At 34.9% G+C, this 72,089-nt stretch overlaps 2 protein-coding genes and 1 long non-coding RNA gene across 5 annotated transcripts; 1 reads left to right on the plus strand and 2 right to left on the minus strand.

Moving 5' to 3' along the window:
- Positions 1-14,906: 14,906 nt before the first annotated feature.
- On the minus strand, positions 14,907-37,021 carry LOC135138685 (uncharacterized). 3 transcript variants are annotated; one of them, XM_064068664.1, is made up of 7 exons: positions 36,910-37,021; positions 36,045-36,232; positions 35,550-35,675; positions 16,045-30,598; positions 15,924-15,991; positions 15,607-15,862; positions 14,907-15,553 (listed from the first exon to the last, which is right to left on the minus strand). In XM_064068664.1, exons 2-4 carry the CDS (start codon positions 36,213-36,215, stop codon positions 18,239-18,241), a joined length of 12,657 nt encoding a protein of 4,218 aa, XP_063924734.1. In that variant the 5' UTR covers positions 36,216-36,232; positions 36,910-37,021; the 3' UTR covers positions 14,907-15,553; positions 15,607-15,862; positions 15,924-15,991; positions 16,045-18,238. The 3 variants fall into 3 exon arrangements, with proteins under 3 accessions (XP_063924734.1, XP_063924733.1, XP_063924735.1); XM_064068663.1 differs by having other exon boundaries at positions 35,550-35,678; XM_064068665.1 differs by lacking the exons at positions 35,550-35,675; positions 36,045-36,232; positions 36,910-37,021 and having other exon boundaries at positions 16,045-26,907; positions 30,518-30,571.
- A 26,291-nt stretch (positions 37,022-63,312) lies between these two features.
- On the minus strand, positions 63,313-63,916 carry LOC135139129 (uncharacterized). The gene is made up of 4 exons (XR_010282123.1): positions 63,827-63,916; positions 63,701-63,754; positions 63,558-63,635; positions 63,313-63,473 (listed from the first exon to the last, which is right to left on the minus strand). It is a non-coding gene; the product is annotated as an uncharacterized LOC135139129 (long non-coding RNA).
- A 2,641-nt stretch (positions 63,917-66,557) lies between these two features.
- On the plus strand, positions 66,558-67,505 carry LOC135137934 (uncharacterized). The gene has a single exon (XM_064067713.1). It carries the CDS (start codon positions 66,558-66,560, stop codon positions 67,503-67,505), a length of 948 nt encoding a protein of 315 aa, XP_063923783.1.
- Positions 67,506-72,089: the final 4,584 nt, after the last annotated feature.

A 72,089-nucleotide genomic window follows, 5' to 3' on the forward strand; every position in this document is an offset into this window, starting at 1 on the left:
AGACCCTACTTCTAAAAATATTACCTTAAAAGAGTTTGCTAAACAGAATAAAACTGGTGAAAATACAATTAGGAATCAAATAAAATTTCTCACTGGTGAAACATTAATTAAACATAACAAAAAATCAAACAATATAGAACAATATAACAAAAAACAGAAACAAATTAAATCTAAACACAAATCAAACACATCCCAATCAGATTACAAAGCGTCCCTGAAAGCTGGCAGTACAAAAGAGGCCGAAGAAAAATTTGATAAAAATTTTAATAAGACTATGAATTCCTTGACTCTGTCAACTCATGAGCGTCCCTAAAAGGGACTAGGGCCCCGCTGGCCGTATGCGAATTCCCTATCTAATAAATAATGGCACTAATTGATGTTGCAGACAAAAATCAGGTAAAAATTATTCAAAATAGAATAGAAAAAGACTGCATTGAGTTTAATAATTTATCTGTTGGCAATAAAGTTAAAGCATCTAATCAACTGTATTATATGGAAAACAGAATTTTAAAAGAATTAGGAAATGCTGCAGTTGAAACAATAGAAAAGATGGACGAAGAAATCGAGCATAAAGATAACAAAATTAATGTATTGGGACAAGAATTAAAAGATGTAAATAGTTATGATGAAGAAAAAATAAACGCATTACTGAATAAAAATCCTGTTATTAGGTATAACAATAAAGAACGAGCAAAAAGACGTTTAGCAAACACTCTTTCTCTAGTTAATAAATGAATACAGCGAATTTATTAATCAAAGCAAACTTAAAGATTGTTGAATTAAAAAAAGAAAAGCGTAAAATTATATTTATTTTTATTTGTATTATTTCAATAATTCTTATAATAATGTTAGTTGCATTTCTGCTTCGTATATACCCTCTTTAATTTTTTCACCATTAAGATCAGAAACAAAATAAATCCAAACATTATATACACGTTTTTCTACAACTGTAAATATTTCTTCTGTCCAATTTGTTTTTAATTTGTTACGATATACGTCAACCACATTAGATAATCTAACTCTATCGCCAACTTCAAATTTTGGTTTTTTATTTGTTAATGTAATCATATATACGGTTTCTAATAATTTTCTTTCATTTCCTTTATTTACATCCTTTGGTTTCATTTTAATAGTAGTATGATAAGAATTGTTATAAGATTTTATAATTTTTGGAAGTGGTGAAATCCAATCAGAGCTGTCATATAATATTGGCTTGAATTTATTTCCTAAAGTACGGTTGAATCTCTCAACAAAGAAAGCCTTAATTTTTGTTCCTGTGCTATAAAGATTGATATTGTATTTATTTAAAACGATCCTCATATCTTTATTATAAAACTCTTTTCCTTTATCAGCATCTACATTTTTCGGCGGCTTGTGTTTATCTTTAATCGCTTGTTGTGTTTTAAAAAATGCATTAGCTACTTCTAATCCTGATTTAGTTTTTAAAGGTTCTACCCATACAAATTTAGAAAAGGTGTCTTCAGCAACTAGAATATAGATAAATCCCTTGTTGATCTTTTTAAATTTATTAAAATCATTCGTCTTCAGCTTTGGCTCTTTTGTTCTTAAAGTATAGCTTGGATCTTCTGATTTTCCTTTTGGTCTGTAAAAAACATAAATATCCATTTGATAAGTATCATCAAGACCTTTGTGTTGGAATACTCGTGTTTCATAGTTTTTCCTAGCAGGTTTGAATAATTCAATAATTAAAATATCTTCAGGTGATTTTGAAAAATTATTTTTCACTGATTGACAATTTCTGCAAGTTGATATTCTTCTCCAGCGTTTATATTTTATAATAAATTCCCTTCGGTCATGAGGGCTTCGCACGAATTCTGGTTCTCCAGTGGATTTAGTTTTCGTTTTGCATATTTTACAATAATCCATTTATTTGATTCTAATTCATGAGCGTCCCTGAAAGGGACTACGGCTCCTCAGGCCGATTTTTTTATATGTACTTTTCTTTTTAGTGCATGCAAGACATACTGATGAGTATCTAATATTTTTTACCATTTTTATCTTCTTTAACAATTATATTTTTGTTACCTGTGTTTGTTTTACATTTAACACAATAAGTATTCATTTATAATTATGAAAATGACGTTAAAGAGTTTAATATTTTAAAACAATATAAAATCGCCGAAGGCTCAAGTGGACTATGTCCACGAATTAATCCTAACCATTGATATATTTGATTTTATAAAACAAAAGAACATAAATTCCCTTCGGTCATGAGCGCTTCGCGCTGGAAATGATTCAACTGAAGTAGGAATGAATGCGTAGAAATACTTGATAAATTGTTTAAAATGAAACTTATAAAAAAGTCAGATCACAAAAAGATATTCACAACACTCGGCATGCTTTTTTAAACTGAATAAATGAGCCTAATACACATCAGATCTAAAGAAAATGATTTTGAAATAAGTTATTCTGAAAATCCTATTAATTTATCCGGATTAAAAGGTGAAATTGCTTTAAAAACAGCAAGTCTCTGGTATAGTTGGGATAACATTACTGAAGAGTATAAAAATAATGAAATAAAATATCTAAAAAGAACTGGTGATGATCATAAACAGAATGAAATTAGAAAAGACGGGGTTGAACAGGATTGGAAAATATTAAAATTACCAAACGGTCTGTACGATGAAAATGAATTAAATAATTATATCCAAGAATATTTTGGAACGTTTGAAACAGCCCCGTTTTATTTTGATGTAAATTATGCAACTAATCGTTTTATCTTATACTATTAAACGAGCAAAGTTTGTATATATATATATATATATATATATTAGGGTGATTAAAAAAAAAAAAATAATTTTTGTTTTTCGTGCAAAGAGGTTCAAAAGTTTCTTTTCAACGTAAAAAAATACCAGTTAAAATTTGAGCTCTTAATATTAATATTAAGACCGTCCGCATCGCGTTTTTCTATTTCCCATAAGAATAACATGGGAAAATTTTTGTTTGCACCTTCTGATTTTTATTGCTAGCCCGTCGTGTGTCGTGAAACAAATTCAATCACATATTTTTATAGAGAATTGAACGCTCTACAAAAAGTGTCTCCTATGATTTTGCGAGAAACCTGATAGTTGAAGAGTTATTTTAGGCTAAAGTTAAATTTATCGCAAATTTTGACGTTTTTGATGCATTACAATAAATTTGATGGTCTTATTGGAATAAATCACCACAAAAATTTATTTCTGATGACGATAGTTATATCGAATGTACTGAATTTTTTAAAACGTTAAAAGTAACGAATGACGTAGCTGAAAGAGGAATTGCGTTAATTGGAGAATATAACAATTATCTCACTAAGGATGAAGACCAACTACAGTATTTATTACAAGTAGTTCGAGAACATCGGCAACGTTATCCAGATTGTTTAAAAAAAAATCTTCAATAATAACAAAAATTTAAATTACATTGGATTGCTAAGTAATTTTCAAACGATTTAAAAGCCTGATTTAAAAGTAAAGTAAATAAATTTTTTATTCATACAACACCAATCGTCATTTGATTTATTCCTTCGTAAGTATTTTAAATTACTGAAGAAAAATATTTGTCTCTAGGTTAAATAAACTATGATTTTTTAACCCACTGATGCTGAAAATGTTCGGAAAGAGTGTTACTGGCCTTATTATAGCATAAAATTATAAACAATTTAAATTTTTGTTATTATTGAAGATTTTTTTTTAAACAATCTGGATAACGTTGCCGATGTTCTCGAACTACTTGTAATAAATACTGTAGTTGGTCTTCATCCTTAGTGAGATAATTGTTATATTCTCCAATTAACGCAATTCCTCTTTCAGCTACGTCATTCGTTACTTTTAACGTTTTAAAAAATTCAGTACATTCGATATAACTATCGTCATCAGAAATAAATTTTTGTGGTGATTTATTCCAATAAGACCATCAAATTTATTGTAATGCATCAAAAACGTCAAAATTTGCGATAAATTTAACTTTAGCCTAAAATAACTCTTCAACTATCAGGTTTCTCGCAAAATCATAGGAGACACTTTTTGTAGAGCGTTCAATTCTCTATAAAAATATGTGATTGAATTTGTTTCACGACACACGACGGGCTAGCAATAAAAATCAGAAGGTGCAAACAAAAATTTTCCCATGTTATTCTTATGGGAAATAGAAAAACGCGATGCGGACGGTCTTAATATTAATATTAAGAGCTCAAATTTTAACTGGTATTTTTTTACGTTGAAAAGAAACTTTTGAACCTCTTTGCACGAAAAAAAATAATTATTTTTTTGTTTTGAATCACCCTAATATATATATATATATATCTATATATATAATGGGTTTCTCGAAAACGGCTCCAACGATTTCGATGAAATTTACAGGTTGGAGGTTTTTTGGGTCAAGAAATCGATTCATCATAGTTTTAACTTCTGAAAATTACAGCTTCATACATTTTCAGCAATTTTCAGGCAGTGAATTATATTTGTTGCTCGGCAACATCAGATGACACTACACGAACACGAGATTGTTTTAGAGAAGTTTGGGTGACAGTACGTTTGACGTACCTTTTTATCTTCAACTGTACGTACCGAAACATACTCCACTGTATATAGGACGTTAAAATTCACCTTCTGAAGTGAGAAAATTTACGGAAAACTAAACAGCGGATAAAAGGCGCACGAAAGTGCGTTGAAATGAGGTTATTTTGTCAAGCATTAATTTCGGAGGGTTCCACGGTCGGAGTCCATATATATGATCGTTTTCCGGGTTGGGACCGTGTTATTTGAGTTTTTGGGTTCAACTTTCGTAAGTGGCATCTTCATGAGCAGAGTTGAGAAATAAGGAATAACGCAAAAGAGCACGGTAACTCAGTATGTTAACCATACAAGAGGGAAACTCTTCTGGCAGTAAGAATCAGTAAGAATGTGGTGAAGAAAAAGAGAACGACACAAAGAAAACTTGGGTAAAAAATGACATTGTAATAAATATCAAACAATAATTCCAGTTTTCTATTCTTAAATCTCTACATGCCACTCAACAGTGTTTAAAACAAAGACTGCTTACGGAATTTCCTTTTTAATGTGTATTTTTAATTAGTGCGGGTACTTCAAAACGCATATTATAGGTACACCTATTTATCTGTCCTAATCTGATCAATACTACCAAACGAGCCGAGTGAAGCTCGGTCAACCAGATATTGCTAATTATACGCGACATAGATTATGAAATTGACTTTTCCCACGGAAAGATATATGAGCTTTTAGGATTTGATAAAAAAATATATAAACAAGGAATAAACTATGCAACAAAAATTGGTAATATCACCAAAGATATTGATCAAATTTTGATTCACTGTTCCTTAATTTCATGTAGTTATCGAAACAATCTTAAAAGTGATGTTATATACGCTTTTACTCCAAATATTTCACTTAGATCTTTAATTAATATTGAGCCAACGCATCCAAAATATTTACCAATTAATCGTACGGATTATATATTTCATATTCGCATTTCTGTTACAAATCAGCTAAATCAATTGATAAATTTTAATGGAGAGTGCTTAAATTTTGTTCTAGACATTCAGTAAGTTTTCGTCTTCGACTCCGGGATCTTTAAATCCTCTCGTGAACTCTGGGCTGGCCCGCGGAGCCGTAGTCCCCTTTGGGGACGCCTTGCTGGTCTTTCTTGTAGAATAAATGGTACTTGTCGTTCATAGAAAACAATTATTTCCGAAACAATATGGGTTTGGTCTTAAATATCACAGAAGTTTATTCTGTGTATATACTGCGTATTTATGTTTATTGCACTTCACAGAGAAGCATTCCAATATTTCCATTTCCAGTTGGTTCTCAACCACCGAAACTTTCTCGTGGATCCGTTACTCACTTCATATTTAACGCAGTTTTGTGCAAATTTATGCCATTCAGTGTGAGTTGTAAAAAAAGAAAACAAAAACAGAAATTATGCCGCCAAAACCACACCTAAACAAATTTTGACGAATTACAAGATTATGTTTGCATATTAGAACAAGCAGATTTCTTTGTAAGTTAAAGAAAAAAACAATGAATTAATATAGCCATACATATATAACATTAATATTGGATATTATATACCGGTAGATGCCTGTAATACTACGATACTTTTTGGTAACTTACTATTTACACATACACGTTTCGCTTCATTGTAAAAAGTATTGACAACGAGATTTTCCTGATAGGCTGTACGTTTTTGTCAATGCAACCATTTTACGATTATCCGTTAGATTCAAGTAAATTTAGAATTTTTAAAATACAGAATTGGTCTTCTGCTTTAAGCTGTACTTCCTTAAATTTAATAATAGTCAAATGCTTGCTATTGCCCATAGATGAAAAAATGATTGCATTAACGGGTTTTTCTTTTCAGTGCAATAAATTGAGGCAAACTTAAAAAACTTAGGTTATTGTTATGATTGTTAAAACAGAATTAATTACATATACTGTGGTTTTACAGTGCATTTTCAATCAAGTAACTTCAACAATGCGATTCAATTGTCTTTTCCCTTTATTTTAGTTTTGTTTAAATATTTTTTGTAAATAGATTTGTTTGTGTTTTTAAGACTGATCTATAGTTTATTATAGTTTTTTTTAATATTCTTTGTAACTAAATAGATTTCTTTGTGTTTTTAAAACTGATTTTTCTTTAATTTTATTGCAACGTTTATTTTTGATTATATATTGTACAATATCCTTTTTTTTGTTTATACTAATTATACTCGTAATTACCTGTATGTAGATTTGTTTGTGTTCTTAGGAGTGGTTTATCTTTAATTTGTTTAATTGACATATTTTTTATTTGTTTATTGAAGTTCATTGTTGGTTGTACAAAATTGTAGTAAATTTAATTTTTTTACACTAATTTGTTTTAACTTTAATTAATATATACTTTGTTTTGGGCTTTACTTAGTGATTATAACGAATTATAATATTTTATTTAAGCTAAAAAATATAAAAAAATAAAATTATTTCAGCGTTTTATTTATTGCATATTTTTTTCTAAAAATCAAAATATAGAAAACGTCTTAAAATGGACAATAAATGCCGTCTCTAGGACGTCAGTAAATCACGTCAATAATTCGTTACAAAATGACGACTCTAAGACGTCAGTACATCACGTCAATAGTTCGTGAGAAAATGACGTCATCTAGACGAGACATTTGACAGTCATTGGTACGTCAATATCACGTGAAATCTTTGGTCACTATGACGTAAATGATGACCATTTATTCACGTGAAAAAGACTACATCATGTTGCCTGGGCAGTTGTCCTATTTCCATTCTGATGCTCCTTTTTACCCTTGTAGCTAATCCGTTGATGTCCCCATTGGATTTGACCTTTCCTTGAGTTTCCTAAATTTCCCTATTCTTGTTTTGTTGCGGACGGTGTCTTTCTATTTACTTTCACCTCTTCCACCATTTTTTGTGGAGTTTCTGACATCTTCTTCATATGTTGTTCCGTTACTTCTGCTGCTCTACCAATTTCAATAGCTTTTCCAAGAGTCAGATTCTTCTCCCTTTCGCAGTCTGTCTTTTACTATTGCATCTGTGACTCCACACACTATCCTATCTCGCAGCATTTCCTGCTTAAATTCTCCAAATGCACATTCTGCAGCTATTCTTTTTAGATCTGTTACAAACGTATCAAATGGTTCTTCCTTTTCCTGTACTCTGTTATAAAATTTATTTCTCTCGACACTCGGGTTTACTTTTGGCACAAAATACTCCTCAACTTTGGCTATAACCTTCTTTATGTCCTTTCGCTCGTCGTCCTCTTCTAATTCGAACGTCTCAAAAATCTCTCTATGACAGATACTTTTTGATTTAACAAAATACGTAATTCCATGTGGATAATGAAGCAACTGTTTTATTTTTAAAATAGGTTTGCAAAATCAAATCTTATAATTTATTCTTTGATTCCGTATACAAAAACATTCATAGAATATATCAATAAGTAATTTAAAATGTCAGGAGTGGAATTTTTTATGAATTTGGCGGAATAATTGTTACAAGATTAACAAAATTTCTTGTAATTTTCTATCTCTCTCTCTATCATTCAGGTCATTGATCATAACCATTTAATAAGTTTTTGCGATAAATTAATGTTTGTTGTTATTTTTTTCCAATAGTTTATAATTTTTTAAACGTTTAGATTTGCGAGGAATAGTAAATTTCACAATTTTTGATTAAAAACGGTAACTCTAAATACGAAGAGCAGTAGAAAAGGCGCTAAATCCCATTCGTTTTTACTTCCCGAGCGTAAGCAAAGGAAGTATTGTAATCGAGTCCGTCGGCCGACTCTCTACTTTTACGTTTTCTCGATCTTTCATGACCCCTAGAAGACGAAGAAATAGGTCTCCCATTTCCGTCTGTCTGTCCGTCTGTCCGTCTGTCCGTCCGTCTGTCCGTCCGTCTGTCCGTCCGTCTGTCCGTCTGTTGTCCCGGATTTTTATTAGACAGATAATCTCCGAAAGTACTCGACCGATTGTTGTGAAATTTTGTACTTATATTAAGAATATCATGTAGATGGTAAAACGCTAACCAAAATTTGTCTAATCATCCCCACCACTAATGCGATGACGTCACTTCAAAATTGTACATAGTAAATGGGTTTTCAATTGTATAAAATAACATAGTCCTACACATGTAGTTTACAATTCTGAATCGACTTTTCACCGGAAACGTCCAGATTTTTGGAAAATAAATCAAAATTATAAAACAACATTTTGAAATTTATTTTTAATCTGCTAACCAGAATGCTTTGAAATGTTGCAGATGTTTTAAGGCTATAAAGAGCATCATAAATCTTTAGTCAAAAAATATTTGCTTATCCCCTCCAAAAACTTGATGACGTCAGCTCAAAAGTTTGTGGAATAAATCATATCTAAAATGTACAAAATATGATGAGTCTGTACTTGTGATCTATCACTCCATTCATATTTTTTGGATTTGCATATACAGGGTGACTCAAAAAAATTAATGACTGCGTAAATATATTTTATTGATTTAATCAGGAACTACAAAACCGAATGCTCTGCAATCTTGCAGATGTTTTAAGGTCATAAAGAGCATAATAAATGTTTAGTCAAAATATATTTGCTTATCCCCTCCAAAAACTTGATGACGTCAGCTCGAAAGTTTGCCGAATAAATCATATCTAAAATGTACAAAATATGATGAGTCTGTACTTGTCATTTATCACTCCATTCATATTTTTTGGTTTGCATATACAGAGTGACTCAAAAAAATTAATGAATGCGTAAATATATTTTATTGATTTAATCAGGAACTACAAAACGGAATGCTCTGACATCTTGCAGATGTTTTAAGGTTATAAAGAGCATAATAAATGTTTAGTCAAAATATATTTGCTTATCCCCTCCAAAAACTTGATGACGTCAGCTCGAAAATTTGCCGAATAAATCATATCTAAAATGTACAAAATATGATCAGTCTGTACTTGTGATCTATCACTCCATTCATATTTTTTGGATTTGCATATACAGGGTGATTCAAGAAAATAAATTAAAGCGTAAATTTAGTTTACTGATTTACTCAGGAACTACAAAACCGAATGCTTCGAAATCTTGAAGATATTTTAAAATTATCATAAGCATGGTAAATTTTTGATCAAAATGTATTTGGTCGTCCCCCCTAAAAAATTTATGACGTCACCACAAAATTTTGCTGAATAAATCCTATGTAAAATGTACAAAATATGGTGAGTCTCTTCTTGTGATTTATCATTCCATTCAAATTTTTTCGATTTGCATATACAGGGTGACTCAAAAAAATTAATGAATGCGTAAATTTATTTTATTGATTTAATCAGGAACTACAAAACCGAATGCTTTGAAATCTTGCAGATGTTTTAAGGTTATAAAGAGCATAATAAATTTTTAGTCAAAATATATTTGGTTATCTTCTACAAAAAACTGATGACGTCAGCTCAAAAGTTTGCCGAATAAATCGTATCTAAAATGTACAAAATATGATGAGTCTGTACTTGTGATTTATCATTCCATTCATATTTTTGGATTTGCATATGCAGGGTGACTCAAAAAAATTAATGAAGGCGTGAATTTATTTTATTTTATCGATTTAATCTGGAATTACAAAACCGAATGCTTTGAAATCTTGGGAATATTTTAAAGTTATTATAAGCATGGTAAACTTTTGTTCAAAATGTATTTCTTCATCCCTCCTAAAAAAATTGATGACGTCACCCTTAAATTTTGCTGAATAAATCCTATCTAAAATGCAAAAAATATGATGAGTTTGTACTTGTGATTTGTCATTCCATTCATATTTTTTAGATTTTCTTAAGAGGTGGTTCAAAAAAATTAATGAAGTCAATTTATTTTATTGATTAAATTAAAGGCAACACTTATTATTAGTATTACACCCCAACCAACCCAATTTGGTAGACACAAAATTTGTTAAAGGAAAAACTCGGTTGAAACATAAGGGTAGCACGCTTATTTACATCGACTTTAACATTACAGACCTGCATTTGTTTTATGCGTTCACTTGGTTCCGCGAATGTGAAATAGACATGTTTATAATCAACCAATTGTGAATTTCACCGTCAAGAATTAAAATAAAACCCAATGTTTTATATAATAAGCGGAAGTCGAAGCAATAAAACCGATGGTCGTTTTGTTTACAGTTTCTCTGTTTGACTCTCACGTATGCTGTTACGCTTGTCATCTTAAATTAAGAATGTTTATACATAAACGATTTTCAGTTGCCTCTGATACGTATACGTGAGTAAATTGTTTCGTTATTTTATTGATTATTACAAATCAATATTCAAAACGACCCAATTCATTTTCCCGAAAATTTGAGAATATAATAATTTTATTCTTAGTATTACACTACATCTATCCCAACTGATATACGTGTCCTTGCAAAAATGTTGATGACGTCATCGCAATTTTTTTTTAAATTCCCACTACAAAAATGTAATGAGAAAAAAAACACAATAGGCATGCAGTCGTCAAGTTTCCGACAGCGAGGGAAGTACTGTCTAAACTCTTTAGACCAATTTTTTTATTTGTGATCTAGTTTTCGCTGCCCATTAGGACACCAAATTGCGTAGATCTAACAACGTAAATTGTGCTTTGTTTTCATTTTTGTAAATTCGTTTCGCTTATATGTAGTTAGTTTTTCCAATTTTCGACAGTTTTTTTCAAGGTTACAACTTTATTAAAGAAAATAGTAATTCTATTGATAGAAAAATGTACTTTCTGTTAACATTTTTTTATTGAAATACATCTTTTCTGTATACTGAGTAGCACGGTTCACTTGAGAAAATTAAACGTAATGTCATAATTCAGTTAAGTATATTTAGACATAAATTAAATAAATTCAATAAATTAAAAGTCATTTTAATATAAACATTCATTTGGCTGAAGCAACCATAAAATACAGTATTTACACTTAAGTCTATTAAATCAATAATTAAAAACTTGTAAATCAAAACATGGGTAGGTACATATAAATCATTTACTAATCTATTACGAATTATAGTAATTTTTTAATATCAATAACAAATTTGTTATTTATTACAATATACTTATTTAAATATTTATGAAGCCATTAGCCATGATACACTAAATACTGTCAATAAATCAAAAATTGTAGCAACAACATAACAAGAAATGACAAGTTTAAAGCCGATGTTACTAGCACGAGTTAACTTGCACGTAACTTCAACAGTCAATTTTCTGAGACTGACACTTCATGTATAGCGAGATTGTCTCAAAGGTAGTTATTACGGTAGTACCTTCACTGTAAATAAATTACTTATAGTTACACCTGTAACATATTCAACATCACCCTTCTGTACATTTTCGCTCTCTTTCTCTGTATTGTGGTGACCGAATTTAAATCAAAGTTTTCGCGCTGAAATTAATTGACAGCGGCGCGAAATCACATTTGAATAATTTGAATTTGAAAAAAAAGGGTTCAATCACGAAAATAAAATCGTTAAACATAGGCAACCAAATAGACACATGGTTGGGATAATGCATGATCATTGGGTTAGATGGCAGCACGTAGCGCTAGGGTGATTTCAGTTAGAGGGTAGGTAGAGGGAAGCAGCATGGCGTAGAATGATTAATTCTGGTGTGTTTCGTGTGAGTGTAACAACGTGGTAAGAGCTAGGTTTAAATTAGTTGGTTTGGTAGTTAATAAAACGGGAGGAAGCCTTTGTTTAACGACGATCAAACGTATTTTTCATAATGATACAGTTGTCCCCAATCCGCGCGGGTAAATTCTTGCGCCCTTTTAACCGAAAATTGCAGACTTCCGGTCGGACGCGAGAAACCACGTGGTGTAAATGTGTTCCTTTGTTTGTAAATTCACCAATCAAGCTAGTTTTTCTTAATACTCAGCTAGAGCAAACACAATTTAACAATCAGGATTATTTAAATCAACCATTTGCTAGAAGATTTCATGAAATTCACTTAGTCAGAAAAAAACACGTTCTGTTTAATTACGAATAGGTCTCTGGATGCATATACGTAAGTGTTACATTATAACACTTCTAAATTCTTCACACAAGATTGCTAATAGTTCATTTACGGCAGTTAAACAAGTTCATTATACTGCGAACTGGCGGGGGGGTTATGATATTTTCTCCCCTTAGGTGGTTATCATCGTTATCACGATTAATTCATCGGGGCATGTTTCGCAACGCCAGATTGATTAATTAATCAAGGCATGCCCCCAACGCCACAGAAAATTTACATCATCGAGACGCTTTTTCCTCGCAACGATTTTGGAATTTACATCCCCAATACGCTTTTTCCTCGGAGCGATGATTGGATATTTTTGTGTTTGTTTATTATGTGTTTTGTTGGGGTAACCAGTTCGTAGTATTTTAAACTCTCAAAGTAAATTATTTTTGAAGTAACCAATCACTTAGATCATGATATAATTTGGCATAATGTAAACTCTTTGTTTGAACCGTTGATAAAGTGTGGCAAATATTAATCTCTTGTAAATTTTGTTAACTCTGCAATTTTCACATCATACTATATTTCTTTAATCTCACAATTTTAACCTCGGTAATTTTATTTGTTGTATAAATTTAATTGAACGTAAATTTCCATGCTCTACAGTTCTGACCTAACATGATATTTTATTTGCACAAGTTTATTTCACACCAGATCTTTGTTTTATAAATCTTTGCTAAGTTTTGATCTTGTAAATGTTTTGTTGATGAATATTTCTATCATGTAAATTCTCTGATGTCCAACTTTAATCTCACATAAGAATTATTTGTTGTTTAAAATTTCACAAGATTGTATGGCGAATTTAAATGTTGTGTATTGCTCTTTGTTGAAACTTTAACACTTGTTCGGTTGTCATTTAATATTAGAGTCATAGAGTTTGAACATTTAAATAGAATTGAAGGTAAATAACACAATATCACGTAGTGTCTGCGATGGGCGCGGTTCCTAGTTGAGGTAGCGGAATGTATCGCGCTCTCTGCACATATGTGCAGGCTTTGAATCAGATTTCAGTGGGAACGGTCTGGGCGACGAGGTAGTTGTTGACCAGACTTCACCTCTAGTTGTAGGCCGAAACGGCCTGCTAGGACGGCATGTTCGTCATGGAGGGGTGCTGTGCGGCAGGCTTTGGTGTAGATAGAATCACCGTCGCGGGGGAAACCAGCCCAGACCGGGAGCTCCAAACTTCGCTCACGCTACGACGCCCCCTCTGGGTATTTTGTTGTGCTCCTGTTAACTGCCGTAACTTAAAAAAAAAAGAAAAGGAAAAGGAGATCGGCCGCCACACGCCTGTAATAACTTGTGTATTCGCATCCAGTTACTTGGTTCAGCTTTTGCTTTGTTTTATTAAATTTGTGATATTCAAATATTTGCATTGATTCCAAACAGATGTACAGAATTTCCGTTTGTTCGTTTTTCGTGTGTGTATGTCTGTCAATTCGCGAGTGTTTTTCTTTCAATATCTTAAGGTGTTTGAAATGTAATATGTCGTCCGGGAATAAAAACCAAAAGGGGGTTTTTGCGCTGAGGAGTAAATCTTCGAAGCGTCTTTCCCCCTGTGAGGGGTGCCGTACTCCCCCTCCAAAACAATTTTTGTCTATTATTTCTTGCGCTCTCGACAGTGTATGCACTTGTATGAAAGAACTTCTTCCCGCCATTTTTCAAAACAAAAAAAAAACACACAACGTAGGTTCTCATTTGTTAGACGATCACAGCCAAACTTTGAATTTTTGAATTTTTCGCGGGCCTTTCAAACTGTTTCAAGGTCAAATTTTAGAGGCGGGAAGTTTGGGTTATCACAGTATCAAACATTACAAGTTTGTCAAAATAGTTCACGTTTCACGAAAACATATTACGTGAACAAACTCACTTAGAGTTACTGTATAACGTACGACGATTTATCACAATTTACGTCAGACAAATTTCAATTCGTCAAAGTGTATGGTGCAAATTAAAACGTACGATCACGAAAATAATCGTCACTTAAAAACAAAACGGGCATCGTTCCTTGTTGATGGTGCTTTAAATTTGAAATGTGTCGTAACAATTCATTTCAAAATCTATAAATACCTAGCCACAAAATACATTTTTTTCACTAGCAGCCAGGACGCATGCAAATGTCGACTCATTTAGAGGTGGCAAATTCAATTTTTGCGACGACCGGTTCAAAAAGAAAAATTGAGGTTATGTATGCAATGTTTGATGTGATTATTTCTTAAAAAATGAACAAATGTGTGCTACAAACATTACTTGAGTATACGCATGGTAGTTGGTAGACGGTAGAAGATAAAATGATTAACTCAGCGACAAGTATAAACGGTTTTCTTTGTGTTGAAGATTTAGATTAAGTTTGATTAGAAATCAAAACAAAATCATGTTGCGTCAAAAAATTGAACGTTTATTTTTTCAGTTTGTTGTCTTATGGTTTCTACTAATGAAAAAAATAGTATATTAACCACGGTTGTAAAGCCACTTCTAGACCTCGCGCTTCAGAGTCCTCGACGCTGCGCGTCTCGGGTTCTAATTTGCGCTCGGTCTAGAATGCTTGGCTCTGCAACCTTGGCTAATAATATACTATTTATACACGGTATGTACAAATTTGCACGATTTAAAAATTTCACACAATGAGAGGCCGTGATTAATACAAGTTCTACCACTTTGCAGTACGTACTAACTCTACGTGTCACAGTCTCCCTTGTTTAGAAATTTTTCAGTCATATGGAACTATATACATATGTACATTGGAATAAATATACCTATATCTAATCTAACCTAAAATTACAGTGGTGCCACCAAAAATGATTTTATTCAAAGTGACTTTCGCTCGGAACGTTTGTTAAGAAAAGGCGTGTTGACACAAAGTAACTTTGATTGAAATCGTGTTCGGTCGCACCACAACATATCCTTCGGACACTGAGAAGAATATACCTATAAGCAATACGAGTAGGTACAAAATGAGTTTACTGTCGATCTTAGCACGATCTGAATATTCGAGTTTTGCAATCCGGTTAACCCTGGTGTTTCCTAGAATTTTTAATATTTTATGCTCCTGTAAAATACTAACGTCTAAAACTCACATTAAAATGCCCCGGGTACATTTCCAGGCGTGTTGTTAGAAAGAACGACGTTTCTGTCCGAAATGCGTTTTCTGAAGTTCTCGAACCTCTGATGATCAAGATTCTATTGGGCACATTTTGACATTTTTGTAGCTTCAAAGTTGGTATTCTAACCCGCTATTTCTCTTGGGAAAAGTTGTTGTTGAATGTTCATCTGGTAGTTGTTTAATGACGATGAAGATTTTAGCTGCATTGTGGTCTTAAACTGCGGAGACACCTACGTTGTAAAATTAAGCGGGACTTACATAAATGTTTTTAAAGTGTATTAATCTAAATACCTTAGTTTACTGTGCCTTCTAATAATTTCCAGCTTCGATGGTTTTTCACAAGATCAGCCAATTTTTTTCTAAAATGACGTGATTAGATAAAACAGAATATGTAATGGTGACGAACACTCACCTAAACGAAAATGCTGCAGTTCTCTGGCAGAACGTATAGTTGTCAAAAAGAAAAATTTTAAATACAAAATCATTTGTCTATATTTTATATTGTGGTTTTTCATTTTTATTTTACTTGGAAAAAGAAAAAATGGAGGACGTTATTTCGAAAGTTAATTTACGAGAAAATGTACCAGAGACATCGACTATGTCCTATAGTCTACAATTATTTGAAATCAAAATACTGCTTCAATAACCTGTTCATTCATCTAAAACTACTGTAAAAATTCTGTGGAGTTAAGAAAACATTGTTGATTTATTTGAAAGCACGGTGAACTTAAGAATATTGAGAATAAAGTTGATCGTGTCAAATATGTTTTAATTTGAACAAAAAAATAACAGTTTATATTCAAATCGAATGAACATGAATAATAAACAATTGCGAAAAACTGAGTACAACAAGGTACGTACACGTCCAGAATTCTGCATAAATGTTATAAAAGAACACAAAAAATTAATTGACGCAGCAAAAAAGAACTATTAGAATTATTTAATGGAATCTTCTTCTAATAAAAATTGAACAGCAGGCAAAAAAACAAAGAGAAAACTCAAATTCGACTTAACATAAAACCAAATATCTTCAAACTGCAGTGAAAATACTACCTTAAAAATCAGGAATTCTCTTTTTCTTTCTAAAACCAGTTACAGAATCTGAAGTTTATAATATGATATAATATGACAAATGAACTAAAAAATCGCACTGCATGTGGGCCAGAACTAAACTCTATCATTTTAAAACATTGTTCTCTTCAGATAAGAAACATATTAACAATCATAATAAACAATTCTTTTAAGGCTGGAAAATTTCTAAATTGTCAAATAAATTAGAAAACTTTTAATAATGATGATCCAACTAAAATGACTAATTATTGACCGATTTCAAACTTAAGTTGCTATTCCAAAATTATAGAAACAATTGTTGCAAAAAGATTTAATATATTTGTAGAGAAAACTGGACGCAATCAACTGGGTTTTCCACAACGAAAATTAGCGTCAACGGCAATCATTCAATTGCTAAACGAACTTTACGAAAATAATGACAAAAACAAAAACTGCGTCGGTCTTCTAATGGAGTTGAGCAAAGCATTTGACCTTGTTTACAATGATAAATTGTTGGATGAACTTTGGCAAAGTGGAATTAGGGGATTAGAATTGGAGTGCACCTCCCTCGATACCTCTTTTATTATTACTAATAGAAAAAAAGCAAAAGACCAAACTTATATCGTTCTTGGATTATTTTAAACTTTACAGTGTGTACTGTCTTTAGACGTAATAGACTTTTTTTAAAGGAACTTACTATATACTTTTTTTTATTGGTACCTTATTTTGCTTGATTCAAGTACGCCTCAGCGTGTTTAAATCCAACTTTCAAGCACGCCGTGTTTCAAAGTTACTATAGCAACATGAACAACCCAAGAAAGGTAAGCAAGCACCGCTCGTTCATCTGTGTGTTACCTTTTGCTTTTCCATCTATTTCATGAACCTGTGTATTCTTTTTTTACAAGCTTCTTCCGATCTTTGCTGTATTAACCAGTAACAACTGTCTGTGGTGCCAATCAATTAATCTTATAAGAGATTGTAAATTAATTTTCCTTGACAACGAAAGGTATACAGATGGCACATCCCAAATTCAAACATTCTACATTATTAATTCTTATTTCCATTATTGTAGTAATAATACATGATGATTTCAAGACGTACCAACAAAAAAAAATAGCGTAAAGTATTCGTGGCACTCCGACTGCCCCGTCGTGCTCGAAAAATCGCGCGTGTTTTGAAGACTAATATACTATTACCTACTCTGATTGCAATCGTACTAGACTCTACTACCATGGCCCACTTATGTAATTCTGAAGCCATGTTTCATCGTTATTGAAAGTTTATTCAAAAATTTTTAATAATGCAGGTCACAAAAATGTACAATCGGGATATTTTGTGTGTGACAGTTATTGATTTTTATTACTTCGCTCCATCTTTTTGTCTACAAAATCTACAATTTTCATGTGTCCTTGCTCTAAGGATATATAAAGCGGTGTCCGACCATCATTATCTGCGCGATTGATTTCGGCTCCGCATTTCACCAGGCGACCATTTTTTCGTCACCTCGAGCAATGTGTTCTCATATTTATTAGCTGGATTAATTTTTGCTCCGCTTTTTACCAGGCACTTGACAATTGTACAACTTGAGAAGTAGCTGCGTAAAGCGGTGTCTTCCCGTCAACATCAACGCGATTGATTTCGGCTCCGCATTTCACCAGGCATTCGACAATTTTTTCGTGACCTTGAGAGGAAGCTGCGTAAAGCGCTGTCCAACCACGATAATCAGCCCAATTGATCTCGGCTCCGCATTTCACCAGACATTCGACAGTTTTTTCGTGACCTCCAGAGCAAGCTGCATAAAGCGGTGTCTGACCATCTTTATCAGCGCGATTGATTTCGGCTCCGCATTTCACCAGGCATTCGACAATTTTTTCGTGACCTTGAGAGGAAGCTGCGTAAAGCGGTGTCTTCCCGTCATCATCAAAGCGATTGATTTCGGCTCCGCATTTCACCAGGCATTCGACAATTTTTTCATGACCTTGAAAGGAAGCTTCGTAAAGCGGTGTCCAACAACAATAATCAGCGCGATTGATTTCGACTCCGCATTTCACCAGGCATTCGACAATTTCTTCGTGACCTTGAGAGGAAGCTGCGTAAAGCGGTGTCTGACCATTTACATCAGCACAATTCATTTCGGCTCCGCATTTCACCAGGTATTCGACAATTTTTTCGTGACCTTGAGAGGAAGCTGCGTGAAGCGGTGTCTTCCAATCATCATCATCGCGATTTACTTCGGCTCCGCATTTCACCAGGCATTCGACAATTTTTTCGTGACCATGAGAGGAAGCTGCGTAGAGCGGTGTTTGACCAAATTTGTTAGCGCGATTGATTTCGGCTCCGCATTTCACCAGGCATTCGACAATTTTTTCGTGACCTTGAGAGGAAGCTGCGTAAAGCGGTGTCCAACCACGATAATCAGCCCAATTGATCTCGGCTCCGCATTTCACCAGGCATTCGACAGTTTTTTCGTGAACTCCAGAGCAAGCTGCATAAAGCGGTGTCTGACCATCTTTATCAGCGCGATTGATTTCGGCTCCGCATTTCACCAGGCATTCGACAATTTTTTCGTGACCTTGAGAGGAAGCTGCGTAAAGCGGTGTCCAACCAATTTTATCAGCGCGATTGATTTCGGCTCCGCATTTCACCAGGCATTCGACAATTTTTTCGTAACCATGAGAAGAAGCTGCGTAAAGCGGTGTCTTCCCATCATCATCAGCGCGATTGATTTCGGCTCCGCATTTCACCAGGCATTCGACAATTTTTTCGTGACCTTGAGAAGAAGCTGCGTAAAGCGGTGTCTTCCCGTCATCATCAGCGCGGTTGATTTCGGCTCCGCATTTCACCAGGCATTCGACAATTTTTTCGTGACCATGAGAGGAAGCTTCGTAAAGCGGTGTCCGACCACGATATTTATCAGCGCGATTGATTTCGGCTCCGCATTTCACCAGGCATTCGACAATTTTTTCGTGACCTTGAGAGGAAGCTGCGTAAAGCGGTGTCCAACCAATTTTATCAGCGCGATTGATTTCGGCTCCGCATTTCACCAGGCATTCGACAATTTTTTCGTAACCATGAGAAGAAGCTGCGTAAAGCGGTGTCTTCCCATCATCATCAGCGCGATTGATTTCGGCTCCGCATTTCACCAGGCATTCGACAATTTTTTCGTGACCTTGAGAAGAAGCTGCGTAAAGCGGTGTCCGACCACGATATTTATCAGCGCGATTGATTTCGGCTCCGCATTTCACCAGGCATTCGACAATTTTTTCGTGACCTTGAGAGGAAGCTGCGTAAAGCGGTGTCCAACCAATTTTATCAGCGCGATTGATTTCGGCTCCGCATTTCACCAGACATTCGACAATTTTTTCGTAACCATGAGAGGAAGCTGCGTAAAGCGGTGTCTGACCATATGTATCAGTGCGATTTATTTCAACTCCGCGTTTCACCAAGCATTCGACAATTTTTTCGTCACCTTGAGAGGAAGCTTCGTAGAGCGGTATCCGACCATATTCATCAGCACGACTGATTTCGGCTCCGCAATTCACCAGGCATTCGAAAATGTTTTCGTGACCTTGTGAGGAAGCTGCGTACAGCAATGTGTTCTCATATTTATTAACTGGATTAATTTTTGCTCCGCATTTCACCAGGCACTTGATAATTTGTTCGTGTCCTTGAGAAGTAGCTGCGTAAAGCGGTGTCTTCCCATCATCATCATCGCGATTTACTTCGGCTCCGCATTTCACCAGGCATTCGACAATTTTTTCGTGACCTTGAGAGGAAGCTGCGTAAAGCGGTGTCTGACCATTTACATCAGCACAATTCATTTCGGCTCCGCATTTCACCAGGTATTCGACAATTTTTTCGTGACCTTGAGAGGAAACTGCGTGAAGCGGTGTCTTCCCATCATCATCATCGCGATTTACTTCGGCTCCGCATTTCACCAGGCATTCGACAATTTTTTCGTGACCATGAGAGGAAGCTGCGTAGAGCGGTGTTTGACCAAATTTGTTAGCGCGATTGATTTCGGCTCCGCATTTCACCAGGCATTCGACAATTTTTTCGTGACCTTGAGAGGAAGCTGCGTAAAGCGGTGTCCAACCACGATAATCAGCCCAATTGATCTCGGCTCCGCATTTCACCAGGCATTCGACAGTTTTTTCGTGACCTCCAGAGCAAGCTGCATAAAGCGGTGTCTGACCATCTTTATCAGCGCGATTGATTTCGGCTCCGCATGTCACCAGGCATTCGACAATTTTTTCGTGACCTTGAGAGGAAGCTGCGTAAAGCGGTGTCCAACCACAATAATCAGCCCAATTGATTTCGACTCCGCATTTCACCAGGCATTCGACAATTTTTTCGTGACCTTGAGAGGAAGCTGCGTAAAGCGGTGTCTTCCCGTCATTATTAAAGCGATTGATTTCGGCTCCGCATTTCACCAGGCATTCGACAATTTTTTCATGACCTTGGAAGGAAGCTTCGTAAAGCGGTGTCCAACAACAATAATCAGCGCGATTGATTTCGACTCCGCATTTCACTAGGCATTCGACAATTTCTTCGTGATCTTGAGAGGAAGCTGCGTAAAGTGGTGTCTCACCATTTCCATCAGCACAATTCATTTCGGCTCCGCATTTCACCAGGTATTCGACAATTTTTTCGTGACCTTGAGAGGAAGCTGCGTGAAGCGGTGTCTTCCCATCAGCATCATCGCGATTTACTTCGGCTCCGCATTTCACCAGGCATTCGACAATTTTTTCGTGACCTTGAGAGGAAGCTTCGTAAAGCGGTGTCCGACCACGATATTTATCAGCGCGATTGATTTCGGCTCCGCATTTCACCAGGCATTTGACAATTTTTTCGTGACCTTGAGAGGAAGCTGCGTAAAGCGGTGTCGGCCCATCATCATCAGCGCGGTTGATTTCGGCTCCGCATTTCACCAGGTATTCGACAATTTTTTCGTAACCATGAGAAGAAGCTGCGTAAAGCGGTGTCTGAACATATTTATCAGCGCGATTTATTTCGGCTCCGCACTTCACCAGGCATTCGACAATTTTTTCGTGACCTCGAGAGGAAGCTGCGTAAAGCGGTGTCCAACCAATTTTATCAGCGCGATTGATTTCGGCTCCGCATTTCACCAGGCATTCGACAATTTTTTCGTGACCTTTAGAGGAAGCTGCGTAAAGCGGTGTCCAACCAATTTTATCAGCGCGATTGATTTCGGCTCCGCATTTCACCAGGCATTCGACAATTTTTTCGTGACCTTTAGAGGAAGCTGCGTAAAGCGGTGTCCAACCAATTTTATCAGCGCGATTGATTTCGGCTCCGCATTTCACCAGGCATTCTACAATTTTTTCGTGACCTTGAGAGGAAGCTGCGTAAAGCGGTGTCTGACCATATTTATCAGCGCGATTTATTTCGGCTCCGCATTTCACCAAACATTCGACAATTTTTTCGTGACCTTGAGAGGAAGCGACGTAAAGCGGTGTCTGACCAAATGTATCAGTGCGATTTATTTCAACTCCGCGTTTCACCAAGCATTCGACAATTTTTTCGTCACCTTGAGAGGAAGCTTCGTAGAGCGGTATCCGACCATATTCGTCAGCACGATTGATTTCGGCTCCGCAATTCACCAGGCATTCGAAAATGTTTTCGTGACCTTGTGAGGAAGCTGCGTAGAGCAATGTGTTCTCATATTTATTAGCTGGATTAATTTTTGCTCCGCATTTCACCAGGCACTTGATAATTTGTTCGTGTCCTTGAGAAGTAGCTGCGTAAAGCGGTGTCTGACCATCTTCGTTGGCGTGATTTATTTCGGCTCCGCATTTCACCAGGCATTCGACAATTTTTTCGTGCCCTCGAGAGGAAGCTGCGTAAAGCGGTGTCCGACCATATTTATCAGAGCGATTTATGTCGGCTCCGCATTTTACCAGGCATTCGACAATTTTGTCGTAACCATGAGAGGAAGCTACGTACAGCAATGTGTTCTCATATTTATTAGCTGGATTAATTTTTGCTCCGCATTTCAGCAGGCACTTGACTATTGATTCGTGTCCTTGAGAAACAGCTGCGTAAAGCGGTGTCTCCACATTTTCATCAGCGCGATTTATTTCGGCTCCGCATTTCGCCAGGCATTCGACAATTTTTTCGTGACCTTGAAAGGACGCTGCGTAAAGCGATGTCACACCAATGTCATTAGCGCGATTGATTTCGGCTCCGCATTTCACCAGGCATTCGACAATGTTTTCGTGATCATGAGAGGAAGCTGCGTAAAGCGGTGTCTGACCATATTTATCAGCGCGATTTATTTCGGCTCCGGATTTCACCAGGCATTCGACAATTTTTTCGTGACCATGAGAGGAAGCTGCGTAAAGCGGTGTCCGACCATGATTTTTATCAGCGCGATTGATTTCGGCTCCGCATTTCACCAGGCATTCGAAAATGTTTTCGTGACCTTGAGAGGAAGCTTCGTAAAGCGGTGTCCGACCATCTTTACCAGCCCAATTGATTTCTGCTCCGCATTTCACCAGGCATTCGACAATTTTTTCGTAACCTTGAGAGGAAGCTTCGTAAAGCGGTGTCTGACCATAAATATCGTCAGTGCGATTGATTTCGGCTTCGCATTTCACCAGGCATTCGACAATTTTTTCGTGACCATGAGAGGAAGCTGCGTAAAGCGGTGTCTTACCATGGTTATCGGCGCGATTTATTGCAGCTCCGCATTTTACCAGGCATTCGACAACTTTTTCGTGACCTTGCGAGGAAGCTGCGTGAATTGGTGTTACACAATTTTTATCAGCGCTATTGATTTCGGCTTCGCATTTCACCAGGCATTCGACAATTTTTTCGTGACCTCGACAGGAAGCTGCGTAAAGCGGTGTCCGACCATAATACTCAGCGCGATTGATTTCGGCTCCGCATTTCACCAGGCATTCGACAATGTTTTCGTGACCTTGAGAGGAAGCTTCGTAAAGCGGTGTGCGACCATCTAAACCAGCCCCATTGATTTTTGCTCCGCATTTCACCAGGCATTCGACAATTTTTTCGTGACCTTGAGAGGAAGCTGCGTGAAGCAATGTGTTATCATAATAATTAGCGGGATTAATTTTTGCTCCGCCTTTCGCCAGGCATTCGACAATTTTTTGGTGACCTCGAGAGGAAGCTGCGTAAAGCGGTGTCCGACCATTTTTATCAGCTAGATTGAATTCGGCTCCGCATTTCACCAAGCATTCGACAATTCTTTCGTGACCTTGAGAGGAAGCTGCGTAAAGCGGTGTCTGACCATATTTATCGGCGCGATTTATTTCGGCCCCCCATTTCACCAGGCATTCGACAATTTTTTCGTGACCTTGAAAGGAAGCTGCGTAAAGCGGTGTCTGACCATCTTCATCAGCGCGATTTATTTCGGCCCCGCATTTCACCAAGCATTCGACAATTTTTTCGTGACCTTGAGAGGAAGCTTCGTAAAGCGGTGTCCGACCATTTTTATCAGCTAGATTGAATTCGGCTTCGCATTTCACCAAGCATTCGACAATTCTTTCGTGACCTTGAGAGGAAGCTGCGTAAAGCGGTGTCTGACCATATTTATCGGCGCGATTGATTTCGGCTTCGCATTTCACCAAGCATTCGACAATTCTTTCGTGACCTTGAGAGGAAGCTGCGTAAAGCGGTGTCTGACCATATTTATCGGCGCGATTGATTTCGGCTTCGCATTTCACCAAGCATTCGACAATTCTTTCGTGACCTTGAGAGGAAGCTGCGTAAAGCGGTGTCTGACCATATTTATCGGCGCGATTGATTTCGGCGCCGCATTTCACCAAGCATTCGACAATTTTTTCGTGACCTTGAAAGGAAGCTGCGTAAAGCGGTGTCTGACCATCTTCATCAGCGCGATTTATTTCGGCTTCGCGTGTCACCAGGCATTCGACAATTTTTTCGTAACCTTGAGAGGAAGCGACGTACAGCGGTGTATGACTATATTTATCAGTGCGATTTATTTCGGCTCCGCAGTTCACCAAGCATTCGACAATTTTTTCGTCACCTTGAGAGCAAGCTTCGTGGAGGGGTGCCCGACCATATTCATCAGCGTGATTTATTTCGGCTCCGCAATTCACCAGGCATTCGAAAATGTTTTCGTGACCTTGTGAGGAAGCTGCGTACAGCAATGTGTTCTCATATTTATTAGCTGGATTAATTTTTGCTCCGCATTTCACCAGGCACTTGACAATTTTTTCGTGTCCTTGAGAAGTAGCTGTGTAAAGCGGTGTCTGACCATAATTATCAGCGCGATTTATTTCGGCTCCGCATTTCACCAGGCATTCGACAATTTTTAAGTGACCATGAGAGGAAGCTGCGTAAAGCGGTGTCTTCCCATCTTCATCAATGCGATTTATTTCGGCTCCGCATTTCACCAGGCATTCGACAATTTTTTCATGACCTAGCGAGGAAGCTGCGTACAGTAATGTGTTCTCACATTTATTTGCTGGTTTAATTTTTGCTCCGCATTTCACCAGGCACTTGACAATTGTTTTGTGTCCTTGAGAACTGGCTGCGTAAAGCGGTGTCTTCTCGTCTTCATCAGCGCGATTTATTTCGGCTCCACATTTCACCAGGAATTCGACAATTTTTTCGTGACCTTGAGAGGAAGCTGCGTAAAGCGGTGTCTGACCATTTGTACTAGCGCGATTGATTTCGGCTCCGTATTTCACCAGGCATTCGACAATGTTTGCGTGACCTTGAGAGGAAGCTGCGTAAAGCGGTGTCCTACCATCGTCATCAACGCGATTTATTTCGGCTTCGCATTTCACCAGGCATTCGACAATGTTTTCGTGATCATGAGAGGAAGCTGCGTAAAGCGGTGTCTGACCATATTTATCAGCGCGATTTATTTCGGCTCCGGATTTCACCAGGCATTCGACAATGTTTTCGTGACCTTGAGAGGAAGCTGCGTAAAGCGGTGTTTTCCCATCATCATCAACGCGATTTACTTCGGCTCCACATTTGACCAGGCATTCGACAATGTTTTCGTGACCTTGAGAGGAAGCTGCGTAAAGCGGTGTCTGACCACCATATTTATTAGCGCGATTGATTTCGGCTCCACATTTGACCAGGCATTCGACAATGTTTTCGTGACCTTGAGAGGAAGCTGCGTAAAGCGGTGTTTTCCCATCATCATCAACGCGATTTACTTCGGCTCCACATTTGACCAGGCATTCGACAATTTTTTCGTGACCATGAGAGGAAGCTGTGGAAAGCGGTGTCTGACCATAATTATCAGCGCGATTTATTTCGGCTCCGCATTTCACCAGGCATTCGACAATTTTTTCGTGACCATGGGAGGAAGCTGTGTAAAGCGGTGTCCGACCATGATTTTTATCAGCGCGATTGATTTCGGCTCCGCATTTGACCAGGCATTCGACAATGTTTTCGTGACCTTGAGAGGAAGCTGCGTAAAGCGGTGTCTGACCACCATATTTATTAGCGCGATTGATTTCGGCTCCACATTTGACCAGGCATTCGACAATGTTTTCGTGACCTTGAGAGGAAGCTGCGTAAAGCGGTGTTTTCCCATCATCATTAACGCGATTTACTTCGGCTCCACATTTGACCAGGCATTCGACAATTTTTTCGTGACCTCGAGAGGAAGCTGCGTAAAGCGGTGTCTGACCATAATAATCAGCGCGATTGATTTCGGCGCCGCATTTCACCAAGCATTCGACAATTTTTTCGTGACCTTGAGAGGAAACTGCATAAAGCGGTGTCTGACCACCATATTTATTAGCGCGATTGATTTCGGCTCCGCGTTTCACCAGGCATTTGACAATTTTTTCGTAACCATGAGAGGAAGCTTCGTAAAGCGGTGTCTTCCCATCATCATCAGCGCGATTTATATCGGCTCCGCATTTCACCAGGCATTCGACAATTTTTTCGTGACCACGAGAGGAAGCAGCGGAAAGCGATGTCTTACCATATATATCAGGGCGATTTATTTCGGCTCCGCGTTTCACCAGACATTCGACAATTTTTTCGTGACCTTGATAGGAAGCTGCGTAAAGCGGTGTCGAATAATGAAATTTATCAAAGCGATTGACTTCGGCTCCGCATTTCACCAGGCATTCGACAATTTTTTCGTGACCTTGATTGGAAGCTGCTAAAAGCGGTGTCCGACTATATTCATCAGCGCGATTGATTTCGGCTCCGCATTTCATCAGGCATTCGACAATTTGTTCGTGACCTTGAAAGGAAGCTGCGTTAAGCGGTGTCCAACCACTATAATCAGCGCGATTGATTTCGGCTCCATATTTAACTAAAATTTGGATAACTTTTTGCCGGTCGTAACTGATATTTGCATTAAGCGATGTTTCACGATTGCGACCGTTACGATCGTTTCCAACTTTTACGTGTCTCACTTCGGACGCTATAAACAGGGGAGTTTGCAAGTATGCATTACGAGAATTTGCTAATTTTTTGCAAACGCAAGCATCTGTCGGCATAACCTTTTGAATCGCGTCGCCGTATCCAAGTTGAGCAGAACGAAATAAAATATTAATTACATCACTTTCATTATACGACTGTTGAAATTGTAATTCATTTGACTGTAATAATTCCAGTTCCGCTATCAAACTTTGGCTTTTCCGTGCATATGCTAGGGGCGTGTATTGAAGCTCATCTTCTTTTGAAATTTCACATTCGTCTAACAAAAATAACAATGCGTTATAATATTCTTTTGTTTCTTCTGGAACACTAGCGAAGTTGTCATCGATTATATAAAAATCGTCTTGTTCTTTCACATTTGAACGTGGATATCTTCGTCCCCAAGAACAAATGAGGTGCAAAGCACTTCTTCCACCTTGATCTTTACGTTTTATTATTTCGCCATTATAACTCCTCAATTCATTAAAATTCCTGTACAAGATCGCGATGTGCGCCGGTGAATTTTTACCGATTATCATGTCAAAGAAAAATCGTACATTGTTATATTTCTCATCAAAAAATGTATCCGAGGGTATCATTTCAAAATGTTTAGAAAAATATAAGGCAACAAAGTATTCGGCAAAGGAAGCATGTACAAACTGTGGAATCCCATTATGTGATGCAGTTATGATACCAACGGTAGCGAAATCTTCAGAAACTAAATTTACATCTTGTAAACAGTCGATTTTTAATTCCCTCAAAATTTCTTCAGAAAATATTACTCCAAGCGCCAACTTTTCATAGTGTTTTAGTTTTTCTTCCTTTTTCTTCCTGGCTTCTTCTTCCCAATAAGCATTGTTTGCAGGCACTTTGTCGTCGAAGAAGAACTTAAGTTTTCCGTCAATGAAGTAACTGTATAAATCAGTCAAAAGAAACTTGTTGTTGAATAATTCTTCGTATTTTTCTTTATTTTGGAGAAATACTTCTGTAAGCATAAAGATCTGAAGTGGAATTCCTAAAATATCTATGTGTTTTGTGAATGCAAACGTGGATTTAATTTTGTCGATCGTTTCCTTCATGTCGACAGACGTAGAAACATTGGCAAGTCGTCTGCTAATGTAATCTTCTTGCTCTCTCTGGCTGAATTGATTAATACTCACTGAGAGCACATTAAATTTGTTTTCAAGAAATGACTTCAAGTGTTGCCTTGCGGTAACCCATTGAGTGAAACCTTCTCCCGATAACAGAAGAATTAACGTTGAAATAGCGTCCAAATTTTCACTTAAAATTTCATCAAGAGCATCCCATACGTAAACCACAATGTTTCGCTTCAAGCACATTTTAAGAAACTCTCGATCGAACCGTTCGAGACGTGGATATTTCTGGTTGAAGATGAATGATTCGAGCCGATTTAAGTAATCCGACGTTTCACAATTTTTTAAAGTTTTAAAAAGTAAATTAATATCTTGGGGATTCATTATCACCGTCCAATATTGAGAAGAACAATTGTTTTTTAAACTTTTTGTTAATTCAGTTTTGCCCATTCCCGGATCGCCTATTATTAGATTTATGTTATTACTGAACCCGAAAGACCAAAATTCTTTCTCATTTTTAGAAAAATTACTTAAATGATTGTTTTGCAGTTTACTTACGTCACCTGTTGTTAGATTTATGTTATTATGTGAATGGGTAAACGTAAATTCTTCCCCACTTTTAGAATCGCTATTTAAAAAATCGTTATCGGATATGAAAGACGAAACTTGGTTCTCGGTTTCAGAATGATTTTCGGTTTCAGAATGGTTGTGTAACTTATAATCCCGCAGTTCACTAATATCCCCTCTGCTACGGACCCATTCTAAATTTTTATTATTAAGAAATTTAAAATAATGTATACGTTTAGATGTAGGTGTTTTAGAACAAATTTCTTGAAAATCAGAATCGCTGCATTTAATTTTAGTCTGTATAAAAAGTGCAGTCTCAAAAATTTTGGAATCCTTGGAAGTGAAAAAATCGTTTATATCTATTAGTGTATGCTCTTGAGTTATTTTTAGTTGCTCAGAATTTCCTTCGCAATTCAGAATGATAACAGTATTTTGATCTGCACGTTGTAAATATTTAACATCTATGATATTGACCGACAAATATCTGTCGATATAAAGATTCGGAAAAGTCTCTTTTTCTCCACCTACATAGCATGAACCCTCTGAAATTTCCAAAAGTTTGTTCACAGTTACATTTTTTAAAATTTCATCATTTTCTTGGAAAGCAGTCACTAAATTAAGTGGTTCTTTCCCTTGTATAGAGATGGTGAATTTTTGCAGCACTTTATCATACAATTCGCCTTTTGATTTCAAACTGGACAAATTTTGAAACACGGAAATATCTTTCATCCATTCTCCACATTTTCCTTCACCAAGTATAACAAATTTTGCATCTGGACAGAGGTTAATAGCTTTTTCCATGTTGACGTGTTCTTTCACAATGAGCGGACATTTATCCATCAACCATAATAATTGTGTCAACATATTGTCATTTACATCTTCAACTGTAGTTACCTCTTCAGAAGAAGCAAAATAACGAGATCGCACTTTATTCACTTCTTTGAGGTCAACATTTTTGTTCAAGTCACCCCACAGTTTTGTAACCACCTCGCTTTTGTCTGTTTCTTCTAACACGGTAACGTCGAAGAGAGAAATCGCGTCTCGAAGAATCTTCATTTGTTCGTTGACCGAACCAAAACTAAGAGGTATGATCTGAGAAGAAAGCAAACGAAGTGCAATTGAACGTTGCATTGTCTTTTTGCTTAGTTTTTCCTTTAGTTCTTCTTTCATATTCCAGTCCGTTACGGCGTCAACATATTTCTTGAAAGTTTCTTCGTTGGAACCAAACATCTTAATGAATTTATCCTCCGTTGATTTTCGAAGTGTTTCTAAACCTTCTTGGTTATCATAAAAACGGAAACATTTGAAAAAATTTTGGTATTCTTGATTTTTTTCCAAATTTTGTTCAATCGATGCATCGTACATAATTTGAAATTTGTAATAGTAATTTATAATCTCAGAAACTCTTAAACCTTCTTTATTGTTTTCCGAAAATAAAACTTTAATCGGTTTTAGGTAAAATTCTTGCCCTGGAATTTGAATTTTTGTTTTGTCCAAAATTTCTAATTTATTGTTGGTGAATAATATAAATTGTTGGGCTTTGTCCTTTATCTTTTGGAACGAGTTGAAATATTTGGTTATGCTAAAGTTTCCTTTTTCTTTTACTAGTTCCTTTATATGAATATATTTTTTTTTATTACTGTGTTTTAATTGCACGGCTTTTGTTTTAGTTCCCTTACTTGTCTGAGTTTCGATAACCAAATCGTCAAAATCACCAAACGTTTCATCGTTCGATGAAATAAAAAAATTTTCTATCTTACTGTCGCTTACCATTTGTAGTATGACGTTAGCGGTAATCATATCTTCGTATAATTTTCCTTTGTCAGTCGTTCCCGGTCTTTTCAGAAAAGTCTGAAATTTAAAACAACAACGTGAATAAATCGAGGAAAACTCTAAAGCTTAAAAAATAGAGTTAAATAAGAACAGCAAGTAAAAACATTAAGAAAATTGATAACCACGTGTATATATAATATATATATATACAATTTAAAACTGTATTAAACAATTAATTCCCTTGTTGTTTTTACGACAACAATATTGTTTGTACTGTAACATTTTTCCACAATTTCACAAAGTGTTTGGATTACCAAAGCTGACAGAGAAAAATTATATGAGTAGCGTATAGACAGTGTTGACAATTGATAGAAAACTTGACATGTAACTAGCTGATGTTTTAAGAATTTTTATTTATTTAAATTTAGAAGGGTGAAATACGAAAAATAGTGTACAGTATAGGTGTTACCATGAGATTTATTGTAGCAGTAGTAGTGTTTATACCATTTTATCGAAAAATTGAAATACCAGAATGTTGATAAATAGAGAAATAAAAAAAAAATTACAAAACGAAAAATTAAAAAAGGGAAAAATCAAAAAATCTAAAATTTAAAAAATCGAAAAACTGAGCAACGCAAAATCGAAATCCGAAAAGTCAAATCGATCAATCGAATCATAAAAAATCGAAAAATTAAAATATCGGGAAATTTAAAATCCCAGAAATTTCCCAAATTGAAATGTTCAAAAATTGGGGAATCGAAAAATCGAAATATCTAAAAGGCGAAAACTTTTAAAAATGCGGAAAATCAAAAAAAAAGTTTAAAAAATTGAAAAATCGTGAAACTGAAAATCCCAAAAAGTGAAATCGAAAAATTGAAAAATTCAAACCTCGAAAACTTGAAAAATTGAAATGTCGAACGATCGAAAATCCAAGAAATCGAAACATCGAAAATTGAAAAATTGAAAACTCGACACATCCAAAACATGAAAAAATTGAGAAACTGAAAAATTACAAATTCTGAAAAATCGAAACATTAACAAACAAACATTTTTAAAATCGGAATATTTAAAAACCGAAAAAATGAAAAACAGAATAAATAAAAAAAAATCCAAAAACTAAAAAATCAAAAACCTGAAAGTCGAAAAATTGAAGAATTGAAAAACTGAAAAATCGGGGAAGCGAAAAATTGAAAAATCGTAAAACTGAAATTCAGAAAAATTTTGTAATAGAAAACTTGAAAATCGAGAAACTGAATGCTCGAGAAAGTGAGAAATTGAAAAGTTGATGAATTGAAAAATCAAGAAATTGAATCAAAAAATAAAAAATTGGTCTAAAGAATTTAGACAGTACTTCCCTCGCTGTCGGAAACTTGACGACTGCACGGCTATTGTGTTTTTTTTCTCATTACATTTTTGTAGTGTGGAATTTAAAAAAAATTGCGATGACGTCATCAACATTTTTGCAAGGACACGTATATCAGTTGGGATAGATGTAGTGTAATACTAAGAATAAAATTATTGTATTTCCAAATTTTCGGGAAAATGAATTGGGTCGTTTTGAATATTGATTTGTTATAATCAATAAAATAACGAAACAATTTACTCACGTATACGGCGCCGGTGAGAGGCAACTGAAAATCGTTTATGTATGTATAAGCATTCCTAATTTAAGATGACAAGCGTAACAGCATACGTGAGAGTCAAACAGAGAAACTGTAAACAAAACGACCATCGGTTTTATTGTTTCGGCTTCCGCTTATTATATAAAACATTGGGTTTTATTTTAATTTTTGACGGTGGAATTCACAATTGGTTAATTATAAACATGTCTATTCCACATTCGCGGAACCTAGACAGCGCACAAAACAAATGCACGTCTGTAATGTTAAAGTCGATGTAAATAAGCGTGCTACCCTTATGTTTCAACCGAGTTTTTACTTTAAAAAATTTTGTGTATACCAAATTGGGTTGGTCCAATGTAATACTAATAATAGGTGTTGCCTTTAATTTAATCAATAAAATAAATTGACTTCATTAATTTTTTTGAGCCACCTCTTAAGAAAATCTAAAAAATATGAATGGAATGATAGATAAATCACAAGTACAAACTCATCATATTTTTTGCATTTTAGATAGGATATATTCAGCAAAATTTAAGGGTGACGTTATCATTTTTTTTAGGGGGGATGAACAAATACATTTTGAACAAAAGTTTACCATGCTTATAATAACTTTAAAATATCTCCAAGATTTCAAAGCATTCGGTTTTGTAATTCCTGATTAAATCGATAAAATAAATTCACGCATTCATTAATTTTTTTGAGTCATCTGTATATGCAAATCCAAAAATATGAATGGAATGATAAATCACAAGTACAGACTCATCATATTTTGTACATTTTAGATAGGATTTATTCAGCAAAATTTTGGGGTGACGTCATCAAGTTTTTAGAGGGGATGAGCAAATACATTTTGATAAAAAATTTACCATGCTTATAATAACTTTAAAACATCTCCAAGATTTCAAAGTATTCGGTTCTGTAAATCCTGATTAAATCAATAAAATAAATTGACGCGTTCGTTAATTTTTTTCAGTCACCCTGTATATGCAAATCGAAAAAATATGAATAGAATGATAAATCACAAGTACAGACTCATCGTATTTTGTACATTTTAGAGAGGATTTATTCAGGAAAATTTTGGAGTGGCGTCATCAATTTTTTAGGGGGGAAGAGGAAATACATTTTGATAAAAATTTACCATGCCTATGATAATTTTAAAACATCTTCAAGATTTCAATGCATTCGGTTTTGTAGTTCCTGAGTAAATCAGTAAAATAAATTTTGCGCATTCATTAATTTTTTTGAGTCACCCTGTGTATGCAAATCCAAAAAATATGAATGGAGTGATATATCACAAGTACAGACGCATCATATTTTATACATTTTAGATAAGATTTATTCGGCAAACTTTTGAGCTGACGTCATCAAGTTTTTGGAGGGGATAACCAAATATATTTTGACTAAAGATTTATGATGCTCTTTAGAGCCTTAAAACATCTGCAACATTTCAAAACATTCGGGTTAGCAGATTCAAAATTAAATTTCAAAATGTTGTTTCATAATTTTGATTTTTTTTCCAAAAATCTGGACGTTTCGGGTAAAAGCTGAATTCGGAGTCGTAAACTACATGTGTAGGACTATATTATTTTATACAATTTAAGACCCATTTACTATGTACAATTTTGAAGTGACGTCATCGCATTAGTGGTGGGGATGATTAGACAGATTTTGGTTAGCGTTTTACCATCTACATGATATTCCTAATATAAGTACAAAATTTCACAACAATCGGTCCAGTTCTTTCGGACATTATCTGTCTAATAAAAATCCGGGACGGCAGACAGACGGACAGACGGACAGACGGACGGACAGACAGACAGACGGACAGACACACAGAAATGGGAGACCTATTTCTTCGTACTCTAGGGATCATGAAAGATCAAGAAAACGTAAAAGTAGAGAGTCGGCCGACGGACTCAATTACAATACTTCCTTTGCTTACGCTCGGGAAGTAAAAATGCCAAAACTGAAATATCGAAACATTGAGAAATCAAAAGTCGCGAAACCGAAAAATCGAAAAGCCAAAAAATTGTCTAACACTTAATTTTTAATCTAAAAATTTCAATGTCTACGATAAAATTTGACACGGATTCATATTAAACGACAAATTCAGGACGATATTAGATTTTAACATTTAAATTACATTTATTCCACAAAATTCTAAAATGACGTTATCAATCCTGCCCCAGAATGGATAAATTTTGATTAGAACCTTTGATTTCTAATTTCAAAGTTAAATTCTAAAGTGTTGTCATACAATTTTTTTTTTTCAAAAATCTAGATATTAGGGTTAACACCCAACACGAATTCATAAATTACAAGTAGAGGAATACGTTATTTTATAAACTTTAATTAACATTTAATAGTGCAAAATTTACAGATGAACTAATTTTATTGTTGGTGGGGATACTCAGAGAAGTTTTGGTTAGAATTTTGCTATCTACATGATATTTCTAATATGCGTACACATTTTGACAATAATCGGTCCGGTAGCTTCGGAGATTATCTGTTTAACAAAAATCGATACAGACGGCGGACAGACAGTCAGACAGACATACGGAATTGGGAGAGCCACTGTTTGATAATCTAGAAGTCATGTAACGTGGAGAAAAAATAAAAGTACCCCAGTTGTCCGATGGATTCGATTTAGAGATGTACCGACTATAGTCGGCCGACTGTTCGGCTTTGCTAAAACCGGTTAAAATTGGTTTAATCGACGGAAAATTGGTGTCAAAGTGTAGATAATCTTCCGCTAGTTACGAATCTGGTCCAATAAACACTCAAAGCGAATTCAAAATTTCCAAAAATTTTCCAAAAAAGTGGTTAAAATTGGTTAAAGTATTGTATAAACTGCCCTAAATTGTGTTATTCTTTATTTTTGTACTGAGTTACTACAAAAAATTAAATGTTAAAATTATCCAAACAAATTTAACACATTTTTTGGAAGACAAAAAAACTTTAGTTATTCCTTTTATTAAAATAAAACAAGTTTTTAAGGTAGTAAGAGAAATAGAAAAAAAAACACACTGTCTGTTGCATTTACAAACCGGTTTTGGCAAAGCGGAACAGTCGGCCGACTATAGTCGGTACATCTCTAATTCGATTACAATACTTCTTTATTTTGGATACATTTTGCAAATTAAAAATGTCCACAATCTGTCAATCTTGACAGCTAACAATTGGAAATAATTGAAAGAATCATGATACCACTTTCAACAAAAAATGCAGGCTTATCAGCAGTCTCAGTGATTTCTGATTAAATAATTTAAGTACTAAATCAACATTTAGAGAGCAATACATCTTGAAATAAGTAAGCTTGTGTAAAAAAAATACAGTTTTCTGTGATGTTGATAATAATACGAACTTCAAAGTAAATAACAAATGAATTTCATCAGTAATGAACTCACCTTTTCTAGAACGGACTTATTTGCTGTTTCTACATCTAGTTTTCTTCTCTTCCTTGGATGCACACTTTCTTCAGTCGGATCTTTAATGTGTTGGTTGGCTGGAGTATCTTCTATTGAGAAATGCGTCTGCTAAAAAATGTTTTTAATTATCTATAAGCAAATACATTTAAAATTAAATTTTGCAAGATTTTGACTACAGTGGTATTCAATAGGATTTAAATAAGATTTATAAAAGTGAAATAAGAAATAAGTCGTTTATTGATGCAAAGAATTTGTGATAAAATAAAACGAAATTTGATCGATTTTATATCCTTAAAACAAAGAGGAGGAGTAATTATTAATTACGCTAGAACGGAGCAAAACGTTTTGAATATTATTTTGGACAAGTAGCGGTTATTCTGATAATTATTATTTTATAATTATTAAATTTAGGCGGATGCAACGTTACTGCATTATAAAATTTTTCGAGAGAATGAGGTGAATAATTTATAATACCGTTTTTGAAGAACAGGGACTGTCTTCAGGTTGACGAGCCTTTAGGAGACCTTTGTTTTTTTTTCCAATCTTTTTCCGTTTTATTTGTTCGATTTTATGTTTAAATTCTTGTTTCGCTCTTTGGATTTCTTCGTCAGAACTGGAGTTCATCATGTCAATGTCCATGTCCATGGCCTTAGATATGTTTGCTGAAATAAGTATTATTCAGTAAGCAAATTCTCGGTGTTAATAAGTTTGTTAATCATTCGTCCTTCCAGATATTATATTTTTTATGTTATTTTACAGTGTTAATTATGTTTCTCCCGCCTCACGCGTGTGGAAAGAAATTTCTAGATATTATTAGTGAGATATAAGAGAAATGTGTCGGTGGTGACTCATTGGGTTCCATTATCATTTTTGTTACAAACAATGTGCACTTGTTAAATGGATCAACCAATGGGTGGAAACACCTAGTTCTCGGACAAGAACCCCGCCGGACGTTGGATTACACCTGCTATCACTACTAGAGAACCATTGCAATTTGCTCTACTAATGAGACCTAAGGAGGTCAAAATTGCAATATACAGATTTTCATTTCTTTTATTTCTAAATATCTTTTTTATATTGTCTGGTGTTTGTATTTTTGTAGAAATACTAGAAGGCAATGAACCTCTAGTTATGTTATCATAGATACCACAAATTTTAATAAACGGAAGAATAATTTGTTCTCAGTACCTACCTACCATTGAAAACACTAAACTTTATAAAAACTGTTAAAATTTCTGAGTCGCCAATTAGCAGTCACGCTAAATTAAATTTATAATAACTGCTTACATAAAAAAAATATACATAGAGTGAACAGTCTAACTGTAATTTTTGAACTTACCTGTCAGAACTTTCACTTTTTTCAACACTCACAGATACAGCATACTTTCATAAAATAAGTTAGAATTTAAGTGTTACGTCCAAATAATTACTCTGAATTGGTTACTCCGTAGTAGTTCATTACTTTCTAGCGATTTTTTTTTAACGGTGACCCTTAAATAAGGTAATCTGAAGGCGGAGCCAACAGATCTGATAATTTAGTATTTTCAAGGCGTTCAAGGCGTAAAAATCTCAAAAAATATTGCGTTACCATAAAATGATGCAATCTTTATTTTTTACATAAATTCCATTTTAGGAATAGCTACTATTATGATTACTCGACGTTCCGAAACTTCCAGAATATGAAAAAATACGTCTTCAGTTTATGCCTATCTGTCGATCTGTCGTCTGTGCGTCTGTTCGTTCAGCAACTGAAAACCGTTAAGCTGTCAATGACAAGATTTTAACAGCCCGCCTGTTTTAACGGTCCACTTTGTTAACTTTTATTTAAAAAAAAATTACAGGCACAAAACAATAACACCTATGTAACATGAAGATTATTAATAGTGAAATTGTGAAAGCTCACATTGCCGCAACCAATTAACAATTAACTTATTGATTCAACTCCAGAAACATGTTTTCATTTAAATAATTTCTTCTCTTCGGCAAGCACCAAATATTCCAAAATATGTTAAAACAACTTTTTCCATTAAATGGTCTTCACCTGGAGCATAAATCTCTAATATAATAAGCGGTCATCAAATAGTACCTAATAAGAGCCTACCAATTTATCAATATGCGCCATGATTACAATTTCACACACACTTTTTAAATGGTTTATTTTCCCATTGAGGGAACAAATCTAATTCTCTTTCGTACCTGCACTTAGATTTCTCGGGAATCAGTTCCCTGTTTGCGTTCCGCCCTCTAGCAAGAATTTTTGATAGAACTTAATTCAGCGTTTTTTCTCCATTTTCCGCTTTTGAAGTTTGGAATTTTTGTGTTATCAACAATAATTCTGTTGCTAAGTTAAGAAAGGCGTCTACGATTTTGCAATTTTTTGCTTTTAAATACTAAACATTTCCACAATTTAAAATGTAAATTTTAGTGTATGTAGTTTAGTACGACGAAAACCGTTGTACGCGACTGCGGGAACATTCGTTATATCATATCCCGTTCTCTTATTAGTCGTTATAGCCTTCTTAACAGCCCTTAATACGGAAATAACTATTACGGAACAGAGAAACAGATGTCCATTTTTGTTATATATTATCTCCAAAACCACCGCACCGATTGTTGTCAAATTTCATATTATATTTTAGGAATATCGTGTAAAACGCTAACCAAAATTTGTTCGATCTTCCCCACCAACAATGATATGACGTACTCCTCCATTTGTAGTGTATGATCCGAGTTAAGTTTTAACCCTAGGCATCCAGATTTTTGTAAAACATTCTCAATATTCTACAACAATATTTTACAATTTTACCTTACAATTGCAAAACTCTGAAATCATACAAACGTTTTAAGGTTATCGGAAGCAAGGTAAATGCTTAATCGAAATTCATCCGTTTAGCGCCTTCTAAAAATTAATTAAGTCATCTTACAACTTTGCGGAATAAATGATACTATTAAAATTCTGTAAAATAACATAGGTACTCCTACAGGTGTGGTTATCTACCTTATTTAAAATGTGTAAAATTATATGTATCTTTATTTATTATGATTTATTAATCCATTAGTAATATCGTTACGATATAAACCTATACGCTGCCTCGGTACGACACCAATTGATTTTCTCGAGGGCTTTCTAGTACGTGCGGCGATGATGGGTGACTCATCGTCTGTGACGACCGCCGGAAAAGAAAGCCTGGAAGCGGAAGTCGTGACGGGTACTCCAGAAAAACCTGATCGCGGAATATCTAGAAGGAAAGTATGGGTTTAAATGGAGGCCACCTTCGGGAACGACTCATTCAGTCAACGAGAGAAACCAGTCAAGTTGTCCCGGAATTATGTTGTACACAATAATTGTTGTGTCGTGTAAATTTGTGTTACTAAGAAATACATTGTTGAGTTTTACTCACACCGATTTTTAATTACAGATCAACATAACAACACTATGTAGATGGTAAAACACTAAGCAAATTTTGTCTAATCATCCTCACTACTAATGCGATGACGGCACTTTAAAATTATACAGGGTTAGTCACGAGAGAATTACTTCTGAAAATTATTTTTACCCAACCCAAAATACTAATACCCTGTACCACTTGATATTATCTAAATTTAAAATGAAATGCCTAATCCATGATTGCTTTTACTTTGGCAGTGTCACTTTGACGTTAATTAATTTTTAACATTTTTTTTTTCATTGTTGACTCGCCTCTAGAGCCCCATTGGATCGACGACATACAGTCAGATCAATCTGGGCTATAGGGAAGCCGTAAGTGCTCTACCAATACTGTTGTTCGCCGCTAATGTGCATGTGTTAATTCGCCATCTCTACGTCACCTAGAGCCTCTTTGAAGTGCAAATCTGCAACCTCTGGACTTCTTCGGCCATCCATTTACAAAAAAGCCGTAGCATCCCCCAAAATGCCCAACATTTTCAACAGATTAGTAGTTAAATTATTTACTTACTTGTTTGAGTTTGTGTTGTAACCTTTGAATAAAATGCCGTCAAAGGAATTTTTAGAAATAATTTTCTCGTGATTAATCGGTTGCAAAAGATCAAGAGGCACACTGACAAATTTACTAGCGGCGCCGGAGGAGATTTCCGACTGGCTGCGGTACCACCATGGACACTCGCGTAACCTCCTTTTCCACAATTGTCAAAATGAGATTGCCAAACTCAAAGCAATCATGGATTAAGCATTTCATTTTAAATTCAGTTAGTATCAAATGGTACATGGTAGAGACCCTAGGGGCCGGTTGCATAAACGCAAATCAAATTTAATCTCTGATTAAGAACAATTGTAACTATGATAATAACAATCGTTACTATGGAGTTAATCAGAGATTAAATTTGATTTGCGTTTATGCAACCGGCCCTATATACTTTGGAAAAGAGTTGTGACACGAAACGTCAAAATTAATGGTAAATTTTATTTTACTATGCTGGCTACGGATGCCTTTTTTGAGTCATGTTTTGACAGTTTGTAATTGTCATTTAGTACATAGACGTGGAAGAGAATAGTCGTCGTCTGTTGTGTACGAAACTGTAGAAATACAGAAGCAAATGGTTTCTCATTGTTTAAAGGCCCCGAAAACAAGATATTACTTAACAAATGGAAAGAACAGATGCAATATCCATCTTGAAAATTGGCAAAAGGGCTTACATTTGCGAGGTTGTTGTCCGAAATTGTATTTTCCATCTAATCCTTGGTCAACAGGTTCACTTCAAAAAAGAGAATTTTATATTTCAAGTGAATGCAAAATATGTGAGAACGCAATTCCAACAATTTATAATGTGGCTGAATTTACGTCAAAATGACCTTGGCAAAAAAAAAATGTTATTGATGAAGTTCAGCAGACTATTTTCGAAAAAGACAACTTCATCAAAAAACTGCAAATGAAAAAAAGTTACAAGAAAAAATAACGCGGGGTGCTGAAAAAGAAATTAATGTTTTGAAATCAAACATTTCAAGTTTAGAAGGGCAAGTAATAAATTACAAAAATAAGGACGATGCATAAAACAGAACTATAAAAGGGATTCTCAACGAAAAGCAAATTCAAAATTGAAGTGTGAAATGTAAACTACCAAAACGCTGGAACAATAAAACAATAGAAGAAGCCATTAAAACAAAAATTTGTCTGTGGAACATCAGGACATAACTATATCTTTTGAATATAAATTTTCCGTTACCTTCAAAGTGAAACCCTATGCCGTAAAATTCAGCACATACCGTTTTTACCAGGAATTTTACATGAAATTTTTACCTATTTAACAATCAAAATTCAAAATTTTAACGATTAGGAAAGGGATTATTGTTTATTTTTAGGCGAAGCAGCAATCAATCCAGGTAAAGGATACTGTCGACGTTCCTCATTACTTTTGGGAAACAACATTAACAAATTTAAATGAAGTCGCTACCTATGTTTTGTTTTTTATGTTAGGAGGTGTAAGCTTACGATGGAAGCAAATCGTATGTTATCATTTTACTGGGAATTCCACACACGGAGACACATTATCTAGAATTGCAAAAGAAATTAAAATCAAAAGTACAAAAACACAATTCCAAAATTCAATAGTTAACCCAAATAACAAAAGTAGGAATGTTGATTTTGCTGCTAACGCTCCACCTTTATCTAAAAATGTTCAATCCAACCTCATGTATTCTTCGGCAATTTAATTAATTGTTTGTGGAACATTTCTTAATTATTTCGAGTTACAGAAATTCGATAACCATGCTTGTTTTTGTATTTTTTTTTTCATTGTTATTTTAATTAAAAGATGTAACAAATTTTAACTTGTAAGTTTTATTTAATATAGAGGTACATGAATCTATATATTTCTACTGAAATTATTCTACATATCAGAGCAAATATTCATGATGGAAATGTGAGGACGTTGTAAAAACACTGTTTATCATAGAGTAGTAGATAGAGAACCTACTAAACATGCTTCAAATTTCTTACCACGGTGCCGTTCGTTAAATTACAAAATGTTGTTTTGACCAGAAGCAAAACGATTAGATACTGAAAATGTGATACACTCTCCAAATCTTAGCTGGGAACAACGATAGTACCTAAGTACAGAATGGTGTTTAAACTTAACTGCAAATTGTGATGTAATCTTATAAAGTGTAAATCAGTATGATTAGGTATTCCGTATTTTTCTGTTTTACCAGCGATGCCGGTTGCAAATTGTAAGAAGTACTTAACCGCATAACACTTCTTCTTAAATATAAGGTACTGTCAGTGTCAGTACTGTTAACAAAATTTCAAAGAAACTATTTGGAGCAGTACGCCACTGCTTGAAAATGTAACTTAACCTATAAATTTCTTTTGAAGTTTTTGAAACTAAATCACTAAATTAGATAAAGACAGCAATCACTATAGCTATTTCATAACTGACCGTCATGTAATAAAGATAGAGACAGAAAATGTCCGTGTCACAACTCTTTTCCAAAGTATATCTAGGGTCTCTAGTACATGGTATTCGTATTTTGGGTTGCGTAAAAATAATTTTCAGAAATAATTCTCTCGTGACTAACCCTGTATATGGTAAATGGGTTTTAAATTGTATAAAATAACATAATCTTACATGTGTAGTTTTTGAATCTGTTTGTGTTTTTAGCCGAAAGGTTCAGATTTTTGGAAAAAAAATTAAAATTACGTATATAACAACTTTTTGCAATTTTGAATCTGCAAAATCGAATGCTTTGAAATCTTACATATGTTTTAAAATTCTCATAAGCATTCTAAATTTTTAATATAAATATGATGGGTCTGTACTTGTGATTTATCATTCCATTAATATTTTTTGAATTTGCTTATACAGGATGACTCAAAAAAATTAACGAAGGAGTCAATTTATTTTATTGATTAAATCAGGAACAGCTCACTTCATTTTCCCGATAATTTGGGAATATAATACTGTTATTATTATATTACAATTGGCCTATTCAAACTTATATATATATATACATAAGTTTTGTATTAAGTGGCACCCTGTAGGATGAATGTAATTGTGACGCCCGGTGTATATACTGATTTGATAAATAATGTAAAAGAAGAACAATCAAAATCAATAGTAATAAGGCACCCATCTGTATATAAATTGAGACAATCAATGCTTTTGTGGCACCTTGCGTTGTTGCCACTTTTTTATGGTCATCCAAACAAACATATTACAATACCTTAGGTGCTTCGTACCCACTTATCGTAAATTTAGTATATTTTGGCAGCATAAGCTAAAAGGGAATTTGCACAAATATTGTTATTATTATCTAGTATTGAAAAGTAAAATACCGTGAGACACTATTATTGACAATTGTCTAATGCTGGCATAAAAATTTGATAAGCAAATCTTAATTAAAATGCGAAAAATAATATGAGAAACAGGTTGTGTAAAACAGCATGCCTGCGTTGATATAGTTTTTTAATTCAGTATAGTTTTAATTTCAAGCATGATTTCAAAAGGAAAGACATTTAAAATCCTATAAAAAAATTGGTCAAAAGTTTTTTCGACAGAACGTCCCTCGCTCCTGAAGTACAATGAAACATATTGAGCATATTCGAATGGGCGCACCCTCAGAGGCATCCGTCGTCTTTTCTCTGTCATAGTGAACTTTTCTACCTGTACCTCTTCAAATTAGTGCCTAATCGATTCATCCGCATTCGTGCTAGTGTGTTAACCAGTTCACTTAAGTTTATGTTTTCACGTGTTATTGTTTGCGATTTCAAAAAATAAATTTAAAAACCACCCCTTTCTGAAGTGTGCATGTGTCGCTACTGACTGATAGTCTGTTGTTAGATTCTGATGACTCACCATATTGAACTTAAAATAATCCATCTTTAATAACACTTGTCCTCCAACACTAGGCAATAGCAATCTGATGGTCAAGTGTTTATTTATGTCTATACATCGAGAGAATGGCATATAGAAATTAGTTTGCTTTGAATGTGTTTATCTTTTCAAAACAAAGGCTAAAATTATTATTTAAACCACAATCGAACAAAATGTTCTGATCGTATAATACAGGGTGTTATTAAAATGTACGTACAACAAAATTGACACATCTTCGCGAAGTCTAAGAAGCCTGAAAAACGTACTTTGTGTTATCAAAATTATAAAGGGAAAATTAACCCTTATCCAACCTTTTTAGACGCTACTGAAGGATAAATCGTTAAAATTAATTTAGTTTAGTAAATCCTAGCAACTGTAACAATAACTCTTTTGTCAAGACTAAATGTTGCTATAGAAACGAAAGATGATCTTTTTATCAGAGGCGTACAACGAATTTGGACATAAATTTTAATAATTTTAGTCTCTAAAAGGAGAACACATTTACCTGAACTTTTTTTTACTTTTAGCACCCATACGTCCAGACCAATTGCCGATTTTATTTTGTATGTACCTTTCAATAACACGCCGTATAATTCTTATTTTAACATAGTTGTTATTATAAAGACATGTTTTTCAAATTTTCGAGGAAATGGGATGACTGGTTCTTAATTTGACCAATAAAAATTTGTAATGAAGTCATCAACATGGATAATACTAGTCACAGCACAAAAGAAAAGTAGTCACAGCGTATTACCAGTGCAAGAAAAAACAGCGAGACGTATGTCAACTTGGATTGGTGCACTGTAATACTAAAAAAAAAACTGTATTGAATTCCCAAAATTTTCTGAGAAAATGGAGTGAGCCGTTCCTGATTTAATCAATAAAATAAACTGACTCATTCATTAATTTTTTTGAGACACCCCGCATAAGCAAGTCTAAAAAATATTCATGCAGTGATAAGTATAGGCCTATCATATTTTGCACATCTAAGACAGGATTTATTCAACAATATTTTGAGGTGACGTCATAAATTTTTTAGGGGTGATGAGCAAATACATTTTGATAAAAAATTTACCATGCTTATGATAAATTTAAAACATTTCTAAGATTTCAAAGCAATGGGTTTAGCAGTTCCAGATTAAATCAATAAAATAAATTCATATATTCATTAATTTTTTGAGTCACCCTGTATCCCCAAATCCAAAAAATATGCCAGAAATGATAAATTACAAGACTCATCATAATTTGTACAATTTAGATAGGATTTATTCGGCAAAATTTTGAGCTGACATCATTTTTTTCAGGGGATAATAAATATATTTTGTTTATGTATACTATATATTATGTTTATCATGCTTATCATATTTTCAGTTAGCCTGTATAATCAAATCCAAAAAATATTAATGGAATGATAAATCACAAGTATAGACTCATTATATTTGGACATTTTAGATAGAATTTATTCAGCAAAATTTTGAGCTGACGTCATCAATTACAAAGTTCATTATGCTTATCATAACTTTATAACATCTGCAAGATTTTAAAGCATTCGGTTTTGCAAATTCAAAATTAAATTGCAAAATGTTGTTTTATAATTGTGATTTTTTTTCCAAAAATCTGGACGTTTTGAATAAAAACTCAGCACGAAGTCATAAACCATTGTTATTTAATACAATTTAAAACCCATTTACTATGTACAATTTTGGAACGACGTCATCACACAATTGTGGTGGGGATGATTAGATAAATTTTGGTTAGCGTTTTACCATCCACATGATTTCCTAATGTAAATACAAAATTTGACAACAATTGGCCCAGTACTTTCGGAGATTACCTGTTTAATAAAAATCGGAACAGCAGGCATGTGTAATTTAAGAATCCATGTTGACTTTTTACGCTAGAGATCCACATTTTTGTGAAAAATTAAAAATTGTATTTTACAATTTAACTTTGAAATTGCAAAACCGAATGCGCTGAAAACTTGCAAACGTTTTAAGGTTATAAAAAGTTTAATAAATGAATACTCAAAAATTACTTATTTATGACCTCCCCAAAAAATTATGACGCCATATCATATAATTCTGCCGAATAAATATTTTAAAATTTTATAAAATGGCATGCATCTGCATGTGTGATTTATAAATCCGTGTTGAGTCTTTACCCCTGATTTACTTAGATATTTGAAAAAAAATCAAAATTACCTAACAATATTTTACAAATTAACTTCTAAATTGTAAAAGCTGAATGCTGTGAAATCTTGCAAATATCTTAGGTTTATTGGAAGCATGGTTATCGTCAATCAAACTTTGTCCATGATCTTATAATCTTGCAGGATAAATGTTCTTCAAATTTATGAGTGTTTTTGGGAAGAAACTGAATGTGATTAATTAATTAATCAGTCCTCTCTTCTGCTTTGAAAAGAAAAAATCGGTTTAATTTTCTTTTAACAACTGATGCTTGTAATCTGAACTTGTTAGTTGTCTAATTACATAAGCAGTCGAAGTTAAACTTGTACTGAGAAACGGAGAATATCTACATTTTTTCCTGTTGGTTATCTACGATCCAGGGGCTGCGGGATCTTAATTCCGCCGTTGGTTTTTACTTTGAGGAGGTTATCACAGTGATTGGTACAATTACTTCTAAAAAGTAATGCATTACTTTAGCAAATACTTTTTGCACTTTGAAAAATTTGATGAAGATACAATTTTAGATATTTGTTGTATGGGTCCAAAGGGAAACAAACGTGTTAGAACGAAAATGGCAGTGAGTGATTTATTTTACTGACGCATTTGTTGCATACCCACATCAGTAAATAAAATAAAACAAGTAAATACTTCACGTAAGAGGATTATATTCATAATTTAAATTCAATAATAACTGACATTCAAAATTTTCGTCAGCTGAGGCATGACGTTTTATCTTAAAAACATCCGCGCCAACACTAAACATCCTTTCTACTGAGGCGCTAGATGGAATTGTTGTGGGGCAACATGTTACATATTTTACCAAAAATTGAACACCCAATTCTTTTGCGTCTAATTTCATTTCACTCTAGCTACAAATAAAAGTTCGATGCCAACTGCAACAACTTTTAAACAAAAATTTGCATTGGTGGGAGATTTCAAAATATCTTATTGGCTACGTGTAAACGTATCGTAAATATTAGTCCACCAATCTTTAACAAAAAGGATGTTCCTAAATACTTAGAAGGGGCCTACAAGATAATGTAAACTTAAGAGTCTGTCTTTAATTGCCTCTTACTTGGCATTGTGACTTACAGATTAAATTTAGAAAACCTTAGAGGGTGGACACTCTCATAAAATTTCATGGTCCTATAATGAGTGGTTTAAAAGGATGCATTCTCTCGGTTACTGGTTATAGATTTGAGTGGACCAGAAAAATGGCTAAAGTATGTTTGACCACAAATTTTAAATATTCTGCCCCTGTTTACTAAATTATTTATTAAGATATTTTATTTCTGTAAAGCGCAATGAACTTTTTAATACAATTTCTACTATGTACCTTTTTGGAAATTTAAAATTGATCCATAAATAGCACAAACCAGATAATCTCATACTCTTCACAATTTTAAGGCGTTGTAGTGTTTTTTTTGACAACAAAATTTAAAAAACGAACAAGCAGTCTGGGTAGGGTTTTTTACGCTCATTTCAACGGTGTGAAGTTTATTACAATCGGACGTATACTTTTGGCAAAAACTTGGACAGATGTTTATATGTATTTCCTTATGCTGGAATATGTTTTAGCTCACCCTTAAAATGATTAAGAGTTTATGTATATTATGATTACGTGGTTTTTTAACAAATTTTGTGCTAAACTCGTTTTAGATTTTCACTCCTTGGGTTAATCTTCTGTTTGTGGGGACGAACTAGGTGTAATAATCCCAGCAGGTCAAGTAAACGATTCGTGGAGAAAAACAAAACAATATTTTTGAGTATTTGGGGTAAAAGTAATTGTAAAAGTGACTGAATTACTCAAAAAAAAAGTAATTCGCTACAATTACTCATTACATTTTTTGAAAAGTAATGCATTACAATTACTCGTTAAGTCATTACTTATTACTTCCAAACACTGCACGAAACTAACATCGCAACATCAATTTTATAATTTTTTAATGCAGCGGGATTTGTCGGACTATAGTTTAACGACCAGGAAAGTTCTGTCGAAATAACCTTCGACCATTTTTTTTTTATTGTATCCAAAACGATATATTCACTTTTTGTGAAATTCTTAAAATAAAGTCATCTTTCACCACCTCACAAATACATACATACTAAAATTGTGAAGTTTTGTATAAATAATTTTAGATAATTTTTTTAGCATGTACCTACTGTATGTATATCCTTTGTCACACAAAAACTGGTGATCTGAACTTCTGGGGTAAGCCCAAGAAATGCTACTGAAACATGTGTGCAACTACTAATGAAAAACCTGAACTCCGGTCCAGGTCGGGTAGTCACTAGTTCAAAAACCTAATAATTCCGGTCCGCAGTTTTGTTTTATTTCTTCTGTATTTTCTTCTTCGTCATTTTCATCTTTCCAGATCAGTTTCAATTTTTTCCAATACCTTATTTTTAAAATTGGTAGTATTTGCTTTTTCCATTAATTTTTTCAAACTGTAACCAATTATTTTCTCCGCAAAGTGTGCTTTAGAAGTTTGCTTCGTATCTTAATACAGATAACATTTTTTTTCTTTTCTAACTTTGTTTATCTAAATTAAATATTACTTTAACTTTTCTTTCTATCTTTGTAAATGTCTTGCAAAATATTTAGAAGTCATCGAATTGTTATGAAATTTGTAAAACGTAAAATTTTTTTATTTCTTTTTTCTACTAAATCTGATTAATTGTAAACTTCGAAATTCTGAAACGAATGAGAATTGGCTGTATTTCAAAAACTTAGAATTTGCTACTTATGGTATATATGCACTATGCAGTTATAATTAAGAACTAAAAAGTATTTTAAAAGAAATTTGATTTTTCAGATAATACGAAATTAAATAGAACCATAGGTATCTTTCCATTTTTAAGTTGTTGCATTCCTACATGAACTAATCTTTTACTTTATGAATACATTTTTCACAATTACAACTGAACTAACAACTTCACGGCGAATACGAATACTCTGTAAATGCCAAGAATGCAGTGTTGCCAGTTATCGGGTGCCAGTTGGTACAAGTACATAGTGGTGCCAGTTTGTAGTGCCATTATATCTGTATGTAAATCTGTATATGCAAGGGCGCCCTCTGGTTAGTACACCTTCCAACTAGTGGAATATAAGCCGAAATATATATTGTAAAAGTGGCACCAATACGAAATTTCGTAGTTTTTCGTTTCGATGTCAGATGACGCTAATGAGCCGACTCCCATTTAAAAACATACTGGCACCCAAAGTCGGGTGCCACTTTGTAAAATCGGGTGCTACTATTGCAACGAACATACGTTTTGGGTGCCACAATTACAAAAAACATGTATATATATATATATATATATATATGTCTCTGCAAAAATGTGGATGACGTCATCACAAATTTTGTAAAGGAAGAGCTCATTCGAAACAAACACGTAGCACGCTTCTTTACATTTACTTTAACATTACATATAAATCTTTATTTTAATTTATATGGGTTCCCTTACAAAAAATAAAATTCGCAAAATCAAATCTATAATTTTCCGAAGAAGTAAGAAATGTTTAATTGTATATATTTCAAGGCCGAGGAAAGTTCTGTTGAAGTAGCCTGCGACCAATTTATGTAATTAGATAAATTAAACTTAATCAAATAAATCTCTTTCAGAACTTTTATCCAACTGAAGCTTATTAATAATTTTAGTCCTCGGTTTTGTGGAAATAGATAAACTGATTCAAATCAAATAAATTTCTACGTGACATTCTTCCTATGTACAAGCCTGTGGGGTACTTTCTATCCATTTATCAGCGAATCTTATGGTTCGTTAAAAATTAAAAAAGCTTGCATATATAATTTTGTGTGAAAAAAGTAATCTCCCGTTTCCGTCCGTCTGTCTGTCTGTCTGTCTGTCTGCACGTCTGTTTGTCTCTCTGTCTGTCGGGTGTCTGTATCCATTTTTTTCTAATTGGTGCTCCTTAAATGCGATACCCGAAAAATTAACATAGCTGGTAAACTAGTGTTATTAGGACTCGTAAGATATGAAATATGTGAAAAAATGCTGCAATGTTTATTTTTACCACTCATAATAATTTTTAAATGTTTTCACCGACTTAGCTTATTGTAATGAGTTTTAAATATGTTCTTACAAACAAAATTAATAAAAATTTTGATCTAGAAAACATTTTCTGTATATTTTAGTTCGAACGTAAAATTTACAAATCCCGTTTGTGAAAACCAAAAAGCGAGATTTGTTATACGATAAATTTATCGCTTCTTAGCTTAGTAAAATACGGGTATATAAGTATATTAACACCCCAATTTAAGAGATAACCATAAAAGATATATCGTGGGCTTACTTTAGAAATAATCTATCAATTTGTGACTTTATCTTAAGCAGATGTAATCCTTATTTATTTGGTTTCATCTGCGGGTTAATCCCAGGTTTCGTAATTTATTTTTATTAAATATTTATATCAATTCGGCTAAAATGCGCATATACAAAGTTAAAGTAGCCCACAGCGACAGTAAATAATTATAATTAAAAAATCACAAAAAAAAATTTTTCGAGGGTCTACTGTATGTACCTATATGTTCAAATTTATAGTCAGAAATTCGCTACAATTTTGTAGAAGATTTAATAATGATTTTGGCGATTGAGAAGAAGAATTGAAGATTAAACCTAAATCTTACATACACTAATTATTATTATCGCTCTCTTTGGAAGATTAAAATTGAATTTCTCTTTTTGCATTTTCTAACAAAGGTGTGTTTTCCGTTTTCCACCGAACATTTTACTGAAACTTTAGCATTTTGTTACGAACAAAATATTTACAAACTTTAGCTATAGAAAATCATTTATGGGAATTTTCTTCTGCAGATAAACCTTACAAATCCATCTTGTTGATATCAAAAAACAAATTAATGTTGTAACGCCGGATCAAGATACCATAAAATTTATGTTTTTATTCGTACCTTTAAAGGAAATTGGTCATAAATTAGCGACACTATCTTAAGCAAGTTTAATCCTTAGTTATTACGTCTTCACTGCGTCTTATTTATCAAGAAGGATTAATCAGTTTCCCAATTTATTTACGTCATACGAATAATTATTTTATTCTTTCGTATTTCACGTGTAATGAAACGTCGAAAAAACATGAAAGTAAGCGCAGGTAGAAAGTGGTTGTAGAGCCACTGAATTTACACGACAAAAAGTAAGATTTGACACACTGTCAAAACAATTTATCTAATAATTATACAATCTTAATGAGCTTCTCGGTTATTGTTAATTTTTGTCACAGTGGAAGAACAGATTGTTAATAAATTTGTATTACGAATAGGATGTTATAAACTAAATTAGTTTGAAAATTTACTGTTTTTTTAATAGCACATCTGAAATTTTTTCAACACATATTCCATCCATTACAGCCACCAGTAATCTATGTTTGTAGTTTGCCTTCACAGGTATCTGATTGTTTGTTTGAGCTATAATAAAATGTTTTTACTTATTCGAGTTGTATATGCAGAATGTCCTCAAAAAATAGCTTATTAGACTAAACACAATTTTAAAGATTTCTTAATTTATTTAGTTTTTATTTTCTTATAAAAAAAGAAATAATATTTCTTGCACTACCATTTCTGATGAGCAAAGATAATTGAAACACAAAGAAAAAAATTGGTCTAAAGAGTTTAGACAGTACTTCCCTCGCTGTCGGAAACGTGACGACTGCATGCCTATTATGTTTTTTTTTCGCAGTGGATTTCAAAGAATTCGGTTTTGTAGTTCCTGAGTAAATCAATAAAATAAATTTACGCATTCATTAATTTTTTGAGTCACCCTGTATATGCAAATCCAAAAAAAAAATCAATGGAGTGATAAATCACAAGTACAGACTCATCATATTTTGTACAGTTTAGATAGGATTTATTCGGCAAACTTTCGAGCTGACGTCATCAATTTTTTAGAGGGGATAAGCAAATGTATTTTGACTAAACATTTATTATGCTCTTTATAACCTTAAAACATCTGCAAGATTTCAAAGCATTCGGTTTTGCAGTTCATGATTAAATCAAAAAAATAAATTTACGCATTCATTAATTTTTTTGAGTCACCCTGTATATGCAAATCCAAAAAATATGAATGGAGTGATAAATTACAAGTACAGACTCATCATATTTTTACAGTTTAGATAGGATTTATTCGGCAAACTTTCGAGCTGACGTCATCAATTTTTTGGAGGGGATAAGCAAATATATTTTGACTAAACATTTATTATGCTCTTTATAACCTTAAAACATCTGCAAGATTTCAAACCATTCGGTTTGGTAGTTTCTGAGTAAATCAGTAAAATAAATTTACGCATTCATTAATTTTTTTGAGTCACCCTGTACATTGATTAAATACATATAGATAGACCCATGCTATTGTTTGGAGCGAACAGGCCAACGGCCGGCGAACAAGAGATGGCGCACCAACAGTCGGCCGTCCATAGATAAATAATACTACGTAAATAGAATGCAAACTCCCACTTGATTTTTGGTCCCAATAAACGCCCCCTGGTGCCTTGTGGCCGGTGCTAAAGCATGAACTACTAGATGCGTCATTGCTGCATATTTTATAATTAATATTTTATTTTTATTATCACTAATAATATCAAAAACACAGAGTAGAATAATATACAATTTATTAGTATTGTCTACGATTTTTTGACTTTAATTTTTTTTGGTACATTACACAAGCATTTTGATATAATGAATGCATTTTTATGTGTGGAAACTCTTGTATCGCGACCGCTTAAAATTAAATTCAAACCTTTTACAAACGTAAAAATTGTTAAATATATAATTTTATTACATATTTCACTTTCAATGAATTCCTTATGTTCACAATGAAACGAAAATTTGACATGATGAGATACTATAAACGAAATTTTGTTTTTGATGTTGTCGAAAGATGTACAATTGTTTAAAACGATTCTTGAAATATTATAAATTCTGTTAATGTTTTTTATAAAATCTAACTTACAATATTGCAATTTTCTGTTATTACAATTGTATTCTCTTATACGTATTTATTTGTAACATTGTTCATCTTCCGAAAAATTGTTTAAAATTTGGGTTTTCCAATATTCACACTTCAAATTTCTTAATGTTTTCGCAACCCAGCAAGACACATAACCAACAATACTTTTATGAAGATCTGTTTATATTATATGGAGACAGTTTTGAAATGTACATATTCACGTTTAAAATTTCGTAACTCGTTTCATTTACTGAATGTTGATTTATGTTGTTATCCACAAGTCCTTTAATATGAAATAAATCCGGTATGTTCGTTTTCTTACAGTTTGCGCCCACTGAATTTGAACTATAAAAATTGCGTAATAATAGAGATTTGAAACTTTCCTTAAATTGGGCTGCCGTTAGATTAGTTGCTCGATTTCTTTGACTTCTGATTTTGCCAAAATAGTTTTCAATAACATCTTGATTTAAACATCTAGGTAAAAAATATTTGCACCTGCCCTGTTCTACTAAAATTGTATGTAAATCCACAAAACCTTCTAACGTTGCAATCCAGTTTTTTATACACGGAGGTACTACCATTTTTCCGGCCTCATCGACGAAATACATATCACCCAAAATTTTGATAGCTTCCTTCCAAAAATGTTTATGACCAGAAGATTTAAATACGCCCCCAGAAAATGATTTTCTGCACGATGGTTGAAAAGTACGGCCATTTACACTGTCGAAGAGCTTGTCAAAAAATTTTATAATTCGTGCTGTTCCCATTGCCTCGTGTGTTAAACTGCATTCGGCTGTAAAATTAAATTGTAAATGAATCAGTTAATTATTTTTAAATTTGTATTTACTAGATTTAACCAATAGCGTAATAGTCGATGCCATTGAGTGACTCAAAACTTGTGTCGCATAGCACACCTTCATCTTTTGAATTTTTTCCGGAATTACGTGGAGATCCGTAATTTTGTATAGAGCCCGTAATTCTCCACATGGTTGATCACTGTAGTACGCATCGATTATATGTTTCCAATTTGCAACCAAAATTTCCTCGCTTGTTTTCCACACTAAATTTTTAGTAAGCAGATTGTTCCTAATACATTTAATTAAATGAGGCGTGTCATATAATGGAATAATTTCTTGATCCCTTAATAAAATTCTTCTTTTAGGTTCCATCCCTTTATGTATATAACGTTGTTTCGACTCCTTTAGCAGAGAATTTATAGCTGCTTGGTTTGGTTGGCCTTGATCACAAATTGTAACCAGAATTTTGAATCCACAATTTTGTATTTTTTCAACCAGAGTTTTTATAATAGTTGTCAATATGTAAGATTTTGTAGACGAAAAAGAAAATCCAAAGTATATTGGCAGTTGCCATTTTTTAAACACTCCGCGAATGAAAAAAAACAAGAACATGATCTGCTATCTGTAAATTTTTTTCAAATCCAAAATTTTGAAATCCGAAAAATGTATCCGTATATTTGTCATAGTCTATGTGGGGAATTATGGACATTTCATCAAAAATTAATGCACATATTCTATCTTGGTTATTTAATTTTGAAGCAGATTCTTTAAGATTATCGAAAATTATTTTGTTTATACCAACGTCTACTGGAATTTTGTTCAACATAGACATAATTGTTTGACGTGAAGGCAGTGCAAAAATCTGTCTCATTTTTCTATAACATCTCCCAGACTGTTTATAAAACATTAATGCAAATAATTTATCTTCAGTGGTAAACCTGCGACCCTTTGGTTTGACATTTCGTCTTTTTAATTGTGATAAATAAAAATTTATAGCATCCTGACTTAAAATTTTGCTTTCTAATTTTACTTCAAATTTGGAGTATAATTTCAATCGTTGGCGATACGAAGCTACCTTAATTTTGTTTCTACGGGCTGTACGCGAAATATTCCTAGAATTTGAATGTAAATTTAGTATTCGAGAAGATTCTTGGTTTAAAGTTTCGTTTAGGGTTTCTCTGGAATTTCGAGATACTTCAGTACGAAATTTTTGAGAATCCAGTATAGAAATAGGGTTTACGGGATCATGGGTGTGTCTTTCGGAGTCGTTCATATTATCTGAAATTATTGTAAAAATTATCTATGGCATTCACTTGCATACAAATATTTACCATGCATAATTTGAATTGTAGGAATAGCAGTATTTTTAAGTTTTTGATTGGGGCCAAAATCCGTTTCTTTAAAATGTACATCGCAAAGAAAATATCCATTTTTATATATTTTCATGGGATCTAATTTGCCTAAATTTGGATTCCCTGTCCGTTCCAACCAAATTTTAAAACGCTCGTTGTATTTGTAGGGGTTGGGAAAACGATGGCGTTTAATAATTTTAGTGTTTAGACATTTCAAAACACTGCACAGTTTCATATTTTACGCTTTGTTATCACGTATAATCACACAAATGACACTTTTATACTAATCATAAATGACATTAGTTTTTTTATTGTTTCTTAAAATTGGCTGTGGAAGTTGTCGCCAAGTAATTTTTGGAAAAAAATACTTCACTGCTATCAGTGCTATCTCTTATTATGTGGCCGGTACATAAGCCTAGACACAAACCTGGGACACGCATTACAGCCGAGTTTGCATTCTATTTTACGTAGTATTATTTATCTATGCGGCCGTCAAACGCCGGCGAAAAGCTTGGACACCAATCGCGCGCATAGATAACTCAAATCACAGCAACAATACATTTAATAAAGCTACCACTCGATAGAGGGCGACGAAAAAATGTGTAAAAATCTCATAGTTATCATTTAAATAATTTGCAACGTTGCCAGATGAGCCTAACACAAATTTGCCGTTATTTCTAGCCAAGTAGGATTTATTTCGTTTAAAAGTTTCTGATAAAGAAATGGGATTATTATAATGAATAAAAATAAATAAAACAAACAAATTATTAAGTACTTGTTATTTTAAATACTTGTTAGTGCTAACATTATTATAAATACGGTCCGGTAACTCAAATTTTATAGAAAGAGTGAGATGTTTCAGGACGAGGCGACCGTAGGGAGCCGAGTTTTTAATTTCGAAACGAGTTCTGCGAAAAGAGTTATCGGAGGTATGTCGTTATGGATTTTATTTCATACTGTCAACATATTTTTTTTGTTCCATAAAATAATTACTATTTTGGAAAAAGTTCAAATCAAGTCACTTTTTCTGACATCGTTAGCAACCGCTGTTTGGCTAATGTTTTAATTTGTTTATTCGTGCAAATCAGCATCAAATGTTTAAACTAAAATTTATTAGTCTAGAGACGGACAGATATATCGTCGCCTGAGAACTTAAGTCGTCCACAGACCAGAGCGAGTCCGGGCCAATTTCGACCTTAGCGTTCAGACGCGATTTGGTCTACAGACCACATTCTAGAAACGTTTGCTGCCTTGCGTTAGAGCGAATTCGGTCCACGTCTACTGTAACGAAGGAACCGGTTTCTACCATAATTTCTGCGGGAAAGAATTGTTTGGTCGAATTTTACAACGAATCAGTGAACATACGTTCATTCGCATGTTTTCAAATCGTATCTTTTGATTTTGTTTGATAAAAATTTCTCAATTTAAAATACATGAAAAATGCAATACATGTTTTTCCTGAATTTAACAATAACATACTCTTAGTGATATTCGTTTATCTATTGTTTTTTTTTAAGAAGAGCAAAATATTTTAGTGTTTAAAAATTTCATTAAATATTCCTCAGAGCTGAATCCTTTAAAATAATATATGAACACCTCAATAAGTTAATCCAAAATATATTCATATGTTTGTAAACAAATTGCATGCATCACTACATATAGTATAAAACAAAGTCGCTTTCCGCTGTCTGTCCCTATGTATGCTTAGATCTCTAAAACTACGCCACGGATTTTGATACGGTTTTTTTAATAGATAGAGTGATTCAAGAGGAAGGTTTATATGTATAATAACATTCATTATATAGTAAAGAAATATTGTTATTAATAATAATTACATTTTTTCCGTTTACATTGCAAACGCAGGCTGAACCCTACGAGATTTCTCAAAATAATGTACGAAGTACGATATTGTACAGTTTGAAAAGGTCTACAGAAAACTGCGCGATGGTATATGTCTATCTCTTATAGATAACCCACAATAACATTGTTTTACTCCTAATTTAACGCGTGCGAAGCCGCGGGCAAAAGCTAGTTTTAGGATAAAGAATTAAATGCACACTGACATTCCTAAATGATACAATTTACAGTTAAAAATTTTTGACGTTCGGTTTACTTGAACAGTGGGTATTACATACAAACAAATACCAAAATTACATCACAATATTTGTTCGGCAAACAGAAGAGGAGCTGTATGAGAATAGAAAACAAGTTGTTACTGATGACTAGTTAAATTTAAAATCATTCCTTTTTAAAATATAAAAATTAAAATTATGTTAGGTGCTGCGTCTTTCGATAAAAATCCTAACGGTATTCGGTAAATTGTATCTATTTGTAGTTGTAAACGAAAATAAATATTTTGTAGTTATTATTGTGAACTTCCTACGAATGCAACAGAGCCACAATAGATGAATTTATGGTACTGTTTCCCTCGTAATTTTCAGGTAGTCACCCAGATGTTACGATTCTGGAATTATTTGCCTGGTTTTCAAGTTTCTCCAGCGTTTTTAGATAACAATGTCCTATACGACCCGACGTATTTATTTTATCTTTTACGTGTATTAATGTTTTTCAGAATTTGACCATTTTCACTAATATCGTACAAGGATAAATGAACATGGTTTCGTCGAAAGTTGAGTGAGTGTCACTTTATTAATACGTAACTCTATATTTATCGTCTGTTAACATTTTATAATTTTTATATTACAGTTTTAAAGGAATTAGTCTTGTCAATTGTATTATAAGGATTAATTAAAAAATGTAAGAGTGTTTGAACACTACTAATTCATAAGCTGCTTAATGCAAATTTTTTAACTATAAATTTAATTTAATATAATGCGTAGTTGCGTACTGGCGGGTGTATTCTACAATTGCATTAAATATTTTATTTATGCTTTTGTAGTCTGTACTTACACATACATATTTTTTTAATTAGGAAATATGATTTTTAAAGTAATCAGAATGTTAACCCTAATTACTCTGTACAGTCAGGTCAGGTCAGGTCAGGTCAGGTCAATTTCAAACGACAACCAACTTTCTGACATTTAAAAACATTGTAGTCTTATACCTTATTGTCATTATGATTGACAGGTCGTTTGAAATTCCGTGTCCCACACTGTACATATGAGGTGAATGCAGCACAAAGGAAATATCTTGACACGAAATGCAAACATGACAATTAATAATTTTCTAATGACATTTACTGATTTGGATATAAGTGTATGACACATGACTTACAAAGAAAAACAGTTAATAAAAAATATACAATTTTATTGATTTTGTGAAAAGCATTGACAAGTTATTGGTTAAACTGTATAAAACATATTCCAGAATAAATTCAACTTTTATTTTACATAAAATACATAAATAAAACTGCATGGTTGCAAATAAAAATTATAACGCAATTATATATTACTATATCTACAAAAAGTTGTAGATATTCCTAAAAATTTTGTTTTTTTTCACGTTCGTTAAAAAAAGTGTAACATTTTTTATTAATTTTTGTTTATAAAGGATACATTCTTTTCAATGTACTAGAGGAGTGAAAAAAAATGTCACAGTTCATTTTTTCGCGCATTTAAATGAAACATTGTGTCGTAGCTTGTCATTTGTTAACGGAAGACATTTAAACGCAAAATATAGAAGCTGCCGTTGCTATGACGACTCATCAACACATTTGTCAGAAATTAAAATGCATTCAAAAATTGTATAATTTAATTCTTATTTAAGTGCACTGCACTAGTTTTCTCTCTGTTTTGTGCTAAACTGTTCACTCGCACCATGGAGTCGTACAGCGACGAAGATTTCTCGTGGTCTCCTGAAGAAATCATCAAGTCGGCAAGTGCGGCCACATTTAATATTCCATGTTCCAAAATAAAGAGTTTTTGAAGTAGGTGGTTGTTGAGCTTTGTTATGAACGCGAAAAAAATTTTGAACTCAACTTGCGAGCAAAGTGACGTTTCTTCATTTGGCGGATTTGCGCACTCGCTTTCGGCTCTTGTGGCAAATTTTCCTTCTCGTGAAAAAAAGATACACTTTACTCACTAGTTGCATAAAGAACTATTTACTTACATTGTTCGTATATTTTATTTTCTTAAATTTATTATTTAATTTTATATTTAAATTTATTTTACAATTTGTATATTATTTATCGATTTTTAGGTATACAATTTTTTGTACAGTTGTTTTGACGTTTTTAAAATCACAGACTTCGTGCTAACGACAAATTAAATTCGTCATTTAGGCCGAATCGCCCTGTATATATGTATATAATACATTTGACAAAACTAATTCCTTCAGAACTGTAATATAAAAATTAAATTATGAAATGTTAACACACGATAAACATCGAGTTATTAATAAAGTGACGCTCACTCAGCTTTCGATGAAACCATGTTCATTATCATTAATACATATAAGTATTAATGAAAATTGTCAAATTCTGAAAAACAGTAATACACGTAAAAGATAAATAGGTTGGGTCGTATAGGACATTGTTATCTAAAAGTACTAGACAATGTTGAAAACCAGGCAAACAATTTCAGAATCGTAACATCTGAGTGACTACCTGAAAATTACGCGGGAAACACTACCATAAATTCATCTTTCTCTCTGTTGCATTCGTAGGAAGTTCACAATAATAACTACAAAATATTTATTTTCGTTTACAGCTACAAGTACAAATTATGACTACAGTTAGGATTTTTATCGAAAGACGTACCACCTACTACAATTTTAATTTTTTCCTATTGTCATCCTGCTCCTCCAAACAAAAGTTTGCCCAACAAATATTGTGATGTAATTATGGTATTTGTATGTAATGCTCACTGTTCAAGTAAACCGAACGTCAAAAATTTTGAACTGTAAATTTTATCATTTAGGAAAGCCAGTGCGCATTTAATTCTTTATCCTATTTTTCGCTTCATTCTTAAGTACAAGCCAGGTAAGAACTGAAGTAGGTAAGAATTATCAATGAGACCGGCGGTCCTTCAGCAGCTCGTAAATGAAGAGATTTGTAATAAAGTTTCCTAGAACAGCCTGTCTCTTCAATGAAAATTTTAGTTTGTTAACGTAATTAAGTAGGTAGGTAAAATTTTAAACCGGATCCATATTTTTACTATGAAATGTGGGTACAATATGCTATATTCCTTTCTCGCTGCAAGACAGAACAAATAGATGAATAGTTTTTAAAACTGTTCCATTTTTCCACTGTTTATATTCTTGTGTCGAAGTGAAACACTAAAAAGCCGAAAGTCCGGAGATAAAAGAGTGAGTTTTAAAACACATAAAAACGACTTCTTTTTGGAAAAGCTTATTTACTTAAATATTGTTCTGTAACGTCCCGCGACGTGAAATGGAGTTTCTTAAGGCGAAACCGGACGACCAAGTGTGCGAGAGAGACAAAACATACCGAAATTTATTTCACTGTTCATTTAAACAATATTTGGTATAAACATAATTTTAAATGATATTCGTTTATAGTTATATCTTAGAAAAAGATATAACGTTTAATTTTTTTTAATATATGATTTTTTTTTAAGTAATAAACATAAATTTTGGAATTTTCAAAAAATTAAAACTTTCATTAGCCGGCCCTAATACTACAATGTCTACTAAATTTGTTAACAACATTTCCACTTACATATTTCTAATAATAAAGTACGAAACAGTAAAATACCATAGCCTTTTGCAGGCGCCGCCAACTAGTTTATAAGCACGCGACTTACATCTGTAGAGAGGATGACGTCATTCTTTTGGAGCTGCAATACTTTTAGATATGATAGATAAAAATATCTTTTGATATTTTAAAATAAAAAATAGTCTAAAACAATATATTTTTATTTGGTTCTCTTAAAGGCATATTTCTACACTTTCGGGGATCTACCAGTTCTGGCAGTAATGCTTCATGATAAAAATATTTTAATTTAGGGAACATTTTATTTTGCCAAAAGTTGTCATCTTTAAATATACGTTCAACGTACAAATCTTTCCTTGTCCATACAACAAAATCACAAAACTCACGATTACTGATATGCAATTGCCCTTGGACTTGATAAAAGTAGTCGTGAGTTCTTTTTAGACAGCCTTGTTTTTTGTCTATGTAAAACTGCTTTAAAGTTTTAGAAGCCTCCTCTACAGTTAAATTTTCAGCACTCTTTGGACACTTAACTTCAAGGATTCCATTTTCTCCAATGAGACCATCCGGAGAAGCAGCTAGGAAACCATTTTCCAAATCAACAAAGAGGCCGCATTCAACTACAACATTTTTTGTTTTTTCTTGGTAAGCGGTTATCGCCGTTTTTTCATTCAATATTCCATAATTAATGGCTGGACAATTTATTAAACTTTTATAACAAATTTGTTCTACCAACTTGGCCCAACTACTAGATTTTCTGCGTTTTACCACCGAGCCAAAGAGTGATGCAGTTAATCTGTTTTTCCTTTGGTTAAACCATTCCTCATTTTCTCGTTGTCCTCTGGTAGTTTCTTCAATCTTGTCTTGTTCTTCCTTGCACGATATGGCTATATTTTTGAGAAATTGTTCTTTTTCTTTTTTAAATTCTTCTTCATCCAAATCTAGTTTATGGCACGGTTCTCCATAATCTTTACAACCGTCATTGTTATTTTTTACTTTTCGTCTAGGTTTTCCTGAATTAAATAGCGATCTTCTGGTGTTACTTTGTTTTTTTAAGCGTTTCTCCCCAAGCCGTTTCACCAAGCAAGAAGGACTTTTCCCAATAACTTTTTTCATACTATTATAGTGCCACATAGGACCATATTGGAAATCAAGACCTGCACTTCGAGCTCGTATAGTATAGGCTCCTCTTTTCCCACGATCAATTTGTTTTCCACCAACAAACTTTGCCACAAGTGACATAAAGTTTTCAGCCAAATTGCTGGTATCATTAGTAACAAGCCGTGGTGCTTTTCGTAACAAGGGCTTAAGACATTCGTGCACATAATTATATGCAGCAAGTTCATTATCTGTTAAAACCTTTTCACTTTTGTCTGAATGACAAAAATAATTTTTACAATTTTTGTGAATGCCGAATACATGGGCTGGTCCGTTTCTCAAATCCTCTTTTAATATTTCAGGATTCTGATTCTCTTTTGAATTATGAATTATAGCACATCTTGCCCCTATCTTCAGACGTCTGACCACTCCTGGCGTAAGCACTGACCTAATAATTTTAGAAACGCCTTGTACTTTGCAAAGTGCTTTGGTATAGTTTTTTATAGCATGGTTTGCACATTCCAGTTTTTCAATATTTCGTCCATATGAAACTTTCTCATAAAGTCGTGCGAATACACTTGAATCACCATCTCCAATAAAACGTCTATATTCCAAACCATGCAAAGTTTTACTTTGTCGAAAAGCTTGTACTAACATATCGGCTTCCATAGCAGCAGAACTTCCATTCCAATTTTTGAAACAATTTTCGTGTCCTTCAGTCATATTTTGTTTTTTTCGGTAGAGACACATAGCGCAATATTTATTACGTACGTCTAAATGCAAAAGTTTTTTGGTGCGTTTGCCTATGACACACGCCACCCCCGAGTTGGCAGTGTATCTGTGCCCGTGGCTACGGTGAGACCATCCGCCATCGACTATAACGGTGATGAAAGGTGTTCCATCTGAAGTTACATCACCGCTTTCAATAGCCAATCTTTTTTCTTCTTCTCCTGTCTCCATCATAGATTCGAACAGAATTTCATGCCAAACCTTTAGAACAATAACAAGTATAAAGACTTTAGCCATCAATCATTCTTTTCATATATTACTTACTTTACCCAAATTCATTTCTATTTTGGAAAATGTTTTCTGGTCTATAGTTTTAACTCCTATAGTTGAAAATATTTCTTCCATTTGAAAATGTCCGTTCCCTGTTGAGATTGTACCCCAGACGGCACTTTCACTCAATGATAGTTGACGTGTGGTGGTAATTTTTTGAAAGGTGCTTGTTTGAGGCATACATTGCTTGTTCTCTTTTGCGTCATCATGAGTACTTGGAGTTGCTGTTGGAGGTTCACTTGCAACAGTTTTAGTAATTTTGCAGTATGGACATTGGAATTGTAAAAGCCATATTAAATTTTTACAACTAGACTTTAGCAATTTGAAATAACCGTCCGAACTCCTTAAGCATTCATGACGATGATATTCCAGTTTTCGTAATTCCTTCAAAAAATGTTTACCGTCAACTACAAATCTACCACATATATCATTAATGAGGGGATCATTTCCAGGATTTGGTGGTATTTGTTCGACAACCATATTTTCTAAATCAGTGATAGGCTCCCTTAAAAATAAAAATAAGGATTGCACACATTTGTTATTATGTATAGTAAATAATTATTACTCATGCTGAATGATTGTTTGATTCGGTGGTGACTCTTCGTCTGGTTCATCAAATTCATATATATTACTCGTGACCAAAGTATCTCTAGGAGAAATAGTTTTGCATAAAATTACTTCAAATTAAAAAAAAGTAGTATTAACAATAATGCTCGTTACCTTGCGTTCGCATATTGCTGATCGTTAGACAAAGGAACATCTTCACATGTTTTGTTTATTTTATAAGTTGACCTGGAAATCGTCAAATTTCAAAATATTCTGTGTAAATACGAGTAGATAATATGTAGTTAAAATTAAGTGTGCACCTTTTAATATTCCAATTCAGGAGTCCAATGTTCACTACTCGTTTTTTTCTCTTTGAAGATAAAGTAAGTTGTCTTTGATTCCTGCGATTTTCATTCCCTGTTTCATATCTATTTACAAAACTTACGTTGTTAGTAATCGTCAAAATACAAACTAATTATAAAGAATTAATTAATTTCAATTATTCAACATACGTAGTATCTTCTGTTACTGAACTTTCCCCTTCTGCGTGCGAGGTAGGTACATTGTTGTTACCTTCTGAGGTCAGAGAACTATAAAAATGGTACAAACATTTCAAGACTAGTAGATATTTTAAACATTATCAATAAATATTTACCTTGTAGATTGGTTGGTATTTTTCTCGGTGTTTGAATCTTCTTTCCTTTTTTTGCTATAGACACGAAAATTTGGAAAATTAAAATATAGAATATCATAACTCTATTTTTACTAAGTTTTTACTTACATTAATTGTATAAGTGTATTTATTTTCGCAGTAGACCTTTTTCTTTTTCTACTAAGTCGTAAATGATTTTTACCCTTAGTAGAGTATCTGTAGTCCATCTTCCTACAATTGTAATAGTGAGTAAACGTATAAAACTTTTTTATTAGACGATTCACATACTTCAAATTAAAGTCATTTCCATACATTTGCCATTATGATTCTTATTATACTTGTACTTACATGTAAGTAACTATTCTAAATTCGTACGTTTTATGTTGCTATGTATTTTTATTTAATATGATAATGTACCGGTAGTATTCTTATTAAATTTGCCAATTGAAAAATTGTTTAGATTTGTGGTGGAATTTATAAATTTGTTTTTTTCTTCGAATAACGAACGAAATAAAAGAAGGAAAAGGTACGTCCGTAACCACTTTTTAATTATTTGGTATCTATATAGGTTAAGCAATAGTTACTTAGTTTACTTACCTGAGTTTTATATAAATAAAAAATTAAGCAATTTTGCACCACGGCTGCACCACAACACAACGGCTTACAAAAATTGGAAAATGAATATCTTATCCTAAATGAACAAGATCGGGTTTCTACTTCCACGAAATTCGTCTGGTGGCAGTTTTCTTGAAGTTGTGATGGGAGAGGGGGAAACAAATGAACTGCTTCCGTGAGAGTATATCGGGCGGCGCAACATCAAAGAAAAATGTATTTTTCTGTTTATGTTATTATTATTGGTTATAATTATTAAATAAATTTATATTTACGTTCTGTGGATAATGCTTTATTTATGCTGGCTACCAGATTTTTTTAAATTATCACAATGTGTCGGTAAGTATGTGTATTTCAAAAAATAAAACAATTTAAAAAAAAATTGAACGTTGTATCTATTTCTATGTATTCATTTTGGCTAATGTGTCCAAAATATTTTACTAAAATTCATTACTTTTTGTAAAAATCGTGAAATAAATTCCGCGCCATCTATTGAGTTTTTGCTAGTACTAAATCGTGTCCGGTTTCGCCTTAATGTACAAAAGTATGTTGGATAATAACCGAAAAATTTTCTTGGTTAAAATTAAAGGAAACACAATTATTATTTGAAATTAAAATAAATAATATCAAGAACTTGTGCTATGCATGAAAAATATTCATTTTAAATAAGTAAACTATGTCAATAAACCATAAAACCACAACAATCTTTTTTTTGCAGAAATTATATTTCAATAAATTTTCAGTAGCGAGTTATCGATATACTTAATTGCATTTACAATATAAAATGTGAAAGAAAATGTCTTATTTTTTAGTTTATGCGGCATATGTTACCCGTTTTTTAAGACATATATGAATGGATATGTTTTGTCTTTAGTATATATCTGTCCGTCTCTAGACTAATAAATTTTAGTTTAAACATTTGATGCTGATTTGCACGAATAAACAAATTAAAACATTAGCCAAACAGCGGTTGCTAACGATGTCAGAAAAAGTGACTTGATTTGAACTTTTTCCAAAATAGTAATTATTTTATCGAACAAAAAAAATATGTTGACAGTATGAAATAAAATCCATAACGACATACCTCCGATAACTCTTTTCGCAGAACTCGTTTCGAAATTAAAAACTCGGCTCCCTACGGTCGCCTCGTCCTGAAACATCTCACTCTTTCTATAAAATTTGAGTTACCGGACCGTATTTATAATAATGTTAGCACTAACAAGTATTTAAAATAACAAGTACTTAATAATTTGTTTGTTTTATTTATTTTTATTCATTATAATAATCCCATTTCTTTATCAGAAACTTTTAAACGAAATAAATCCTACTTGGCTAGAAATAACGGCAAATTTGTGTTAGGCTCATCTGGCAACGTTGCAAATTATTTAAATGATAACTATGAGATTTTTACACATTTTTTCGTCGCCCTCTATCGAGTGGTAGCTTTATTAAATGTATTGTTGCTGTGATTTGAGTTATCTACGCGCGCGATTGGTGTCCAAGCTTTTCGCCGGCGTTTGACGGCCGACTGTTGGTGCGCCATCTCTTGTTCGCCGGCCGTTGGCCTGTTCGCTCCAAACAATAGCATGGGTCTATCTATATGTATTTAATCAATGCCCTGTATATGCAAATCCAAAAAATATGAATGGAGTGATAGATCACAAGTACAGACTCATCATATTTTGTACATTTTAGATATGATTTATTCCACAAACTTTTGAGCTGACGTCATCAAGTTTTTATTATTATTATTAATATTATTATTATTAATAGTCTTTCAACAGGCTAGGGCCCCTTTAGTGAAAGACATACATGTGAAAAAGGATACAAAAAATAAAAAAAAAAAAATGAGAAAAACAGAATACATGAAAGTGAGTGCAGGATAGTAGTGTGGCCGCCTGGAAGTAGGCAACCAGTTATACATACATATTGCAGCCACCGGATTGGCAGTTACAACACGCAAGCCCAAAGAGGAAACGCCACGGTGGAAACGTAAAACAGACTCTCTTCTTCTCCGACCACTCATCGTGTGCAGACGTCCTCTTCTTCTCCGACCACTCACCGTGTGCAGACGTCCTCTTCTCTTCAAGACCTCCACGTGGACATACACATACAACCTTGGGCCGTGTTATCATTTTTGTAGTTGGTATTGTAAATAAACCTGTACTAAAACCGTTTCCGTTAGTAATTCGACGACAACAATTACAATTGGTGACCCCGACGTGATCGAAGAACTACGGGTACGAACATGCCGACTGCCGAAGAACTGCAACAGCAACTCGAAAAACAGCAAGAAGCCATCCGGAAGCTAGAGCAAGAACTCGCCAATACTCGAGCAACCAAAACCACGGGAGATGAAGAGCTGCTCAAGAACCTCGACGAAGTAAAGGTCACATCGTCGAACTTGAAGCTACCGACATTTTGGCGACGCGATCCAGCGTTGTGGTTCGCACAGGTTGAAGCACAGTTTCACACCGCACGGATAACCTCGGACCAGACGAAGTATTGCACCGTGGTAGCGGCGCTAGACTGCAGCACACTCCAGCCAGTCACAGACATCGTAGCGAACCCACCAGACAAAGAGAGGTACGACACAATTAAGAAGAAACTGATAGCCGCCTACACCGACTCACAGGAGAAGCAGCTACGAAAGCTGATAAACGAGATGGAGCTAGGGGACCGACAACCATCCCAGTTATTCCGCGAAATGAAGGCACTCGCGGGGCAGCAGATGAATAGCGAAGTCGTAAAAACGCTCTGGCTACAGCGACTTCCACCACATGTCCAACTCGTGCTGTCTGCGAGCGAGGGAGTACCGCTGGAAAAGATGGCAGAAATCGCGGACAAATTGGCGGAAATACACAGAAGCAACGCTATGGCTTCCAGTATCAACGCGATAGGCGCCACCAGCGACACGACGCGGCAGAACACCATCGTACCAACGCAGGAAACTAACCTCATTACGGTAATTGCAGACCTCCAGAAACAGATGGCGGCCTTATCGATAGCCGTAACTCATCTAACCAACACGAGAGGGCGCAGTCCACAAGCACGGCAAAATGACCGTCGAAATCGGTCAAGGACACACAGCAGGCAACGCACGGATCAAAATGGCGTTTGTTATTACCACGCCAAGTTCGGTGTAAACGCCCGAAAGTGTTTCAAACCCTGCACGTTTGTACAGCCGGAAAACTAGAGGCGCCGTCGGGTATCGAGGCGGTACACGACGACGCGCGTCATCATCGTCTCTTCGTCACGGATCCCAAATCCGGTATCAGGTACCTAGTCGATACCGGAGCAGAGGTCTCAGTCCTGCCGAAAACGTTTTCAGGTAAGGCTCAGTCACAGACACAAGATACACCCGCCCTATTTGCAGCGAACAACACACCCATCCGCACGTTCGGCCAGAAATTCATGGTGGTTGACTTGAAACTACGCAGAACTTTTAAATGGGTTTTCATCCTCGCGGACGTCGAGAAACCAATAATAGGGGCCGATTTTCTCGAGTACTACCACCTCCTACCGGACCTGAGAAACCGGAAGCTGGTAGACCCCTTGACACATCTCTCTTCCCCTGGTTTCGTATTGGCCTGCTCCGTACCACGTATTACGACGGTGGCAAAAACCTCCAGCTACCACAACCTGCTGGCGGAATACCCGGAATTGACGAAAGCACCACGTCCGGGAAGTCAAACATCCAGCTCCGTAGTGCATCACATATACACAACCGGCCCTCCTGTAGCTGAAACACCACGCAGACTACCACCGGAGAAACTCAAGGCTGCCAAAGCTGAGATCCAGTACATGTTGGAGCAAGGTTGGTGTCGCCCCTCCAGCAGTCCATGGGCCAGCCCACTGCACCTCGTACAGAAGAAGAACCCTGGGGAATGGCGTCCTTGTGGGGATTATCGGAGGCTGAACGGGGTAACAATCCCAGACAGATACCCCATACCACACATCCAGGACTTCTCGGCCAGACTAGAGGGAAAAACGGTGTTCTCCACGATAGATTTGGTACGTGCTTACCACCAAATTCGAGTGGCCGACGAGGACATCCCAAAAACTGCAGTGTGTACGCCATTCGGTTTATTTGAGTTCACAGTGATGACTTTTGGCCTACGCAATGCCGCGCAAACTTTTCAAAGACACCTCAATAATGTGCTCAACGATTTAGACTTTTGTTTCGCATATATAGACGATATTTTAGTTTTTTCCGCGAACCCAGAGGAGCACGTGCGACATTTAAAAACGCTGTTTGAAAGACTGAAGCAACACCAAATCGTGGTTAATGCAGCAAAGTGCGTGTTCGGGGCAAGTGAAGTGGAGTACCTAGGACATAGCATTTCGACTCACGGGACCCGTCCAGCAACCGCGAAAGTGACGGCGATAAGTGATTTTCCTAAGCCGCAAACTGTGAAGGACTTACGAAAGTTTCTCGGCATGATCAACTTTTATCGTCGCTTCGTCAAAAATGCCGCATCTATCCAAGCACCTCTACATGTGTATCTGCGAAATTCGAAAAAAAATGACAAGACGCCAATCAGCTGGACCAACGAGGCGGAAGAAGCGTTCAGCCAGTGCAAGAGCGAGTTGTCCAGTGCTGCGCTGCTAGCACACCCTTCCGAGAACGCCTCACTAAGATTGACCACCGATGCTTCGGATACAGCCATGGGGGCTGTGTTGGAGCAGGAGGTTAAAGGCGACTGGCAACCCCTGGGATTTTTCTCAAAAAAGTTGACCAACACCCAACGAAGGTACAGCACGTACGACCGCGAACTGCTCGCGATATACGAAGCCATCAAATTCTTTCGCTACATGGTAGAAGCGAGAGTCTTCACGGTTAGAACGGACCACAAGCCTTTGATTTACGTGTTCAAACAGAACTCAGAGAAAGCTTCCCCGAGGCAGCTACGCCAACTCGACTTCATCAGTCAGTTCACTACGGAGATAGAACACATTCCGGGCGAAAACAACATGGTGGCGGACACATTATCCCGAATCAGCGAAGTTCACACGGCAGCAGTGATCGACCCAGACGAACTCGCCTCCGCCCAAGAACAAGACCTGGAGTTGAGAAACCTGCTGAATTCCAGTACCAGTTTGAAACTCCAGAATCTCACACCCATGAATTCGGATACGGCGATCTGGTGCGACACAGCCACGGGGAGAATTCGCCCCTACATACCCCTCCACTTACGAAAAAGGGTATTTGACATGGTACATTCTAAATCACACCCAGGCGGCAAAGCCACATTCAAGGCGGTACATAAAAGTTTCGTGTGGCCATACATGGAACGCAACATAAAAAAATGGGCGCGCGAATGCCTTCCTTGCCAGCGGTCAAAGGTGAGTAGGCACACTAGAACACCCCTAAAACATTTTGAACTTACAGAATGCCGATTCGAACATGTACACATGGACATCGTTGGGCCATTACCACCATCACAGGGACACCGGTACTGCCTCACGATGACAGACAGGTTCACCCGATGGCCAGAAGTAATTCCAATGACGGACATGACGGCGGAGACGGTGGCGAAAACCTTTTACGCAACCTGGGTTGCGCGGTTTGGTTGCCCCCACCATATTACAACTGACCAAGGCCGGCAGTTCGAGGCCACACTGATGTCTGCCCTCACAGACCTTTTGGGCACTAAACGTTGCCGAACCACGCCATACCGACCACAGTGCAACGGGATGATCGAGAGGTGGCACAGAACGATCAAAGCCGCCATCATGTGCCACGAGACCAGTGACTGGTACGACATCCTCCCTACGGTGCTGTTAGGTTTAAGGACAACAATCAAGGACGACCTTCAGTGTTCCCCAGCCGAGCTGACTTACGGCACGCAACTACGAATCCCGGGGGAATTTTTCTTCGCAAACGACGAGCCAGAAGTCGACCCCAGCAATTTCGTCGACAAGTTGAGGCTCCACATGCGCAACGTCCGACCAAGGCCAGCAACCCACCATGGCCACCACAAGACTTTTGTCCACCCAGAGCTGTCTGACTGTTCCCACATCTTCCTCAGAGATGACTCAGTCAGGAAGCCACTACAACCACCATACACCGGACCACACCACGTATTACGACGTACGGACAAGGTGATAGTAATAAGCAGGAATGGTAGAGAAACCACAGTGAGCCTGGACCGAGTAAAACCGGCTTTCATATCGGCAGAGTCCTGCACTCCGCCTCATGTGCAGCCCCCAACGCAACAGGTCCCGACAACACCTGCGTCGACGAGCACCACTACAAGGTCAGGAAGAACAGCCAGGCCACCAGTGAAATTCCGCGACTACGAAACGTAGTCACTGGGAGGGGACTACTGTGGCCGCCTGGAAGTAGGCAACCAGTTATACATACATATTGCAGCCACCGGATTGGCAGTTACAACACGCAAGCCCAAAGAGGAAACGCCACGGTGGAAACGTAAAACAGACTCTCTTCTTCTCCGACCACTCATCGTGTGCAGACGTCCTCTTCTTCTCCGACCACTCACCGTGTGCAGACGTCCTCTTCTCTTCAAGACCTCCACGTGGACATACACATACAACCTTGGGCCGTGTTATCATTTTTGTAGTTGGTATTGTAAATAAACCTGTACTAAAACCGTTTCCGTTAGTAATTCGACGACAACAATTACAGTAGCTACCATTATAATTTGTAACAGATTTTGATATCACGAGTTGTGCAATTGAAGATATCCACCTCGTTTTCTATCTGCATATAGTTTCTTATCATCTGATAGAGGGGTGACGCTTTAGTACCATTGGTTTTTGGTCGTGGTGCCTCTAAGACTGAACTAAATCTCAAGTTAGTTCCGCAGGCTTTGAAGTACAAAAGGTTCAGAATATCTTCACAATCTACTACTGAATGTATAATATTGTGCAACAACATAAGAGAGGCAATATTCCGGCGGCATAATAAACTTTGTATTTTAAAGCGTTTGAGATATACATCATTTGGAATACCTCTAGGAGGATACACACCATCATCTAGGAAACTTACGAACTTCAAGAATCTGCGTTGAACTTTTTCTAATGCCGAAATGTGACAATTATATATGGGACTCCACACAACCGATGAATACTCTAGGCGTGAACGAACATAAGTGAAAAACAGAAGTGACAAAACTTCTTTGTCTTGTATAGCACTCGAGTTGCGGATGACGAGACCTAGAGACCTATACGCCAAGGCTGAAACATTCTCAATATGTTTGTCAAACTTTAACTTTCTGTCGAAGGTGACACCATGATCACAGATGTATTCTGGTCGTTCTAGTATAGAATCATCAATTGTGTAATTGTAGAACAAAAATTTTACCTTTCTGAAATAGGATTTAACAAAACATTTATCTTTGTTTAGAAGGAGTTCGTTACTGACTGACCAGTTATACAATCTGTTTAGATTATTCTAAAAACGCACACAGTCATTTATTGTTTTAACTTCGCAGATTAGTTTGAGATCGTCAGCATACATAAGATACTCTACATCAATTTGTTGTCCAACATCATCTATGTAGATATTGAATAGTAAAGGACCCAACACAGACCCCTGGGGTACCCCCGAGGTTTGACGAAACTTGCTAGAGTAAAAGCCCTGATAATACACATACTGATATCTTTCATATAGATATGATGTTAAGAGATTAATCAAGTTATTCGAGAAACCAAAAGAATGCAATTTAAGCAATAAAATTCTATGATTTATGCGATCAAACGCCTTAGAAAAATCTGTATATATGCAGTCTACCTGACTACGCTGATCTAAATAGTC

This window comes from Zophobas morio, unplaced genomic scaffold, assembly GCF_036711695.1.
Source record: "Zophobas morio isolate AGI-343-1 ecotype UQ-CSIRO unplaced genomic scaffold, CSIRO_AGI_Zmor_V1 ptg000030l, whole genome shotgun sequence".
In the NCBI taxonomy this organism is placed as follows: domain Eukaryota; kingdom Metazoa; phylum Arthropoda; class Insecta; order Coleoptera; family Tenebrionidae; genus Zophobas; species Zophobas morio.

What these genes read in the sequence shown, in the direction of transcription:
- LOC135138685 (XM_064068663.1), bottom strand. Translation starts at nt 36,215, where the DNA reads ATGGACATGGACATTGACATGATGAACTCCAGTTCTGACGAAGAAATC. An exon ending in GTCCCTGTTCTTCAAAAACG is followed by an intron (nt 35,679 to 36,044) that starts GTATTATAAATT and finishes AACATTTTTTAG; the next exon opens with CAGACGCATTTCTCAATAGA. An exon ending in ATAAGTCCGTTCTAGAAAAG is followed by an intron (nt 30,599 to 35,549) that starts GTGAGTTCATTA and finishes TTTAAATTTCAG; the next exon opens with ACTTTTCTGAAAAGACCGGG.
- LOC135137934 (XM_064067713.1), top strand. Translation starts at nt 66,558, where the DNA reads ATGCCGACTGCCGAAGAACTGCAACAGCAACTCGAAAAACAGCAAGAA.